Genomic DNA, 56,473 nt, shown 5'->3' on the forward strand with positions numbered 1-56,473 from the left:
ATTCTGTGTCAGGAAGGACCTTTCCTGGGTGTAGTGTCTCAAATAGAAGGGAAAGTACAAAGATTAGAAAAATACTAAGGTCACATTTAAATGACAAGAAGGGGAAGGAGGGAGAACTCTCAGGTCCTTTTTATCTAGAGTTCATATTTTATCAAGATCCTAGACATAGGAGATCATCTGAAGCGTTACATAGTCAAAATTTTGGCAGCAAGCTTCTGACAATCCTGGTCCAGATATCCTGGGAAAGCTGTCTCATCAGCTGTCATCTGCTTCAATTCTGGGAAATTTTACTTTCAGGTCACCAGATGATGGGCAGGTCCAGTCAGGGTTTGGCACTTTCTTTAGGTGTGTCACGTGAATCCAAGAGTCTATTCCTTGGAGTTTGGTGGCATGAGAGCTGGCTAGCAGTACTGTGAGATTGAAGGAGAGTTCTTCTGGAGAAGTCTTTTCAAAATAGATAAAATCTCTAGGTTGCAAGGTGTGATGCTTAAGGTCTTTTTCTCCCGAGGGCATACTGTGAAAAGATTGCTTTACCAAAACATGGTTATTTTTAATAGGAACAATTAGGATCTTTGCAATATCTCTCCTTTATCAGTTGTGGGTCAAAAGAAGCAGGAGCAAAGTGCACTGGGTGTTCTGTGACTCTCTCAAAGGGTTAGAGTTTATGAGTTCCAAAATGGGCAGATCTGAGATTTACAGGGACCAATAGCAATGCTTTTGGTCAAGGTAGCTAGAGGGCCTCTACAGATATTTCCAATTGAGTCTTAATGATGTTGTCAAACCAGAGGATTGAGGGTGGTGAGCACAATGAAAGTGTAAAAGAGACCAAACAGCACATATTTGTCAAAACACCTGGCAAGTAAAATGGGTTCCTTGATCACTATGAAGTTTGAGAGGAGTTCCCCAGGTAGGGAGAATCTTTTCCAGGGGGACTTTAGCCACAGAAGAGGCAGTAGCCTGTCTGCAAGGGAAGGTTTCAGTTTGGTGTGAAAACATATAGACCATGACTAACACATGTTTATACCCAGTAGATGGAGAAGTTACATGAAGTCCATTTGCCAGGCCTTGAATGGTCTCTTTGGCAGTTTAAAATGGGAACAACACAAACAGGCTTCCCTGGGTTGCACTCTGGACAAGTGGGACAAGTGAGGCAGGCACTCTTTGCAGCCTTGTTAGTGGTTTCCCACCAATGTTGGTTCATGAAGGCTCTCATTTTGTCAGGAGACCAATGGTTTAATGCACGTGCAGGGGTGAGGAGTGGGAATTTTAGAATCTCTGGTAGGACTGGGTTGTTATTTGGTCCAAACCAGAGCTTTCTCTTCTTATCAAATCAACAAGTGCTGAAAATTGTGTTTTTCTTTTTCTGAGGCCAGTTTTGGGGCCCCTCTAGCCAGTTTTCCTAAATTATCATTTGGGAAATATCCCTTTGGACCGTGACAGAGGTTTGGCTGCTGTTGGTCCCTTTAAGGGCAGCACTGCTTGCAGAAATCTGAACAAGATACATTTCCCTTACTTTTCAGAGAGTCAAGTTTAGAATGCCCTGAGATCTTAATAATAGCTAAAGCAGCAGGTTAAAGTATTTCATTTGATAATTCCTAAACACAGGGGTCATTTAAAAATTTTATTTCCATGGAAGTAAGGAAGCCTCGTCTTCCCCACAACACTCTAAAATCATGAGTTACTCTGAAAGCATATCTACCATCAGTATAAAAATTGGCAGTTTTGTCCTTGGCTAAAGGACAAGCCTGTGTAAGAGCATATAATTCAGCCTGTTGGGCCAAAGTAGCTACAGGTAAAGATGCTGCCCCAGCACCATCAGAAGGAGTTGTCACGGTACACCCAGCACACTATTTGCCATTGTCGCCTTTAACTAAAACCCATCAGTGAACCAGGAGAAATCAGTGTTACCCAGTGGAATTTCCTACAGACGGTTAGAGGGGTCAGGTGGTTTGCCAGCATTAAGCAGTCGTGAGGGACTTTGTCAGTGACAGAGGGGAGAAGAGTAGCCAGGTTGAGGTTATTACAACACAAAAGAGTTTCATGAACAGCAGTTAACCGAAGGACTGCATAACAGACGAGGTGACTGGCTGAGAAATGTTGACTGTGATGAGAGTTCAGGAGGCTTCTACTGCATAAGGTACAAAAATAAAGGGGAACCCACGATGATTTTCTCAATGGTCTTAACCAAAACGGCAGTAGCTGTAATCGCTTTAAGGCAAGGGGGTATCCCTGTGCCACAGGACCCGGTGGCTGGCTATAATACCTGCGGGTTTTTGATGGTCAGTGTGTTTTCGGTGAGTACCTCAAGGCATTGCCTTCCTCTTCGTATACAAAACAGGAAAAGGGAATCTGATCATCGGGATGCCCAAAGTCAGGTGAGAGTTCATCAAACTCTCCTTTAAGGCCTCGAAGCCTGTGTCATCCGGTTCCTCCCGTAAAATTGAACTGGGGCCATTATTGTTGAGTAGAACATAGAGATTTGGCCATAAGACAGAAATTTGGAATCCAATTTCAGTAATAACCAACTAGCCTGAGAAAACCTCGCAGCTGGCACTTAGTTTTAGGTTTAGGGGTACTTAGCATACTATGAAGTTTTAATCTGGATCTAGATGTAGCCCTTGTTCTCATATCAGATGCTCTAAATATCAAACGTGGGTTTGGACAAGCTGCAGTTTTTCTTTGGCAACCTTATGTCCCTTTAAGGCTAAAAGCTTTAGCAAGTGGGTGCTGTTTTCTTGTGAGGAGGCTTGAGAAAGAGAGCAAAGAAGCAACTCATGCACCTGTTGCAGTAAAGTAGAATGCCTAGGGAACTTTATATCGTGCAGATCAGCCTTGAGGATTTGTGAGAAATAAGAAGCGCTCTCAGAGTAACCCTGAGGCATTACTGTCCAGGTGCATTGATTTTCTTCCCACATAAAGAGAGAAAGGTATTGGCTGGCTTGGTCAACTGGAATACTAAAGAATGCACTGCAAAAATCAATTACAGTCAAAAATGTACTTCCGGTGGGAACGGATGTTAGTGAGGTATGAGGGATGACAGTGTTGTGTATTGCTCGGAGATCCTGGGCAAATTGCCATGCTTGGTCCTTAGCTTTTTCTCACCAGCAAAACGGGAGAATTACAGGAGCTAGTACAAGGGAAAATGAGGCCATGGGGCTTGTAATCTATTCTGGGCTTTATGCCTTGAAGGGCTTCTTTACACATAGGGTATTGATTAATTCTGGGAAGACGTTTTGAGGGATCTATTTGAGTCTTGTGCTCGTAAGGAAAGTGGTAGCTGATTCAATAGGGACAAATGATCAGTGTTTCCAGAATCTGCTCTACTCCTGTCACAGAATCATTTAATTCACCTGGTGGGTTACTTTGATGACACCTGTCAATTTTCCAGACTTATTTTCCCCTTTTTGGAGAAGGACATTCTGGTGTGATGCTCCTCTGGGAACTCTCTGCCTAATAAATGAATAAGAGTAGAGGAACTAAGGAGAAAGTTGTGGATATCTCTCAAATGGCCTAAACAAAAGGGAATGAGTTCTGAGACAGGAACCTCTTGAGGTTCATTGGAGATCCCCACTATTTGAACTGTTTTAGTGCGCCAAGGCAGGGCCTGTCTGTAGTATTGGGCTCAAACACAGAGAGTATGGCCCTAGTGTCATTTAGGACTGGAAAAATTCATCCCCAATCTGGAGAAATGTTTCTCCAAGGCAATTAAGAGGGAGGATTGGGAAGAGCTCCTGTAGTTCCTCAGAGCTCCATCATCGACAATTGGGAGGATGTTGGAAAGGCCGGTTAGAGGACTGATGGCATCTAAAGCACTTAATTTTTTTTTTAATTTATTTTTTGTCTGCGTTGCATCTTCGCGGCTGCAGGCTTTCTCTAGTTGTGGCAAGCGTGGGCTACGCTTCATTGCTGTGCACGGGCTTCTCATTGCAGTGGCTTCTCTTGTTGTAGAGCACAGGCTCTAGGCACAAAGGCTTCAGCAGTTGCGGCATGTGGGCTCAGTAGTTGTGGCTCACAGGCTTAGTTGCTCCATGGCATGTGGGATCTTCCCGGCCCAGGGATTGAACCTGTGTCCCCTTTATTGGCAGGTGGATTCTTAACCACTGTGCAACCAGGGAAGTCCTGAGCACTTAAATTTGTAAAAATCTCTTTTCCCATGTCCTGGCCCTTTGCAATGATAGCAGAAACAAGGCGGGTTTTAGGTTTCATTTAGGTACCTTCATTTGCTGGAGTTGAAGATTAAGATTTTGGCTGTCTTCCTTGGAGGTGACTCGCCTAGAGTACGAGAGAGCTGGTTCGCCAGATGATTCACTAAATCTGAACAGACATAGTTTGCCTTCTATCCTGGTCCTTTTTACTAGAAGGGGAAAATCCTGGTTCAGTCCATTAATAAAATAAAGTTAAAAGCTACCCAGTGGAATCAACATCTGAAGGAAGACCAAAATCTGAAGTCTCCTGTAATAGTCATGAATCAGTTCATCAGAGTTTTGTGTGCAGGTCTGAATTTTGTTCCCATCAACAGGCTTTGGAAAAGCCCTAGGAATTGCTTCATGAAGTCGCCTAGGGATTGCCCGAGCCTGATCATATAGTAAGTTAGTGGGCTGGACTCCCAGCTGTGTTCTCAGACAACTTTCGGGACTTTCCCAATTAGTGGTTTTCATTCAATGCTGGGCCTGACCTTCAATGAGCATATGAACTAGCTAATAAAAGAGAAACCAAGTTGGGATTTCCCTAGCAGCGCAGTGGTTAAGAATCCACCTGCCAATGCAGGGGACACAGGTTCGATCCCTAGTCTGGGAAGATCCCACATGCCAAGGAGCAACTAAGCCCGTGAGCCACAACTACTGAGCACACACACAGCAACTACTGATGCCTGCGAGCCTAGAGCCCGTGCTCCGCAACAAGAGAAGCCACCACAATGAGAAGCCCACGCACCACAACGAAGAGTAGCCCCCTCTCTCCGCAACTAGAGAAAGCCCTCATGCAGCAACGAAGACCCAATGCAGCCAATAAATAAAATATAAATAAAATTTATTTTTTTAAAAAAAGAGAGAGAAACCAGGTTGATAAGTTTGAATGACTATATTAAATTCCTCAGCAAATCTCTGAGGATCTTCAATTTCTTCAGGAAGGTCTTTGACCATGGCTCACAGCTCGGCTTTAGCCCAGGGAGTATAAGAAATGAAGGGCTTAGCCTCTGGATCCTCAGAAGGCTTAATTTTAAAAAGACAGGTTCTGACAAGTGCAGAGGAAAAGGGAGTGGGGAGAGTTTCAGAGACAAAGGAAAGTTCGGTGGGAGAATGAGTGTGAGGGATGTGAAGGTGTAGTGGAGGCGTAGGCAACGTAGAAAAGAAAGAAGATGGTGCCAGAGGCAGAGCCTGAGGTGAAGAAGCCGAGGAAGAAGAGCCTCAGACTTCAGGAGCCATTTTATCTTCCTTCAGTCATTTGTTCCCCTCAGTTAATGTTGCGCAGAGGCTATTTCAGACTCCTGAGAACCATTGGAAAGCCTCCAAACACCAATTGAAATAAGCATTCCACTCGGTTCTGGGCATTTTTGACCTATTGTATCCCAGTCTGGTTTTAAGGAAATTAAATTTGTGAATTTCAAAAATTCCCCACAATGGCCATTGGTATTCTAAATTGTCTTTGGTCAAGTCCATTTATTTAGTTAGAAATGAACACGAGGAAGGACCCTGGTGTTTAGACATAAAATTGACTGGAGTCCCTGTGGCGGGGGCACCCTCAAAACACTTAGATAACTGGGATCCCATTTCTCAAAGTTCTTCCTCTAGAGCAAAGAACCATTTTCAAACAGCTCAAATAGCCTACAGCACAAACAGCTCAATTCAAACAGCTTGCAAGTCAATCCCAGCCAGTCTTAAGGAGATAGCTTGGTCTAGAAGGATCCAGACTGAAGGCTTTTTAAAGCCAGTTTCCAGAAGACATTCCTTCCAAAGGAATAGGCGAAAGGCTGAAAAACTCAGCACTGATTCAGAAAAAAAAATCCCCTGTTCCAGAAGGAAAGAATTAAAGGGTATCCAGCTTCAGGAAAAGCAGCTTTTATTCCAAAGGGAATAGGTTGAAGGCTAGCCAGTTTCAGTGAAACAGTCTGATCTCAAATCAGACTGAAGTGCTGACTTCACATACAGGACAAGGCCTTAACCAGAAAGAGGAAACTTTTAAATAGACACTGAGTAAAGCCTGGCGCTTCAAACGCAAAGAGAGTGTGAGCTCGGATCCAGAAGAAAGCTTTACCTTCAAGCTCCGGTGTTGGAAAACAGTAAGCAACAAGGGGCTCAGCTGTGAACGCTGCACCTCTTGGCTCACCAAGGCCGGAGCCGTTGGGCATCTTCTCTGGTCTCTGTACAGACCACCAAAATGTTGACCTGAAACGAACAGACTGCCAGATACTTCTCCAGCAAAGATGGGTTTATTTGGGATCAGCAGAGAATTGCAGTTTGGGACCTGCAACCATGGCGAGCCACAGGAAGGTCCCCAGACAGCAAGGGAAGGAACACTCTGATAAAGGGAAGGAAGCTGGGAGGGAGGGCTGTAGTGAACAGAGCCCGTGGCTTTCCATTGACTGAGCTGTTGGCAGGAAAGAAGTCTCTCTTCTTCCCGTTGGGCTCAGCTATTGTCACAGGGCATGAGAGCTCCCCTTTCTGGTCTCCCAAATCTATGTAATTGAGATTTCTGTTAATTATTTACACTGGGCAAAAGCATACTGTGATTCTTTTGATCAAATAAGATGAAAATTGAAGGATATCAAGAGACTGGAGTTCGTCAGTTTCACTCTCCTTTTATTCCATAATTATTTCAATACCAAGTGTTGGTCAGATATTGTCTGCACAACCTTCAACTTGAAGGTGGAATTTTTTGTTCCTTACCTGTCTGAATTGTCTCCAAGTCCCAAGTAGCTGATAAACTCACTTCGCAATGGGGTAGGTGGAAGTAACATTTGCCCGTGGCCTGTGGTTAAACCTGAAGAGAACCAAACATGGGTCCAAATTGGGGAACTTTCTGATTCCTTTAGAAGTTGTTTCCCAGAGGAGAAATTAAGGGCCCAGATTATATGTATTCCCAATTTTTTCACTTAAAAGATTATATAATATAAAAAAACATAATGTTATATGTGTGTCTATGTATATTATATATACACACACATATATGTATGTAGACATATGCATACACATATCTTTTGAAATTGGACAGGTGTTGTGGGCTGCATTGTGTCCCTTCAAAATCCATATACTCTAGTCCTAACCCCAGTATCTCAGAATGCGACTGTATTTGGAGATAGCGTCTTTAAAGAGGTAATTAGGTTAAAATGAAGTCATTAGGGTGGGCCCTGATTGAGTACGACAGGTGTCCTTATAAGAAGGAGAGATTAGGATACAGCTGAGTACAGAGAGAAGACCACGTGGGGACAGAGAGACGGGATGGCCATCTATAAGCCAAGGAGAGAGGCTTTAAAAGTAACCAATCCTCTGACACCTTGATCTTGGACTTCTAGCATCTACAAGTGTGAGAGGTTAACTTCTGTTGCTTAAGCCACCCAGTTTGTGGTATTGGATTGGCCAAAAAGTGCCTTCAATTTTTAAGTAAAAAAAAAAAGACACGTTTTTCATTTTCACCAAAAACTTTATCGAACTACATATTCACCCTTTTGTTCCACTCCCTGCTGCCACTTTTCAGACAACTTCATAATTCCATCTTCCCAAAACTTTTTACCTTTTTGAGCAAAGAACTGTCCCAGGTGCCTTTTACAGTCTTCCAGGGAATTGAATTTTTTCCATTAATTTTGTAAAGGTCGAAATAAATGGAAATCTGAAGGTGCAAAGTCGGGTGAATACGGTGGATGAATCAGAACTTCCTAGCCAAGCTGTAACAGTTTTTGCCTGCTCATCAAAGAAACATGTGGTCTTGCGTTATCCTGGTGGAAGATTGTGTGTTTTCTGTGGACTAATTCTGGAAGATTTTTGTCAAGTGCTGCTTTCATTTGGTCTAATTGGGAACAGTACTTGTCGGAATTGATCTTTTGGTTTTCCAGAAGGAGTTCATGATATAGGACTCCCTTCCAATCCCACCATATACACAACATCAACTCCTTTAGATGAAGACCAGCCTCTGGTGTGGTTGGTGGTGGTTCATTTCACTTGCGTCAAGATCTCTTCTGTTCCACAATATTGTACAGTATCCACTTTTCATTGCTTGTCACAATTTGTTTTAAAAATGGAAAATTTTCATTATGTGTAAGTAGAGTATCGCAGGTGGAAATATAGTCAAGAAGGTTTTTGGGGGGACCTCCCTGGTGGTGCAGTGGTTAAGAATCAACCTGCCAGTAATGTAGGGATCTGGGAAGATCCCACATGCCGCACAGTAACTAAGCCCGTGCACCACAGCTACTGAGCCTGCGCTCTAGAGCCTGCGAGCCTCAACCGTTAAGCCCACATGCCACAACTACTGAGCCTGCGTGCCAAGAGCCCAGCGCTCTGTAGCAAGAGAAGCCACCACAATGAGAAGCCCGAGTACTGCAATGAAGAGTAACCCCTGCTAGCTGCAACTAGAGAAAGCCCTCTCACCACAACAAAGACCCGATGCAGCCAATAAATAGATAAATAAATAAATTTTTTTAAAAAGGTTTTTTTCACTTAACTATGTGAAACCCAAACATCAAAACAATGAACATAACCAAGCTGGTGCAAATGATTTTCACACTTGATTTGGTTATTTTGGGTATGTTGGTTATCTTCCGATTGGTAGAACGTTGATTGTTCTCAATTAATGTCTCGGTTTGACCGCTATCAACTTCAACTGGTCTCCCCAAGAGTTGAACATTGTCCAGAGAGAAATCTCCAGCACCAGACTTCACAAACCACTTCTGATGCGTTCGATCAGTCACAGCACAAATCTTTTTTTGTGTTTCAGTTGCGTTTTTACCCTTCTTGAAATAATAAAGCATAATATGCCAAAAATGTTGCTTTTTCCCTTCCATCTTCAATATGTAAATGGCTGCACAAAAATTCACCAATTTTGATGAATCTTTTTTTAAACACACGCTGATATGACAGCTATCACATACAATCTAATGAAATTGTTTCAAATGAAATTAAACTAAGTGCTACTAGAGCCATTTACAGAACCTTTTGGCCAGCCCCATACTTTGTTCTGGAAGCCCTAGCAAACATACAACAGGGAATTTGCAGATGTAACTATCGTCCTCTCTCCTCACAGCTGTTTCTCAGAAGAGACACATAGGTTTGGCATAATTTGTTTAAGAGCAATAGACAATATTCACATGCTATTACTCTTATCTGCCTCTTTTAAGAAGCAAAAATGACTAAGTAGGGGTATCATGTGGTGTCTTAGACCCTATTTCGATCAGGGTCTAGCAAGACACACAACATATCACTAGCACTGTGTCTGTCTTTAAGGTTTGATAAAGCGAGGGAAAAAGAATGCATGGTCTCGTGACTACCGCTAGGTCTCAGCACAACAGTATGTAGGGAAAGCTGATTCTCGGGACGTCCTAGGTGGCCGAGTGGTTAAGAATCCACCTGCCAATGCAGGGGACACGGGTTTGATCCCTGCTCCAGGATAATCCCACATGCCGCAGAGCAACTAAGCCCATCTGCCACAACTATTGAGCCTGTGCTTTAGAGCCCGTGAGCCACAGCTACTGAAGCCCACATGCCTAGAGCCTGTGCTCTGCAACAAGAGAAGCCACGGCAATGAGGAGCCCGCGCACCACAATGAAGCGTGGTCCCCGCTCACCCCAACTAGACAAAGCCCGTGTGCAGCAACAAAGACCCAACACAGTCAACAAATTAATAAATATGTAAATAAATAAATTTATTTTAAAAAAAACAAGCTGTTTCTCACCCTTGGTGACCTTTCCCATCGCCTCGGTGTTCCCATCTCTTTCTCCTCACCAGCATTTGCTTTACCCAGGTCACTCCACGTGGGGCGTGGCCAGTGTAGCAATAATAGAAAGGCCTCATTAAGGAGCTCAACTCATTGAAACATAAAACAGTTTTGCTCTAATTAACAGCTTTCTCCCCCTCCAACCCTGGGTTGGAGCTGCTTAGTAACACCTTGGCCAGATTCCATATTATTCCTGTCATTACAAATTACACTGAAACTGTCCTGTTTAGATATTTAAAAACTAGTGTTTCTAATCTTAAAAGTTCAGTCTCAAATATAATTCAAAATGGGTTTCTTCCACTTTAAAAAAATTTTTATTTGAGTATACTTTAGCTTTACAATGTTGTGTTAGTTTCTGCTGTACAATAAAGTTAATCAGATATATGTATACATATATCCCCTCTTTTTCAGATTTCCTTCCCATTTAGGTCACTACAGAGCATTGAATAGAGTTCCCTGTGCTATACAGTAGGTTTTCATTAGTTATCTATTTTATATATAGTAGTGTATATGTCAATCCCAATCTCCCAATCCATCCCACTTCCCTTTCCCCCTTTGGTGTCCATACATTTGTTCTCTATGTCTGTATCTCTATTTCTGCTTTGCAGATAGGTTCATCTGTACCATTTTTCTAGATTCCACATATATGATTTAATATTTGATATTTGTTTTTCTCTTTCTAACTTACTTCACTCTGTATGACAGTCTCTAGGTCCATCCACGTCCCTGCAAATGGCATGGTTTTATTCTTTTTTATGGCTGAGTAATATTCCATTGTGTATATGTACCACATCTTCTTTATCCATTCCTCTTTTCCACTTTTAACACTTGTTAAACCAATGTGTGACTCTGGGAAGTGAGATCTGTTTTCCATACACCCCTCCCCTTTGCTTCTCTCTTCAAACTCTTTCCCTCCCTTCAGGTTCTGTCTAGAGCCCTACCAGTTGGCTGCACATTGGAAAAACTCCCAACACCTGAGTCCACCTCTAGCGATTCTGATATAATTGCTCTGGGGGAGACCTAGAAGTAAGGATTTTGAAAAGCTCTTTGGGTGACTCCAGTATGAGTCTGAGAGGCTGAAAACCATTGCCATAGACTCTCAAAGGCACTCACTGCAGAGAAGAGTGTGGGGAGGAAGGCAGATGCTGCTTAAGTCACTAGTACTGGGGAGGCAACCTGGGCTGATTCCCTCTGGTCCTTTCTGATGCCACTGGGCTCTGCTGGTATAAGGAATCCATGCAGGTATATTGGTTTTTTAGGAGGAGTTGGGGTGAGGGATCAGTTTAATCCCAGACCTGTCCCCCAGTGCTGAGCCCCTCCCCCAGTGGTATACTCCCTCTAACCCCTTCTCTGGGGTAGGCATTGAATGGCTCGACTGCTACCCTCACCACCATCCTCTTCCATATGAACTAATTCTTTTTAGCATACTTTAAGGGTCACCAAGAATTGGGATGACATGCGTGTGCTCCCAACTTCTTCCCAGGCACACTAATTATAACAATGAAATAGCATTTATTTAGCACCTGGATCTGTGCCAAGAACTGTGTTGGTGACTTTATACATGTTTTCTTATTTAATCATCACACAATCCTGCCAAGAGATTTTTAATCCCTATTTTATAAATGAGGACACTAAGGATCAGAGAAGTTTTATAGCTTACCAAGCATCACACAATAAGAGAGTAATAGACTCAGGGTTGAAATTCAGATCTGGCTTCGAAGTGACAGCCTCTTAATCATTCTCTTCTACCCGAACTCAGTTCCTGTTATGGTGTTAACCATTTAACATGTTACCTCCCTTCAATAATGCAGCTACGTTCTACTGAGGACTTTCAGTGCCACAATCCAAAGAGGAGACTGACGGCAGAGATTTCTAGTTGGCAGATGGAGGAAAATTATTTCTGACTGCACCTCCCACATCAACGCAGGCAAGTGCTTACGGTCAGAAACACACTTCGGATCTGCTACCTACTAGAAATATCCAGATTTGTGCAGATCACAGTTTCACCCACTTGCTGGTGTGACATGTTTCAACTTTCTGTCCCCAGGGCTCGCTAATCATTTACAGCGTGTTGACAGATGTTTGAACCAGGGGTCAAGGTGAACGTCCCCAGTTACATAACAAAAATATATAAAGACTTTGTTTAATCAATTGTGTGTTTTAGAAAATGTGTATAAACTTCTCTGCTGTGGTATCCCAGAGCAAGGGATGGTTTTCACATTTTAACAAAATGAAGTTACTCGCTGCAACACTGCTTTTCATCCTTTCGCTCCCACTGCAGTGTTCCTGCGCTGTGAGTTCCATAGGCTGCGATGCTACAGAGCCCGTGGCTAGGAAAGCGCTAGACCTGATCAATAAAGGACGGTGGGATGGCTACCTTTTCCAGTTGCTGCGGGTCGCTGATGCCCACTTGGACCAAGCGGTGAGGAGCCACACATGGCAGAGCTTTGTGGGAAGGTGACGTACCAGGGGCAAGTGAGACTCTAGCTCCTAAGCCGGCCACTTTGCACCGTGGACTGGCTTTGGTCAGGGTTGTCTGTTTCATTTGTGGGCTGCTCTGTTCTTTTTTCCTTCAAATTAATGTTTGTTACTGGTATGTCCTTAAGTATGAATTAGCCTGTAAGTACTTATAAGCACTTACACAGAGCCCAATCAAAGGCTACATGCTGTAAGAGAAAGATCAGAATAAACTGTGGGCCTTACTCTCAAGGAAATAATAATCAGCTCACATGCACACAGAGGTGAAATGCATAAGATGGGATATATTCAAGTGACCAAGTAAGTGGTATAGATGCCGGAGCGATCTAATAGAAGAACTATTACGATGGGATGGGAGAAGGCTTCATTTGATCCTGAAGAGTGAGCAGGATTTGAATAGGACGGTGGCCTGGGTAATGGCCTTCCAGGAGAATTCCAGGCATACCACCTCTATGTGGGGAGGGAATCAGGAAGGAAGGTGTTAGGGAGAAGTGAAACAAAAGCAGAGGGGTTCCAGAGGTTCCCTGTGGGCTTTGGAGCAGCTGTCATCTTGGAAGAGAGACTGTAGGCTTGAAGAAACTAGCCTACTGTTTTCATTTAGGTTATACACTTATTTGGAGTGGATTTGAGGGCTTGATAGAGATTACAGAGGGAGTCCTCCCTCTCCACCACTGAAAGCAGGGAGGCCAGACCACAGGGCAGCAAAAGAGGACCAGCAGAGAGATTTATACTTGTTACAGTGTTAGAAACGGAGGCACTAAAGGTTACAGAGAACAAGAGTGCAGGGATTTAGGATTCAACTAGCAATTTGGTGACTATTAGTCCCCTTCCAGGCTCTCTGCCACACAGAGTAGGACACAGGATGAGTCAGCACCCTGTGACCTCTGAGTGGTAGTGTGGAGGGTGTGTGGGTGGGTGGGAGGGGTCACCCTGTGCCTGGGGAGATGGAGGCAGGAGCAGGGACACAATATAGGAGTTATTTCACGTGTTCAGAAATGAGGACACAAGGAGCAACCCCAGGCAATGGCAATTAGGGCAATGAGAGTGAAGGAAAGACAGGAGACATTTCAAAGAAAGACCACTCAAGGCCTGGGGTTGGGACATTCTTCAAGACAAAGACTGAGGCAATAAATAATTAATAGTGCCACTGACCGGACAAAGGAAGTTGAGAGAGGGAGCTGGTTTGTCAGAGAAGAGAGTGAATTTAGCTTTGGGCAAGTTGAAATCAAGACAGGAAACCCGGGACTTCCCTGGCAGTCCAGTGGTTAAGACTCTGTGCTTCCACTGCAAGGGGCAAGGGTTCAATCGCTGGTCAGGCAACTAGGATCCTGCAAGCCACACGGTACGGCCAAAGGAGGAAAAAAGTCAATCTATATTAAAAAAAAAAAAAAGACAAGAAATCCAAGTTCAGGAATAGAGCTGGATGAGAGGACACAACTGCACATACAGATTGGAGGCTGTGATGTGACCATCATCGCTTATAGTCTAGGCTTGTACCTTCAACACCTCCACCCAAACCAACACTGCTTTTTAGTGATTGCTTCTTAAAGTTCATGGGCAGAAGCAACATCGTGACCAGTTATAAACAGCATTTGGAAGGAACCCTCTGAAGCTTTTTATTAAATAAATAGAGCAAGTGACACAAAGCTAGGACATCTGCAATGACTTGAAGAGGAGCAGGAATTCTATTTAGGAAATAAAGATTGTTTTTATCGAGAAAGCTCTGAGCTGTCACATACTACCCACCCATTGCTTTCTTGGTATTCCCCAGGAATTCGGAGCTGTCTATTATTTAGTCTTGGATGTGAAAGAATCTGACTGTTCAGTCCTATCCAGGAAGCACTGGGATGACTGTGAGCCAGCTCTTTCTAGACGTCCCTCTGATACAGTAAGTAAACAGGGTACCACTCCTCTCCTCTTAGCGTTCTTGACTTCTGTCTATTGTGCTTGCCCAGAGTGGCTGCACACCTGGGCTAACACAGTAAAAGAGTAAGAGCAGCTTCTGCCTCTTGGCTCATGAAGACGATGTTGACCTTGAGTAATATTTTCTTGAGAGCCATAACTGGGAACCCAGTTCAAGAAAAGTCAGTGGGGCTTGTGGTCCCATGTGATAGCATGACCAGCTGTGAGACCTTGGGCCAATCACCTAATGTCTAAGAACCTATGAACTTGTAACTGTGTCCTGTGAATACTGATCCCGCTAACAGAAATGGCCAAAGGGGTTAGTTGCCGTCACTATGAGGAATAGGGTCTTGTTCTGCACATTGCCCATGGGTACTCAGAGCCCAGGCTCTCTGCCACAGGAGGAGGACACAAAGATGAATGAGCACAGATACAAGATTTCAATTCCAGGAAGTAAGATGTTCACACACCCGGGAGTTTTAGCATTTTTTTCCCTTGCAAATGTTTGGGATATGGCCATGATCTGTTTCAACAGTTTCTCCATGGTTCTCATGAGGGTTTTGGATGCTAATAGCATCCAGCTCACAGAAATATGCAAAGAAAATACAAGAGTTTGAGAGAGGGTTTGGTGAGAGAAAGCACAGACAAATTTCAGATGGTGAGTGGGAGTATGTTGCCTCACTTTTGTGTTCCCGTGTGTCAACCTAAGGAAAGCAGCAGGTAATAACATAAACCCCTCTTTCTTACAGGTGATTGGACAATGTAAGGTAATAGCTACAACACGTCTGCTTGGGTCTCCGAATCTTAGAGTGAAGGACTTTAACTGCACCACAAGTTCTGGTATGATCATCTGTTAAAATGCTAAATAATTCTAATTAATTCAAAATTCAGTCATACAGTGGTAGTCATCATATAAGTCTATGAAGTACATATCAGAAATGGTTCCTGCTCTTACGGACATAATTATTACTTGCTCTTTTGAAAAGAGAAGAGAGAGGGTTTTCCCCTATTATTGGCATACGTTCTTTTAAAGAAATTCAACATATAAAGATAGAAATTTACAAGAGGCTGTGTGGCATCATCATTGAGAACATAAGCTATGAGGTCAGATTTGTTTGAGTTTGAATCCCAACCTCATCACTTACTGGTTGTGTAGTCTTGAGGGCAAGTTACTTAAGCTCTTCAAGCTTTCCTCCTTTGTAAAATGAGGATAACAATAATAGTATCCCTTTGGATCCTTCTCAGAATTAAATAAGATGGTCTGTGTAGTACACTTTGCAAAGCATGTAGCGCTCAAGTATCGACTTCAGCATCTGAAAGTTATGTATGTTGACAAAGCAGTTATACATATGTTATCTCATTTAATCTCACAACAAGACTATGAAGTAAAGATTATGACACTTTCTATATTAGAGATGAAATAACTAAGCCTCAAGGAGATTCAGTGACCTGGCCTTGGTAACACAGCCAAAGTGTGGCAAAGACGTGACCCTATCCCACCGGCATTGACTCTAAATTCCATTCTCTTTTAATTCACTTTTTCAAGAAGATTTATCACAGAACTTTTCAAATAATTAATCTTAACATGGTTTGATATACAAAAATTCAGCAGTCAAGCAACTCCCTTAGGAGGTTGTCTTAAAGAAAGATTGAGCTCTATCTTCTCCCTCTGGGAAAAACTTTATGTCAGCAATGCCTCTCTCCTTGGCAGACATAGGAAGAGTTCATGAAAATATTAGCGCTTTGTGAGTGATGGGGGTGAGGCGCATTGTGAATAGGGATCATTAACAGAGACTTGAGCATCAGAAGGATCTGGGTTTAAGCAACTTTGCTGCTGATTGGCTGGTTTGATCTTGGACAAGTTACTTAGCCTCTCCAACCTTCAGTGTGTCCATTGTAAAATGGAAGCTGTTCTTCTTGCCACCATGTTTATATGTATTAAGTCCCAGCAATGACATTGCTATTTCCAACCCAGTAACCACAGAGCTGCCAACTTCTTTCTCCAGTCTCTTCGGCACTGACCAATACTAAAGACAGCCCAGTACTCTTGGATTTCTTTGAGGATACAGAGCTCTACAGAAAACAAGCTGATAAAGCCCTGGAGAAGTACAAAAGGGAGAATGGTGACTTTGCTTCTTTCAAAGTGGACAAAGTGAAGAGGGTTATAAGAGCGGTGAGTCTCCACTAATGTTTAGCTGGAGGCTGAGGGCCCAGGCTCCAACCCAGCGAGCACACACTCAGCGGTACTGACCCTCTCCGCAGGCCTCACTCAGCCAGCTGCCTTTTAAGTTGAGACTCCTGTTGCAGCTTCAGCAGAGAGGCAGCAGATACCATAGAACTGCCCTCCTTCAGTTCTTTAGTTTTTGGAGTTGTGGGGTGTGTGTGTGTGTGAGAGAATACCTACCAGAGAAAAGAGAAAACCCAAACAAGGAACAGGGAAAGACAGAAGAGCATAATAGGGTGATGTGAGTCATTAAAATCATTGGGTCCTAACCTCCTTGTATCATGATGGAAAACTGAGGCTCAGAGCACCTATCTCACCACACCCAGTGGTGTGGCTGGAGCGAGACAGTTCTGCCTCCCAGTCCAAGGACCAAAATGCTTCCCACCCAGAGTGGAATTGTAGAGCAGCACGTTGAGGTCTGTCGTGCATTTTGAAAATGCAAAGTTAAATAGACTATAGTGCATCCAAGCAACGGAATGAATACAACTCGATTACTAAAAACAACATTTGGAATGCATATGCGCTGGAAAGAGTTTCAAGATATATTGCTAATGGAAAAAGCAGGTTACAGAACAATACTTAGACTATAATCCCATTTATGTTAAATAATTAGATATATGTGTATATGTGCCACATATTTAGGAAAAGGCTTGAAGGAAAAATCCATCAAGTGGATGATAGCGGCACCTCTGTGAAGGGGAGGCTGGGGTGCAGGAAGAGAGATTTTTCACATGATGCTTGATCATGTCTGTATTATCTGAACCTTTCAATGAAATAGTATTCACCTTATCGCTTATATGATACATTTTTTAAAGACAGAGACGGTCAGAAAAATGCCACATGGTGGGGATTTTGAATACTCATAGTGCTTTACAGCAGGAGTCCCCGACCCCTGGGCCACGGACTGAGACCAGTCCACGGCCTGTTAGGAGCTGGGCCAGACAGCAGGAGGTGGGTGTCACCTGCCGCTCCCCATCACTCGGATTACTGCCTGAACCATCCCGTCTCCCCCCGGCCCCATCCGTGGAAAAATTGTCTTCCATGAAACTGGTCCCTGGTGCCAAAAAGTCTGGGGACTGCTGCTTTATAGTATGTTGGATAGTAGGTATCCATGGCCTTTTTTTTTTTTTCTTCTTTTACTTTTTATGTTCCTGAAACTGGTTGGATTCAATTTGTTCTAGAGAGGAGGGGAAAGGATGGGTTACTACCTGGACTTCTCTGTGAGGAACTGCTCCAGTCACACCTTTCCCAGGCACTCTCGCGTGAGTATAATCAGCAGCTGTGAAATACTAGGTAGCATTTGGAGACCACTTACTATGTGCCAGGCATCCTTCTAAGTGCTTTAACTTATTAAACCAGCACCACCCTATCATGTAGATACTATTTTTATTCCTGATTTACAGATGGGGAAACTGAGGCACAGAGCAGTTAAGTGAATCATGAGAGTATCATGTATATTATAAACTTATACATGATATATATCTAAACTTAATGCTGGGTGTTTTATTTTTTAACCCATTAGGATTAAAGACTTAACTAAAACTAATAACTAGCTTGTATTAAGAACTGACACCCAAGGGTGCTTTCACTCACTTCACCTCGTTTACTCTTCACAGTGACCCCATTTAACAAACAAGGAGGTGACTGAGGCTCAGCAAAGGGTCTGCCTGACGTTCACAACTGGGCTGAGGTTAGAATCCTGTTCCCCAGACGCTCAGTCAGTGGGATTGTCCCTCTAGTCACTTACAAGTTCACACTCAGGTAGCTGTAGGAAGATCTGCTTAATAACGCAGCGTTTGTAAGGTGACTTACAGTTTACAAGACACATTTATTATCGCCTCTTTAGAGCCCTGTGACAACCGCACTGAGGACAAGCAAGTGTCTGCCTTCATTTCTCTGGGACAAGAGGACCTAGAAGTTTAAACACTCACCTAAGGGTGCTTAGCTAGAAAGTGTTAGGACACAGGATTTTAATAGTGGCCTTCTGGTTTCAAGTCCAGGATTTTTCTGAGGTTTCATAACATGTTCTCCAGGACTGGAAGAAAGGAAGCATTCATTCGTTCCTTCTCTGACTTTTCAACCTCAGACAGTTCTAGAATCCTGCTTAGTGACTACCAGGAAAGACACCCCACCTCCTCCACTCCCATCCCCAGCAAACCCCTATCTTGGTGTAGGTAATGCAAACCCAGTGCAGAAACATGGCAACTGAGAAGAAGCGTTTCGAGCATTCTCTCATGTAATGAAGCCCTCCCACAACATGTGTTTACTTAGTGTTGTCCTCATTTCACAGAAGAGACAAAATCCAGAAATGCTGTGAAACTTGCCTAGATCGCAACTAGTAAATGGCAAAGCCAGGGTTACCATAGGTCTCTCTGACTCCAAACTGTATTCAGAACCTCAATGCTTAACGGTCTCTTCTAAAAAAAGAGTTTTCTTCCTGTCCTAGTCTAACTTTGACAGCTAGGCGTGGGGCCCTCTGGGGCATAGTGGTGCCAGCCAGCTGCAGCCTCGGTACCTCAGGTAGGGCTAGCAGACAGTCACATTGACAGGGTCCGTGCAAACTCACCCTTATACTGGCTCCCTCCTTTCAAACACTTTCCTCCAAGGCGCTGGTTAAAGTTGTGCAAATCCCTCTTCTACACCACGCTTCACTTTGCGTAGAAACAGGCAACTCAGGTCTTCATGCAGAAGGTTGGGCTAAAGTGAAGGTATCAGTGATGTGGAATTCTTCCTACAGCCCATGGGGAAGCCCAGTACTGGGGACCACTCACAGAAGGGAACCACAGCAACTTGGAATGAAACCCTTCAGAACCTGCACTTTCCCCAAAGTGTTGATTAGGAAAGATGCTGGAGATATTTGATAATATTACCCTGACTTTTTTAAAGCCCCCTTTCCTTTCCCAAATGTCTGGGAGTTCACAACAAGAGCTGGGCACCTTCATACAACCTGTACCCACACACTCAAATACACACACACACACACACACACACACACGCACAAACACTAACAAGTTTATTTCTTCTTTACAGGTCTTTGGATTCTGCAGAGCAGATTTGTTCTATGATGTAGAAGACTCTAATTTGGAAACCCTGAAAGACATTGTCATAAACTGTGAAGTCTTCAACCTTGAGGTGGGTCTTTTAAGTAGCCTTTGTCATGAACTGTGCCAAACTAAGTGATATTTTCACACACACGGTGTATTTTGTTCTTATGGCTGTGTATTGTTTGTGTGTTATGCGTGTGTGTGTGTGTGTGTGTGTGTGTGAGAGAGAGAGAGAGAGAGAGAGAGAGAGAGAGACCAAAGAGGGAGAAGGAGAGAGAGAGAGATGAGGGATGAGGGGGGAGGGGGAGGAGAAATACAAAGATAATTGGCCCCTGGGAAAGTACAGTTGCTGATATGACACAAAAAGTATGAGTTTTTTCCATGAATTGGGAAGGGTAAGCTTTGCTAGAAAAGTCAAAAAAAGTCATGATCAATTCAATCAACCTCTAATGAATTTGAAAGTGGCCTTTGTAGTCAGGACTCCAGTGTTGACATTTCATAATTCCTAGCTTTTATTATTAGGCATAGAACCTAAGAAGAATGAATTAGCCTAAAATTTACTATATAAAATTATATGAAATAAGATTCAAAACAATATTTTTGCATGTGTCCTAGAAAGTTTTGTTCTATACATGATATTCTTCACAATATTTTTTATATAGGCAAAACCAAACCAAACCAAACCAAACCAAAACCAAAAAACAAAAACAACAAAAATCTAAGCATAATCCAAATGTCCATGTACCAACCCCCCCCCAAAAAAAGGAGGGGGCAGGCTTATCACCATGAACATGGCTCCACAGATTTCTTAAAAATTAAAATCTGAACGAGGAAAAATGCGAAGAGGTAAGTGCTCATCCTTTAAGAGTAGGTGTTTGTACCATAAAGCCTCAACTCTGTTGAGAATATAAATTATAAAGCACTGGTTTTCCAAAGGTGGATCTATAGATGAGTATCATTTTATAATGAAATTTCACCAGTTTGTGTTGAAATGAGAGGAATAATAAGGGAAGTTTCATAATACAACATTTATTCCATCTAAAGGATTATCCTTTACTCTGAGATGAACTTTCTAATTCTTGTGTTATCAAAGTATTATTCCTATTGTGAAATAATGATGGTGGTAGATGATAGTTTTGTTTGTATTTTACATGCCAAGCAGGCTAGATAAAAATTTGAGGAACTCTTTTTTTGGTACCCTACTTTTAAAATTAGTTGTGGAATCCAAAAGTCTGGAAGTCATTGGTATAAATCAAACTAAACATCTAACTTCTTTTCTGTTACATGATGATATTCACTCTCCTGTGTCCTTCACCAGGAACACAGAAATATCAGTGATGTGACGCATCGTTTGGGCCATCGCCTCCACTCTGGTGAACATGAGCATTCTCCTGCTGGCAGGCCTCCATTTAAGCCTGATGGATCTAGAGATCACCATCATCCCCAACACTCACATAACTTTAGATGCCCACCTCCTCTAGAAGACAAAAGTCACTTAAACAGTCCAACATTGCAAGCAGGAGCTCCTCCACCATTGCCCCCTCCAGGGTCAAAAGGCCTTCACCCTTGTTCTATCACCAAGGGGGCCCGTGGGCCCCCTAATAATCATATTGCTGGTGAGCACCATCCCCATACACATCATCTTCACAGACAACATCCCCATGGACACCATCCCCATGGACACCATCCCCAAGGACACCATCCACATGACCATGATTTCTATCACCATGGACCCTGTGACCCACCACCCCATAGCCAAGGTCCCCAAGACCACCATCGCCGAGGTCACGGCCCACCACCTAGGCACTCAGAAGAAGGAGGTCCAAGTAAAGGACACTTTCCCTTCCATTGGTGGCAAATTGGATATGTTCACCGACTTCCTCCACTAAAGAAAGATGAAGCTCTCCCTCTTCCCGAAGCCAATTTTCCCAGAATCTCATTGCCACACCCCCATAATCCCCTACTGCTAGAGATTCAGGCCTTCCCCCAGTCAAAGTCTGAGTCATGTCCAGGGGCGTTCAACAGTAAATTTCCACATATCACAAAGTTTTTTGCAAATGCAGTTCCAAAGTAAAATCTAATTTCCTTGATGGGAAAACTGAATCATGTCCTGAATTAGAAACATAAATAAAATGTGACCAGTAATGAATGCAAAGTGACAAGTTATTTTAACCTTACTTTCATATTTAGGATAGGGCAAAATGTGGGTGGGGGAGGAAATGGCATGAGAAGAGAAAGACAAATGGAAAGGAGAGGAAAGAGCTCAGTGCTACAGATTAGAAATTAAGTCCATCACTGTCCACTATATCACTTGAGGCAAATCTCTGATCCTCAGAATTTCTTTCTTTCCTGGACTTAACTCTTTTAATTCTAGTGTCTCTCCTCTACTAGTACTTATGCTGAGGCTGGGCCTACCAAGAAGGAATATATTATCACTTAAAGGATTATTCTTAAAAAAGTGACCCAGGGACTTTCCTGGTGGTGCAGTGGTTAAGAATCTGCCTGCCAATGCAGGGGACACAGGTTCAATCCCTGGTCCTAGATGGCCCCATGTGCTGCAGAGCAACTAAGCCTGTGTGCCACAGCTACTGAGCCCTTGTGCTGCAACTACTGAAGCCTGGGAGCCTAGAGCCTGTGCTCCACAATAAAAGAAGCCACTGCAATGAGAAGCCCGAGCACTGCAACAAAGAGTAGCCCCTGCTCATCACAACTAGAGAAAGCCTGCGTGCAGCAACAAAGACCCAATGCAGCCAAGAATGAATGAATGAATGACTTATTTTTAAGAAGGGACCCAACTTCTCTTCCACTTGTTATTTCCAGTCCTCTAAATTTCTTTTTGGAAACACAAGGTCTCAGTTCAATTATGAAGGAAACAAAGCTCATGCTATCAGTTGAAAAAAAGATTGCAAGCATGAATCATGACCATAAATTCAGGTTCACAAAAAAAAAAATCACTTTATTTTTGGAAAATAATTAATTTCTATTTCAGGTTGCCATCCTAAGTGAGCTAATGGGAAACTTAACCTCAGTCCTTCTTGGAGTTCCCGCTACTCCCCACACAAAATGGTGCCAGAGTTTTATTCTCATAGTGCCAAGGTGTTTGGCTGGTAGGCATGAGAAGGAAGTCTGATTCTTCATCACTGGTCCACCAGGTCCCCCTGCGGAAGGATACTTACTACCCTGTTCACATCACTCTTTAGGTCTAGTTGATCTGCTTCTGTACCAAACTGGGATACAGGAGTCCCCATGAGATGATTAATGGACATGACAGCCAAGAGATACCACATGGCTGGTCTCTCCCTGACATCTTGCTGCCTCCAAGCTACAGCCCCAGAAAGCAAGACAGAGGTGTCCTCTGCTTTACAAGTCCTCTGTTCTTCTCATATCTTCTCCCTAGGCTAGAGACTCTCTAGTCTCAGATAACTTCTCTTTATTCATTTTTGCTGCCAAAAGACTCCTCTCTCACACTCCTATCCTCTTTCTTTTCCCTTCTTCCCAAATCAAGCCTCAAGCATTTAAACACTGGCTAATAAGGCTTTAGATTCTCTCTACCTGACTTAGTAAAGCAGTCTCAGGTGTGTGGTGTTGGCAGAAGGTAGATTCTAATGGCGGGGTTGGGGAGGGGGGCAGGGTAGGAAAAAAAGGTAAGGGTGAAAGCAACTAAGTTCTTAGGCTGGGATGAAGGAGAAATGCACAAAGATGGAGAAGCTGAAGCTGGGAGCGTGAGGGGGTGGCTGAAGGTGCTTGGTCCAGGAGTTGGAAAGGAATACACGACAGATCATGGTAGTGTTTCAGTGAACACTCAAAAACAGTGTCGTCGAACCTAAGTTTGTGTGCCTGACACACTGTGAGGCAAAAAAAAAAAAAAAAAGAGTTTGGGCCAGAGAAAGGTATATTAGTTGAGGAGACACCGACATGGAGGATGGGACTTGTCTCAAATTTATCTTGCTGGCTGGCCCTGGGCACAAGGTTCTGAAAAGCAGAAAAGGTAAAGCGGAGGGGATCTTTGTGGATTCAGCTTCCTGCTAAGACCTCAGCTGCAGACATCCTGGCACCATCTTGTAACTAGATGTGTTTTTGGTGATTGTGATGTATCTGTGCGTTCCAGCAAAGCCAGTTAGTCCATCATGGTCCTGTGATCCCTTAGCTTCTTTCCGGGAGAGAGCAGGAGCAATGGTTGATGCATTTTATTACTCCTTAGAGCCTTTGTGATGGTTCAGGAATTTCAGTGCTTAATTGACCCTCCCAGTGTCATCACTTTTAAGCCCGTGTGGAGCCAGCTGGTTAAAGCCACAGGACGGTTTGGGGTCATAAATCAAGGTATTAGTTTAAACTGACAGTCATGGATAAGATTATGCTGGGCTTGCTTTTCCTTCATTTCTGCATGCCCTCACTTCCCTAGTTAGTAATTGTTTGAATCTGCTCTTTGGAACTCAGGGAAGGCCTAGGAGACTAAAGCCTTTTTACAAACAAGAGGCAGGCACGGGACATGGGGCGGGGATCTGTCCCAGAAAGGCCCCAAAGGGTTCTTCTCAGGTACAACAGGACTTGGAAGTGTGTACAGGTGTATAACAGATAGGAAAGAGTGTGACTTTGAAGGACACTGATCTGGGTTCTAATCCCAGTCCCACAATTTACTAATCATAACAAACATTAAAGAAACATCCATGTACTTTTTAGCTATCACGTAACCAAAAAAATGTAGACTAGGAGCCATCAGAGGTATATTGTCTAAACCTCTAGCGCAATGTAAGATCCCTAAAGTAGGAATGGTGTTTTACCCCGTTATTTACCCGCAGCAACTGTTTGCATATTATGAATGCATTTAATCAAAGTGAATTGAGAGCATTCAATCCTATGTTTTCCAGGAAACAGCTGTAATAACTCAAGCAATGTTTGTGAAAGGACTTGATAAAAATTATTAAAAACACCGCTCAAGTGCTTCTGTGGGTTATTAAGCGATGGTTTTTTTTTTCGGTCTTTCTGGATTTCACCTTTCTCCACTCCCTAGCCAAGCGGCCAACCCCGTGTCCGTGCCTTCATGGAGGAATGTGAGTTTGCAGGGCTGGCGTTTAGCGGGTGCCACCCCAATCGTCTCTGGCTGGCGACGCTGCTGACTGGTTGCTGTATCTGGTCTGATCGGGCCATGCTTGCATCATATTAGTTATTAAATACTTAGAGTATCATCGCTGTGGCTCCAGGAAATGAACTCTAGCCGTATTCCAAGGAGGAAAGGAAAAGGAGCTGCCCCCATTACTATTTTTTAGAGAAGAAACCTGAGGCCCAAAGAGGTTTAATTACTTTCTTTGGATCTCATAGTTAGTAAATTGTGGGACTGGGATGACAACCCAGATTGGCCTCCTCCAAAGTTACATTCTTTGCTACTTATTATATTTCCTGCATACGCTGCCAAGTCCTGTGTTTGTAGATTTTTGTCAGTTTTATTGAGAAATAATTGACAGACATCCCTGTGTAAGGTTGCGTTCAGCATGATTTTTTCATTCACGTAATTGCGAAATGATCATCACAGTAGGTTTAGTGAACGTCCATCATCTCACATAGATACAATAAAAAGAAAAGAAAACTAATTCTTTTTGCGACAAGAACCCTTAGGATCTACTCTCTTAATGACTTTCCTACATATCACACAGGAGTCTTAGCTATAGTCACCATGTTGTGCGTTAGAGCCCTACTGTTTATTTATCTTACAACTGAACGTTTGTGTCTATTGACTGCCTTCCTCCGAGTCCTGTTTTTCAGTCTTCACTTGACGCACCACCGTGATCAGCCGTGTATTCCTGTTCAACCCCTCCTGGCCCGTGTATCTTCAGCCACCCGCTCACTCTCCCAGCTACAGCGTCTCCCTCTTCCTAGCCTAAGAACTTGCCCAAGTCCCTTTCACCCTTAGCTTTTTTTATCTACACCCCACCCCCACCCCTGGCCTCAATATCACCATGACCTGAAACCGCTTCAATAAGTCACGGTTTCTTAACCATCCCGCTCTGAATGTATTTATAACATACAAGAACTCATTACCAGGCCCTGTACACATATTAAGTCATTCACTCCTCAAAAAAAAAAAACCCGTGAAGATGGAGACTGGGGCTCAGAAAGGTGATATGACCCCAACTTGCTCAGGATCATAGAGTGATTAAGGAACAGAGCTACACTGGAATCAAGGTTGGATTACCGCCGAATGAAGTGTCCCTGCCACTGCACTACAAGGCCACCATTCAGCCCACCTTGACCCCTCTTTTCCAAGGGCTCTCAGGAAGACTCAATGGCCAAGCTAGAGACCCTATCCACAACAAAGAAATCAAACATCTTTTTTGTGGGGGACGGGGATAAGACGTGAGGGCAAACATCTATTAGGGGCTAGTGCTTGTCTTTAACCTACTCTTCTCCCCAGAGAGTCAGTCTTTCTCAAACAGGTGGCTGAGGCTTGGTGGTGAAAGACACCCATATCCACCAAACCAGAAGCAAGGACTAGGGATGCAGGGCTTCCCCCAGCTCATCTCTTCTGATGCTTCTCCCCTGTCTCCACTGTCCTGGGGAGCATTTTTCTTTCCAGAACTAATGCATGTGAGTGGAGAGAGGCCAGCTTGACCAGAGACCAGAAAGGATATCCACTATCTTATTTTCAGTTGCACCAATAGCCTGTTGTGGGACCGCCAGCACTCACTATGTCCCTGTGCATGGGCTCCCCAGGCATGCAATGTGATTGCTGGCAGCCTGCTCCTCTGCAGCTCGTTATCCTGCAAAGACATTTCACTGAAAGGTGTCTGCACATTGTACCAACTGCTGCATTGTTGTCGCATGCAGTGACCTTCATAAATGGCTTTCAGAAAGTCGTAAGGGAATAACAGAGGTGGTTGGTGCTTTTTTCTCCTCCTTTATTAGAATCTGCTCTGATTTGCTAGACAAAGTTGTGCAATCACCAAGAAATGTGCTCTGTGCTCCCACGTGCTCCCCAAATGCAAACAAGCAGGTCAACAACCCCAGTGTTATAATATTTCAGCCTGAAATCTGTTTGTATATCCCAGCAGGGCCATTTGTCCTTTTGGAGTAGAGCAAACAGTGCATGGCAGCAGGAATTAGCCAGGGCCCCAGAGGCAGAGACAGGAGAGCCCAGAGGAGATAGAGGCTGAAGACAGTTAAAATCAGATTCTTAACTGGCTCCCAATTCTTGGTGAAACTCCCAGAGGCAAATCATGAAATTAATCACTATCCTTTTCCTTTGCTCCAGGCTGCTACCAAGTTTAACCCAGGATTCCTTGCAAGAAATCGACTGCAACGACCAGGATGTATTTGAAGCTGTGGACACTGCTCTGAAGAAATATAACAGTGGAAACAAAAGCGGCAACCAGTTTGTATTGTACCGTGTAACTGAGGTCACCAGGATGGTGAGTGGGCTGTGTTTAACCTTGAGGTCATCTGGGATTTGTGCTGTCACTAGGAGCCCGGCACGCGTGTGCACACACACGACCTCAATCACCAAAGAACTGATAATCAAAGGGAAGATTACAGCTCTTAGAAAAGACCAACACCACCCTCTGGCCTGGGGGTGAAGGGAAGGGTATGATTAGTCCTGGGTGATGAGAGCAGCAGTATCCTAGGATGAAATGAAACAAAGGTAGATGCAGTAATTTGAAAGGGACTATGCAGAGTGAGAAAATCCAGGAACTTGGGCAGTAGCAAGAGGATTTACTGGGTGACCGGTCCTACACTACAATATGAAGACCTCCAGACCTCAGGTGGGGATCAGGTTCTTAAAGGGGTACGTCTAACAAATATTATAGAGTCTCACTTAGTGTGGAATCTAAACATTCGAACTCACAGACACAGAAAGTAGAATGGTGATTGCCAGGGACTGGGAGGTAAATAAAACAGAGAGACGCTGGTCAAAGGGTACAAACTGTCAGTTATAAGATGAATAGGTCGCTGAGCCGAAATAGCTCAGATGGGAGAGCGTTAGACTGAAGAGGAATAGGTCATGGGGATCTAATGTACATTGTGGTGATTATATTAACTCATATTAACTATATTGTTGTAGCTAATAATAGTTTATTGTATACTTGAAATTTGTTTAAAAACTAGACCTTAAGTATTCTCACCACAAAAATAAAGGTAACTATGTGAGGTGATGGGTATGTTCGTTAGCTTGTGTGGTAATCACTGCACAACATACATGTGTGTCAATTCATCACGTTGTACACCTAAAATATATACAATTTTTATTTGTCAATTATACCTCAGTGAAGCTAGCGGAAAGGGGAGGAGTCATAAATAAGATTAAGTTAGTTCTACTGCACTGGACAAAATATCTACCATGAAGTCCGTATGGCTGAATGCATCAAGGTGACATCCATGTTCTATTTGGTTTTTAGTATTTTTTTAATCACTGGTTGATGCACTCAGGATGGAGACAAACCCTGACAGCGTGTGTGACTTCAAGAAATGCAAATCTGTCAATAGTTTGTTTAGATGAATTTCACTATAAAACACTGTGTTTCTGTGATAGTTAAGCAATTGATTACTTTGGTGGGAAAAAACCCCCAGCCATTTGGCATTATGGAGAAGAAGGAAAAACCCAGTGGATGTGTTTTCTGGTTTGTTTGTTTGTTTTTCTGAAAGTCCAGTCTTACAGTTTCACAAACTTGTGCAGTCATGTGAGTGCTAGTGTTCTCTAGTATGGTGTTGTCTTTATTGGCTGACATCCATGGCAAATGTGGCGTTTATTCTAAAATGTCCATAGAATCACTCTTTATTTAGTTTGCCGTGTGGGCACCGCCTATACCATGACGACTTAGTTTAATTAAAATCTGAGACCTGGAAGGAAGCTTGGAGTCTACCTTGTCTGATTCCATCATCTCCCAGATGCAAATACAGTGGAGAGAACACTGCCCAGTGAGTCAGGAGACCTGCCATCAGGGGCAGGCTCTGCCTTTCCAAGGTGGGGAGGATGCCTAAGCCTTATGCCATCTACCTGGGGCCTCCTTTCTCTCACCTGCAAACTGAGAAGCTTGACAACATCCCTTCTCAGGTCCCTTGCTGCTCTGACATGGCAGGACTTTGCCTCTGAAGGCTCATCTAACTCATCACCTTTACACTTTAAAAGTTTTATTTATTATTTCATGACATGCTAGATTAAATAGAAAACAAAACAATGCAAATAAAAATACTAAAATTACCCGTAATTAATCCCACCATCCAGATAACTTCATTTTAAAAATGAAGTTTCTGGTTTGTTTTCTAACTGTAAAAATAGTATACGTTTGTTCAAAAAAAAAAATAGACAATTCAGGAATATTTGTTGAAAGAAAAAAGTGAAAGAGAATTGTACTCCCACCACTGAAAGTCACACATTTTAACAGCTTTGCTGCACAATTTTCCAGACTTTATAAAGAAATTGTATAAATATTTACATATAAATTAGTTTCTGCATAAAATGGGCTAAAACTATAGATCTACTTTGTAACATAAATATATATATATATATTTGTAAATAGTATATTATGAACATTCTTCTAAGTAAATATAAACTTTCGATATTTTTAATAAATGTTTTTGCCTTAATTGAATCAAATTAAGATCAAATATAACTGCACCAGATCTCACTCAAATGATTTGCTCTTGGGCCAGTTAGATGAACCCTACGTATCTTTGGTTGCTGTCTTTCAGGATAACCCTGACACATTTTATTCCTTCAAGTACCAAATCAAGGAGGGTGACTGTCCTGTTCAAAGTAACAAAACCTGGCAAGATTGTGACTACAAGGACTCTGCACAAGCTGTGAGTGTGTTGACAGTTCCCAAGCCTCCAGTTTTCTCCGCCAAGTGTGCCAGACTTGCCCACTAGTGCTGGGGGTGATTAATATTGTTGGGCTGTTGGGGACTTCCACTGCAGGGGGCACGGGTTCCATCCCTGGCTGGGGAACTAAGATCCCCGCACGCCGCAGCGCAGGGGCAGTCTACAAAAAATAAGTAAATAATAACTGGGGCTGAAATCCAGGGCTGATGAGGGGTAAGCGTGGCTGCTTCTACTGTGCAGGCAGGCCTGAGCACAAATCCTGCTCTACCTGCCAATAGCTGACCTCTCGGAACCAGTGCGCTCCCTTGTAAAGGGAGATAAAATTGACTTCATTAGGTTGTTGGAAGAAGACGTGAGATACATTATACAAAGGACCTTGCTGTAATAACAAGGGTTGTCTTAACGGAATGCCTACTCGGCCCCGGCGCAGCACAGCTGCTTGTCTGGCCGTAATTAAGGGAGACTGATGGCACCTGCCAGGAGGCCAGCCACTCTGCTCACAGTAGAGGGAGCCTCCTCTTCAGTGTCAAAACCCTGGCTTCCTGTACGCAGTTTGAACACTGAAATTGAAAGGTAAATCAAGAGGAGAGTTTAGCAGGCTGGGGCTCAGGCACCGTATGCACCCTGATGGAAAAGAAGTATCTCCGGGCTCAAAACAAAGACACACTTTTAAAACCTCGCCATTTAAACTGCCTCTGCTCCGACACCTCATGAAATCAGCGGCTTGTATAAAATAATGATTAGGGTGCAAAACATTCATTCTTGTATCTCAAAACTGTTAAAAAAAATCATGACGAGTTTTCAAAAAGGAAAGCCGTATTTAGCAATAGTACTAAGTGGATTTCATCTCAAAGATTATGATAAATGTCTCTCTCTCTCTTTTTTTTTTTTTTTTTTTCTTCTTAGGCCACAGGAGAATGCACAACGACCGTGGCAAAGAGAGGGAATATGAAGTTCTCTGTGGCTACCCAGACCTGCCAGATTACTCCAGGTAGCTGATGTGTCCGCTGATATTCCCCCGGGGGGGAAATGAACCTCTTCCGTGTGGCGCCAGAGCCCTCCCTCCAGGAGGGCGGCGGTGGAGATACCATTTGCAGCCTGGCGGGGGCGCTCTAGGGGCGGAGCGGCAGAGTCCTGCGGTGGGGCCAGGCGCATGCCAACCATCCCCTCGGCGCTCTCCTGATTCTCTGCCTCCGGAGCAGCGCTGTGTTAGGTGCGCGCGAAGGGATGAGAAGACACAGAACTGCTTTCGATTGTAGGCAGCGTCCTAGCTTGAGAAAAGCACCAGGCTGTGAGGTCAGATCTGGCCTGGAATCTTTCAAAGCTCTCACCTTCTCGGCCTCCCTTTTCCTCACCTGTGAAAAGAGATCACAGTGATTCCCACTTTGCACGATTGTTTAGAATGAAACTAGCTGATACACCTGAAGATGTAATCCTAATAATGTACGAATGATACTCAAGGTAAAGATAATAACAGCTACCATGTATTGAGCCCGTATTACCAGCCACAGTTCTAATCACTTCACATGTATTAACATATCTAATCCTCACAGCAACTCAATGAGGCAAATGTTAATGTCCCAAGTTCACAGATGAGGGAACCGAGACCCCCAGCAGTCAAGTATCTTGCCCAAGATCCTTCAGATAGTAGTAATTCGTAGAGTTGGTGGGATAGACTCTCCATAAATGAAATTCCTTTAGAACCTAAGTATGGACCAACTTATCAACAGATAGCCACTGTTTGCACCTTCCCTCTTGTGGCAGAGGTGCCACATACAGAAGGATGGGCACATCTAGGTGAAGTCAGTCACAAAAGCCATCCTGGACTTGGCTTTCTGCAAGATAGGGTTTCTGTAACTGAGCTCTAGAACAGCATCTTCAGTCACACTATTGATCCTCATTGTAGTGGCGATTCTTCTATTCTGGCCTTAATTATCTATATGGTACCCACAAAAACTGCATCCTTTGAGTTCCCTTTCTTGCAAGAAGTTGCATGCAAAGAAAAATAGTCCAAAACAGAAAAGAAATCACAAGTAATTAAAACCTTTCGATGGGGATAGTAGCTTTTTATTATTCAGTTTAAGAACTCTATCTCGTAAGCAAATTTTAACATTATCCAGGGCGCAGCACGTGTGTACCATGAGAGAAAACACTCTTTGCCACACCTTCAGAAATTAGTGCTAGGTCCACAATCTCTTATCTGAAACTGTTTTGGCCAGCTCTGTTTCAGAATTCAAAATTTTAAATCTTTATTTTAGTCTAAAAATCTCTCTGGAAATGTTGGGGCAGGGTGGAAAATCATTCTGTCACCCAGAAAAACTGAGTTTACATGTTTCCTTTGCTCTTCTCACCCTCAAAATGCTGCTCCATCTCTTCCCCTACCCCAGTGGGAGCTGCCCTTGACATCAGGCAAACCAGTCTCTGGGCTCTTCTCCATCTCCCCCTTTCACCTCCTGTGTTCCTCTTGTTTTGTTTTCCCATCAGTAATTCTCTCATCTTTCCCGTGTACTCCCCTCTAGTTTTTTTAACTTTGCCCTTTACCCTGATTTAACCTAACTTCTACAAGGAAAGGAGGGGGGAAGACTATGAATATTCACCCAGTAAGTCTTTTCCTGACGCATACTTATGGAGAGAAAGCTGAGAAACGGTTGCAAGAGGAGTTGCATTGAGATGCTGACTGGGGGATCTTACATCCTCTGGCATTGAGAGCCTTGGGCCAAGGGGCCCAGGACTCCTTCATTTCTTCCCCTTTTTGCCACATGTGCTGCTACTGACCAGGGGTCAGGGCTGTCTGTTATGAACATTGGTAATTTAATACAAACTCTCTCCTTTTTAAAAATAATGTACACCATTTTATTAAAACCCATTCAGTGGCTCCCCATTCTTATAGGAGACCATTATTAATTTACTTCAGAGGGTCTAGGAATGCCGCAATTAGGTGAAGAAGTTTGTGAGTAAGTGCACCTTCCAGGAGAGGGCGCCGTAGCTCATTAGGGTCCTCAAAGGAGCCCATGACCCAGAAAGATGGTTAGAAATCCCTGCCTACAGAGCCCAGTCCAGGCTCCAAGGCAAAGGCCTCTCCTGCGACTGCTCAGACCTCAACCCACCCCTCCCTGCCTCCCGCTATAAGCTCTGGTAAGATGTGTGTGCACCAAGTCCCGCACCACGGTCCCTGCCTCATCCTGCTTCCTCAGGAGCCATCCATCCCCTCCCCTCAGGCCTCACACCTCTGGTTGAGAGTTGACCTTGACGGCTCTTCACCCTTTCTAGCTCAGCCTCTTCTCCTCAGGAAAGTCTTCTGTAGGCTCACTCTGGGCTCCTGCCTTTCCAAGCTCTTCTCGAATTATATTGAAATGATCCATCTCCGGTTCTATCTCTCCCCCATGACTTTGCCTGACTCCTTCATGGCAGTGACCGTTACTAACGAATTAATGTATCCAGGCAGCCTAGCTCAGCACAGGGCATGTTACAGCAGGTGCAAAACACACGTTCATTGGATTAAATTGATACAAAATGTATTGCACCCTGAGCCCGGCTTCAAGGAGCTTTCATTAACACTGAAAAATAAAAATACATCTGTAATGCTTTCATTTTTATGAGGATAAATTTGTGTATCACTTCTGTAACTTAAAATGACTTTAAAATAAATTTAAAATAATTATGTACAGTAGATGGCATATACGATGTCCCTAAGTGAAGGATAGGTCTTCCCTATCATCCAAAAGCAGTCTTGTGTTTTCTTTTTCTAGCGCGTACTAGGATTTACCAGAAGGTTTGTTTCTCAGGGCCTTCTAAATTATCTGACTTATATAGGGCAATGTATGTGAATGCAGTTTTCACTCATTAACGCTGCTCTTCTGCTTGCCCTTTGTCAAGCCGAGGGCCCCGTGGTGACAGAGCAGTACAACTGCCTTGGCTGCGTGCACCCCATATCGACCACACACCCTGACTTGGAACCTGTTCTGAGACACGCCATTCAGCACTTTAACAACAACACTGATCATTCCCACCTCTTTGAGCTTAGAGAAGTAAAAAGCGCCCAAAGACAGGTTTGTTCTTTCATTTTTCTCTTGTCATAGCATTGTTAAAATTCGTTAGATCTTTCTGGTTTAGGGTTTCATTACCTAAAATAAACCTTTGGCCAGAGGGAAACGTTTGATTCCCCAGGTGGTGGTGAGGAACTCTTCCATATTCTCATACGGCTAGTTCGGGAGGCACAGCTAGCCGTAGAGAAAAGGCTTCCTCTTCAGGCACAATGATGCGGATACTGCAGTATGTGAGGCGGAAAGGGAGGCTTATCAGACGCACTTCCTGGGAGATTTCTTTTTAATGAATGGGAGGTCAGCATCGCATGTTCTCCTAGAGACGGTGAAATAGAAAAGTCATCCTGACCTTAGGGTTTTAAGAAGACTCTCTCATCATCTAACTCTCATGAAGCAAACATGGACCCCTCAATATTAAATTGTACCTAACAACATTGGCAGGGCTTGCTGGCTACCCTCTAAATTATAGTTTCTGTTTCAACAGAGAAAAAAGCAAATACTTGTAAATCTGGTCTTTGCGTTGCCTCAGTTCATGAAGCCTTTACTTGACAATTGACTGGGCCCCTTGGATTGCAGCCTTTCATTATGAGGGACCCACTTTGGCCAGTAGCATTCCCTGCTTTTAATTGACTTTCCAACTTGCCTCATGCAAGATGCATGCTCTGCTCAATTCTGTCCATATCCAGCTATCGGGGTGGGACCCACCCCAGATAAAGCAGGGGAAATCTTACTGATTTCCTAAGGACCTACTGGTAAAGGCCCCTCCAGCCCCAAAGTTTTCTTTATCCATCTAGAAAAGCATTATTAATATTTTTAAAAATTCAACAGATCATTTTTTCCTGCTGCCTGGCAGAGGAAATATTGCTAGGTCTTACTTAAGGAAATACAGTGACTCCATATATAAATTGCTTTCCATTTTCAGATGTGTAGCTCTGTGTGTGTGTGTGTGTGTGTGTGTGTGTGTGTTGTGTTGCAGGGTGTGAAAGTCATAATGTGCTCAGTATTTATTCAGTAATGACTTTTGTCTAGTAATAATAATAGTTCGTATTTTTGAGCACTTATGAAAGGCCAGGAGGTATTCTAAACTCCTCCTAACACTGTGAATAATGTTTAAACTGCCCTTTTAATATTCAATCCAAAATCATTTCAGGTGGTGGCTGGATGGAACTATGAAATTACTTACTCAATTGTGCAAACTAATTGTTCCAAGGAGAATTTTCTGTTCTTAAATCCAGACTGCAAGCCCCTTCCAAGTGGTGTAAGTAGGCGAAAATCTAAAGTTCTTAGCCTTTTGTGTCCAGTATTTACAGGTGTGGGAACTCTCTGCTGTGGAGGAAGGTCACTAAAATTTTCATTTTAGTGGCATTCACCAGCTCACATTCACTGTCACTTGAGACTCTAAAGTTCATGTCACTGGTCAAGCTGCATACCCAGCTGGTCAGAATCGACACATCTGGCGATAAGCATTTACAGATATAACCAGGGACTAGGAATAACCTAGGACAAAATGATGCCATGGCCAAGTTTGTCTTTTCGTGTCTTCACGCTTTCCTGTCTCATTTTCCTCCCCATGTGCTCAAGGTCCTTATAAGGTTCCTGAGCTCTAACCAGCACAGTCCTTGCCTTCCACCTTGTCTCTGCTTGTTTTCTCACCTTGCCTCCCCTACTTCTATCTTTAATGCTGAGTCTCTCTCCCTTAGTGACTCTTTCTAGGATGATATCTTATTATCTGAACCAAAATTATGTTAAAGAGAGCATCTCAAGGTGGCAGGAGTTAGTACATGATGACCTTCCCAGAAGCATTTGCATTTTAGCACAAGGCTGTGCTTTAAGCAAGGTGTACCTGCAAGTCCCTTCATGTAGCCATTCTACTTCTCAAAGTCCATTATATGGGAAGAAAATGAGACATTCAGGCAGCAAGATGTTAATTTTGACATTGCATTACTAGAAAAATATTGGAAATAACATATTTTCAACATATGGAATGGTAAGGTAAATTACAGTGTATCCGTACAGTAGACTCTGTGCAGCCGTTAAAATTATGTTTACAGAATTTTTAGTGACTTAGTAAAATTGTTACAGAATATTAAGTAAAAAACAAAAAAGCAGGATACAAAATTACACATATAGATTTACTCAAATACATAAATATAAGTATAAAAAGAAATGAAAAACCAATGCACCAAAATATAAAATATGGTTACCTTTCAGTTGGAACTATGGCTGCTTTTTCTGATTCTTTATACTTTTTGGAACTCTTTAATACTTCCCAATATTTCTAATCAAATGTGTTTGTTTCATAATTGGGGGGAAAAAGTAAAAAGGACACTATTAAGAGAGTGAAAAGACAACCCACAGAATGGGAAAAAATATTTGCAAATCATATGTTTGAAAAGGGCTTAATATGTAGAATATATAAAAAATTTCCACAATGCAACAACAAAATTTTTAAATGGGCCAACAACTTAAATAGACATTTCTCTAAAGAAGATATATTCATGGCCAAAAAGCACAAGCAAAGATACTCAACATCGTTAGCCATCGGGGAATGTAAATATGGACCACAAATGAGATGCTACTTCCCATCTAGAGGATGGCTGTAATTTTCAAAAGTTGTAAAATACCAAGTATTGGGGAGGATGTGGAGAAATTGCAGCTTTCATACATTGCTGATGGAAATGTAAAATCATGCAGCCGTTGTGGAAAACAGTATGGCAAAAAAAGTAAATGTAGAATTACCATGCGACCTAGCAATGATACTACATAGATACTCCAAAGAATTTAAAACAGGAATTCAAAAAAGATACTTATATGCCAATATTCATTGCAACATTATTCACAACAGCCAGAGGTGGAAAACAACCCAAATGTTCATCCATGAGGAACGCGTAAACATAGTGAGACATATACATAACAATTCTTTAACCATAGAAAGGAATGGAATTCTGATAATATGCAACAACATGGATGAACCTTGAAGATGTTAAGTGAAATAAGCCAGACACAAAAGGACAACCTGTATATGATTTCACTTATATGAACTGTCCAACACACACAAATTCATAGAGACAAAAAGTAGATTAGAGTTTACCGGGGGCTGGGAAGAGGGAGAATAGGGATTTATTACTTAATGGTTGCAGAATTTGTGTTTGTGGTGATGAAAACTATGGGAAATAGATAGTAGAGATGGTTGCACAACACTGCGAATGTAATAAATGGCCCTGAATTATACACTTAAAAATGGTTAAGATGGCAAATTTTATATTATATATATTTTACCAGAATTTTTTAAAATAGTAAATAAAAAAGAGAGAAAGAGAGAGGAACCCTCTAAAAACATAGTTTCTAGCCACTATTTAACTTTGTCAGTTTGAATGGAGTCTGGCCTTTTTAGCATCCATTAACATCTTCTGTTTTTTATGCTTAGCCATTTGAGGTTATATAGGCCTAAATGTTCTCTAGCTTTAACCTTGCTGCATCTGTTTATAAAGCCCCAGTTAAGTTTTCTCTTTGCAACACAGCGAGATGCAAAGGCTGGTCACAAAGCCAATCAGATTTTGATATAACTTTTCTGAGCCTTCACTCCCTCATTTGTAAATCGTGAAGAATAATAGCACCTTTCTCACCGAGTTGTTCTAGTAATTAAAGGACATGAAATATAAATGAAATATTTTGCCCACAATTGCGGAGATTGAAGGCCTTGCTATTCAAAGTGTGGTCCATAGACCAGCGGCACCAACATCACCAGGGAGCTTCTTAGAAAAGTAGAATCTTAACTCTACCCGTAGCTACTGAATCAGAATCTGCATGTTAACAAGATTCTCAGGTGATTCATCTGCACATTAAAGTCTGGAAAGCACTGATTTAAGAGGTTTGCTAAGTAGTTCTCAGGTCATGTTGCATCTAGATTTACCAGCCTAGCTTTAAAAAAAATACCTGCTGTCAGACCATTCCCCCAGACATTCTAATTTAATGGGGCTGGGGTGGGTCCTTGAAATCAGATGATCTAAAAGTTTCTCAGGCAAACCAAATGTGCTGATAATACTGAGAACTTCTGAGCTACCTCCAGCATCCTTCTCCTCATCCAAAATTAAAGTATTATAAGTGTGGTATTCCTTGTATCTTTACATAAGATGACGTTTATTCTATGTGTGTTCCTTTATTGGAAATACACATTAATAGAAAGCTTCAAGACCATGAAGAATCGAAGAAAAAGATAATGTTGCACCACATACCCAAATCCCAAAGTTATCTGAGTGTATTTCCCTCTTGTCTTTTTTGGTGGGGAATATGGGCAATTTTGAGCAATTTTTTTGGTCTTTTAGTAGTTGTAATTATTTTACATGCTACATGTTTTTCACCTAAGAATTTTTCTATGTCATTAGAACTCTTAATAAACCTCTTTTTAAATAACTTTTAATATCCTAGTGAAGATAGCATAGATTATTTTCGAAATTACTTTCCGATTTTTGGTCATTTGTTCAAAACCAACAAAATGCGTTGTTTGCCTTTTTATTATAATTAATAACTCACCAAGCATCTTCTAGAATAAAACTATTTCTGTGTTTGGGATTTTTTTTCTCAGAATAAAGTCTAGGCCTTACACATAGTATAAAATTGTGTGAAAGCTCTTAAAACTCTTGATATATATATAGGTTAACTGCTAAACACACCAGTTTACATTACAATGTTTACCCTCGATAGAATTCAATGTTTTTTTAACTTAGCTAACTTCATAGACAAAAACATTTTTAGTTTTTATTTTCTCAATAACAATATAGTTACTATGCATTTATTTAAGCATTATATTTTCATACATTCATGAGAAGTTTATGGGTTGAATTAATGAATTGTCTTCTATATCCTTTGCCCATTTCTTGTTGGGATAAATCTTAATGACTTGGAAATAGTATTTATATATTAAAAGTACCAGTGCTTTGTCATATATCCTCATTTGCTTAATTTTTAGTTTTCATTATGGTATTTCTGATTTACAAATAGTTTTTGTTTATAGGCGACCAAATCTACCAATAGTTTCCTTTTGCATCCTTCTACCATTTGCTCAGCAGTCATTATACATGGTTTTGGTTTGGTTTTTTTTTCCTAGTTTGTCTGTGGTCAGTATTTTTAAATATAGCTTTTGAAACTGTATGGAATTAGTTTTGATGTATCTTGTGAAGTATCTAATTTGATTTTTTCAAGAGAATAGCCAGATACCTTAACAGTCTTTCCTTCCACATAAATTTTGCAACAAACTTTATCCAGTAATAATTTCTTACAAAAAAATCTGTTTTGTTTTTGTACCAATACTACCATGTTTTAACAGCCATAGCTTCATAGTAAGTTTGAATATGTGATTTATTATTCTAGTGTTTATATCTTTAAAACCAATCTTAGAATAGGTTTGAAAGAAAAACACTGTCACATAGATTGGAATTGCATTAAATTTCTAAATTGATTTGAGGAGAATTGGCCTATGTACTATTTTTGGTCTTTTTAGTCAAAAGCTTGGTATGCATCTCTATGTAGTCAAGTTTTATTTTATATTTCTAAAGTTGTGTGATTTTCTTAAATATATTCAGAACAATGCTCACTGAAGCTATTACTAGGTTTTGTTTCGTTGTTTTTGGTCATTGCTATTAGGAATTATATTCTTTTGTTTTTCTTTTATTCTCTTTTAAATAGGTTATTGTTATATACAAATAAATCCATTTTGCTTCACTTACCTCATATCCAGAAACTTTACTGAACTCTCTGATTATCTCTAACATCTTTTCATTGATTCTTTTGATTGTTCATAATAATACCTTATGCAAATAATACTATCTCTTCTTTTCCGATGTTTATTTTTTTGTTTCACGTCTCAATGAGTAGATCAAAATTTTCAGAGATTTTTTGAAATAGCAGTGATCACACAAATTCATGTTTTATTCCTCATTTTATTGAGAAAGCCTCTAGAATTTTGTAGTTATGTATAATATTGCTGTGGCATCCAGGTAGATATTCTTTCTTATGTTAAGGAAGCATTCTTACATTCCTTCTCTTTAAAGAGTTTTGTTTTGTTTTTAAATAAGGAATTGGTATTGAATTTAGCACATGCTTTAGAGAATATATATTGAAATGTCATATTTTTCTCATTTAATCTAGGCTGTTTTGACAACTTTCCTAATAGAAATCTTTAGATTCCTAAACTACTCTATTTAGTGTTAATTATTCTTTAAATATGCATTTGGATTCCATTTTTAGTTTAGTTAAGAAATCTACGTATACATTTACTAGTGAAAGTGGTGTAACATTTTTCTGGGTGTGTGTTTGTGTGTGCATTCTATCTTTTCAGGTTTTGGTATCCAGAATATAGTTTTATAGAATGAGTTGAGTAGTTTGCCACTATTTTCTAAATTTGGAAATGGTTTACATAGCATGGAAATATAGTATATATTTCTTTAATTTTAAAAATTATTCATCTATAAAACATCTGTGCTGTTTGGAGGTGAAAAATGGACTGGAAATTGAAAGTAATAGCATTCTCTATTTCTTCTTTAGTCATTGGTCCTTTCAAATTTTCTTCTTATACTTAAGTCGGTGTTAGTATAATTTTCTAGAAAAGTGTCTATTTCTTTGGAATTTAAATTGGCATACACTTGTTCATAATATCCTCTTATATTTTTACATTGCTCTGTATCCTTTGCTATGTTTCCTTTTTCATGCGTTTGATTTTTTTTTTTTCCTTACCCCATGAATGATTATTTGGGTTTATTTATTAATGCTAGTGCTTTCTGTTTTCTAATTCAGTGGTTTTGCTTTTATTTTTATTGTTTCATCGCTTCTCGGCCTTTTGGCTAAGATCAAGTGTATTTTTATTGTTTCCTCCTTCTTGTTTTCCTTCAGGCTGTTTATTCTTCTTCTTGTTCTAACTTCTTGAGGTAAACACTGAGATTTGGAGTTGTTTTGTTTATTTCTTGCCTCTCTTTTTAAATTATGGAAGTATATAAAGCCAGGAGTTAACTCTGAGTGCTGCTCTGGCAACATTATGTGGAATTCTTTTGTTTTTTATTATTTTCCTTATCAAGGAAAACCTTAACTATTTAGGAGAGTGTGTTTGTATTTCCAAGTATTTTTTGTTTATTTGTTTAAACTTATGTTATTAATTTTTAGGGAGGTTTTTTGTTTCATTGTGGTGTTGAGGTCAAAGAACGTGGCCTGTATTGTTTTTAAATTGCAAAATTTATTGAGCCTTTCTTGTAATCTAGTATAAAAGCAAATAAAAATACCATTTGCATGTTATGAAACTAAATCATGTGTATCATGAGAATACCATTTACATAAAGCTTTATTATGTTATTCAAGTCTTCTATGATCTTATTTACTTAGTATTCATTTTGCCTGTTGTATGAGTTATATATTAGATTTTCCCAGCACAATTATTTTTATCCATTTCTATTTATATATGTTTTCTGCTTTCTGCATTTTGATTTCATGCTTCTAGATAAAAATAAAATTGTCTTTCTTCTACCTTTATGAGTTTTTTGTTACCTTGAATTTTTCTTTGTCCAATGTTGATAATACTCCAGCTCCTTTTTTGTTCTTATTTGCTTCATATGGCTTTGAGCATCCTCTATGTTTATTTTATTTTTATTTAAAAAAATTTTTTTATCTTTTGGGCACACCACATGGCCTGCACGATCTTAGTTCCCCAATCAGGTATCAAACCCACCCCCCCTGCAGTGGAAGCACAGGGTCTTAACCACTGGACCACCACGGAAATCCCTCATCTATTATGTTTAATCTTTCCTTATCTTATTTACTATAGGCTACTATTCTTGAAAATGTAGTACATTGATTTTGGTTTTAACTGAGTATGGAAGTCCTTGTCTTGCTAAAAGAAAATGTTACCCATTCACTTGTATAGCTATTATTCTACACTAGGTATTCTTGTCCTCTTATTTCATGTTTCTATGTATTTGTGTGTGTGTATTGTTGGTGCTACCTTTTCATTGTTTCTTATTCTGTCTTTTGCAAATAGGCTGTGTTTTGTTTTTATCTATGCGGTGATCTGCAAAGTCAACATCCTATTTTTAATTTTACTAGTCGTTTAAAGATTCTTTAAAATGTTTTTAATTTGTTCTCTTACATGCTTTTTAAAAACCAGGATGTCGGTGAATGTACAGATAAAGCATATGTGGATATCCAGCAAAGAATTGCTTCCTTCTCGCAGAAATGTAACGTTTATCCAGGTACGGGATAATACACATTGGTGCTCACGTTGGTCGCAGCTGACGGGCTAGGTCTTTCCATAGATATTGTGTTCTGATTCCCATGATAGGCCACAAAGTCTACACGAGCCACAGGCAGTACTAGGAACACTGTGCCCCATCTCTGCCCCGCTGTGCTGCCGCAGGTGCAGCTGAGACTGCTCAGCAAGTGGAGGGAGGGAATATGGTGACAGAAGGGAAAACTGATGTTTTCTGGGCAAAGCTGGGCTTTGGGTATGTCCGCTGGTCTTTCTTGTATACAAGTTGTCCCTGCATCAGATATCGGGGAAGTCATCTCATTTTTAACTACTCAGAATAAAGTATGTCATGTTGTGGGGAAAGGGCGATAGTGCAAGCTTAAGGTCAAGTCAGTATTTCTTATGCCAAGAGTTGGCTTTTCTCATACTTGGAAGATAGTTGTATACATTGCACAATATGAAGCATTACTGAAGTTACCTGCTCACCAGAATCACAGGATTTAAAATTTGCCTACTAGAAAATCATTCCTTTATGTTAAGCATTGCTTTTTACAGTTTCTATCAAAAATCCAAAAATTTAAGAAAAGTGTGACCTATTGATTGAGCCACTAACTAACACTTTCTGATTGAAAGTTTCCCTAAACACACTTGGCTCTTAGGAGAGCAGAAGAGAAGAGACAGTAAGTTGCAGGTCTGACAGACAACCTCCACCCACCCCTTGCTGGGCCTTGGGCTGCCATGTGGCCCTCTGTGAAGGGAAACTGGATCATGTGTGGGAAAGGTACAACACTAAGCTAGACTGCTCCTTCAGTGCACGCACTGATGTAAAACCTGCCTCTTTCAGAGGAGGACTTTGTACCACCACCCACCAGGATTTGCGCTGGCTGCCCCAGCCGTATACCTGTCGACAGCCCAGAGCTAGAGGAGCCTCTGAATCATTCCATCGCGAAGCTTAATGCAGAGAATAATGGAACCTTCTATTTCAAGATTGACATGGTGCAAAAAGCAACAGTACAGGTCTGTAAATTATGCTACAAAAATAGTGATTATAGTGTATTGCAAATCGCCTACTAATTTTGCCACTGATCTTGGCTCTGGTCTGGGAAACAGTATACCTGGTGCACAGGATTTAGCAGACTTGAATTTCAAGTCCCAACCTTGCTGCTTGCCTGGTATGTGATCTTGGACAAGTCATTTAAAACATTGTCTCTCTTATCTGTAAAGGACTATGGTGAGGGTTGAAAAAGATAATGTATGTCAATCACTTTTCAGAATCTTAAGTGCTATATAAGTATTAGCAATGATTATGTATATAATTAATAAAATCCAGAGCTAGGAAAAGCAAGGCTTATCCTCTGCCTTTCTAGACTCACCTCTCACTGTAACATCACTTACTGCCTTGCACTCAGCCACATCAGCCAATCATTGCCCAGACTCTCTTCACACACTCATCTTCATGTCATTTGTTCCCTGCCTGGGGTGCCATACCCTCCTACAAATGTACCCTCTGGAGCAAACTATAAAAAAGATCAGTAATATAGAAATGATCAGATAATGTCTGGTATGTTTGTACAATGGAATATTAAGCAGCAATTTTAAATCATCTTTGTGAGGAGTTCTTGATGTGGAAAATGCTTGTGTTATAATATGCAGCTAGAAAACAGGCCATACACAGGGAACTATATTCAATATCCTGTGATAAACCATAATGGAAAAGAATATGAAAAAGAATGTCTATGTATGTATAACTGAGTCACTTTGCCGTACAGCAGAAATTAACACAACATTGTAAATCAGCTATATCTCAGTTAAAAAAAAAGAGAGAGACCATAAAATTGAATAAACATTCTGTACTCAATTGTGTTATTTAAAAGTACAGGGACTTTGCTGGAGGTCCAGTGGTTAAGACTCTGCGCTTCCACTGCAGGGGTGCAGGTTCAATCCTTAAGATCCCACAAGCCGTGCTGTGCAGCCTAAAAAAATAAATAAAAAATAAAAATAATAAAGTACAGGAAACAATACTGAAAAGAAACAAATACCTCAGATTATTAACAGCGGTAGCTTTTAGGTAATGGTATAATGGGCAGTTTATTTTCATCTCTCCTATTCCTGTAGTAGTTTTATAACTGGCGGGGGTGGGGGAAGGAGGAAAGACCTAAACTAACTGTATTAAAATAAATCAAAACTGACACTTTGATCTCTCTCCTACTCAGGCACTTCTTCCTGTCCTGGATGCCAACTCCTCTCCCTGATTTCACTGGCATGTGACCCACACACGTTAGGCTTACTTGTAGGAGATATCAATCCGTACTACTCCTGTCTTTGTCAGCTTTTCTTCTCATTCTATATTTCTGCTTTTCTGTGAAATTCCTTTATTACTAAGGATGTAGGAACAGTCTAGTACTCCACCATAGATTGCATGTCAAAGGGTTGCTGTCAGGAGAGAACCACTCATTCTCAAGCATGAATATCTAGTCCTCTTGGTTGTCACAGTTCTTTCTGTAATTAGTCAACACACTAGAATGGGTGTGTGTTTGTTTACGCTAAGGATGCAAGGGGAATCACAGTAGATTATGCTATGAATTGAATGGAAATGACATCCCTTCACTTGCCAAATTAATCTGGAATATCGTGAGAATTTCAAATTTACTTTTAAGAGGTGACTCTTTACTGATTTTTGCATTTAAAGAGAGCAGTTTGGTTACTCAACACAGCCTTAGTGGAAGCAGCCAATTTGTTGGAAATCAACTTACCATAATAAATTTACAATAGCTAATCTCCAAATGACCAGTTTGCCAAATCGCTAGATTTGTTTTACAATTTTAGTTTCTCTCTTCTTGTAAGGACACTAATCCCATCATGAGGGCCCTACCATCATGACTTTATCTAAACCTAGTTGCCTACCAAAGGCCCACCTCCTAGTACCATCACCTTGGAGGTTAGGGCTTCAATATATGAATTTGTGAGGGATACATTCAGTCTATAACACACACACACACACACACACACTTAAATCCTATAATTAAATACGGAATAACTTAGCCTGGAAATTGGGCCAATTAACTAACTTTTAAATTTATATATATAATTTTAAAACATTTTATATGGTGTACTTTTCAAGTATAAAAAGGCTGTAAGGCTTTAAAAAGAAAACTATGTTTGGGATTTTGTTGAAGTCAGTATATTTAAAAAAACAAAACACAATGATTTTTACTTTTTAAATAAAGTGTGCCTCTCCTAGACCCCCCAAAAAAAGAAGGGGGCGGCACAAATGTTAACGGAAAGCATTGTATAATGATTAAAACTGTTGCTAGAGCTTAAAATAATTTCTTAATATTAAAAACTCAAAGAAGCAAGCTAGAAATCCAAATAATTTTCCTAATCACATAATTTAATCCACATAATTTCTATAGTGGTACTAACTCAGTGTTTCTCTGATTCAAGATTTGGCAGGACAATAAGATGTATTTAAAAGAAATGTGTAAGTTTTGCTTCCTACTCTTCTTAGATTCTATATATTATGACTTGAGCCTTTGAATTACCAGCGAATTCTGCAGCTGCTAAACAATAAAACTCAGAAAAATATAAAAATTATAGCCTGGTTTCTTTTCCCATTTAGAAAAGGAAACGAGCCCAACCAATTGCCAAATATTTTAACATGCATATAAACAAAGTTTTGTTCTCAAATAGTCGCACTTTTTGAGTGTAACTCTCATTTGGTCAACATATAATTAAAATTTCAATATTCTCCCCTAAAAGCCCTTATGGTAAAATATATGATTTATTACACAGTATTAAGCTCCGGTTTTGTACTAATTCATTTTCTAGGTGGTAGCTGGAAAAAAATATTCTATCGCGTTCACGGCCAGAGAAACCACATGTTCTAAGGAAAGTAATGAAGAATTGACCAATAGTTGTGAGATCCATAAACATGGTGTGAGTAGTAATGCAATTGTCTTACTTATTCCCTGGAAACCTGTATGATGTTTTATGCTTGTTTATGTATCTCATGAATAACACTGTTCTCTCTTTTGGCCTCTGTTTTCGTGGATAGCGACTTCTAAGCTGTAATGCTGATGTTTATGTGGTACCCTGGGAGGAAAAAATTTACCCTACTGTCAACTGTCAATCACTTGGACAGGTATGATTCTTTTTCTTTTTTAACAGATTTATTATAATTGACATATAACAAACTACAAATATTTAAAGTGTACTTTGAGCGTTAACGTATATAAAGCCATGAAACCATCACGGACAGGCATGATTCTAATTACAGTTGGCTTGGGTTAGTTATGTTCATTCTGAAAAATCATATTTTGGGGTTGAAAATGAACCACTATTTAAGTGAATTGGGGGACTCTCTTTTCAAATGGGGAGAACTCTCACATTTCTGTGCTGATCTCTCTTTTTTTTTTTTTTTTATGGCTAGAAAGGAGAGCAACAATCCTCTTAATCACTTCTCAGACATTTTCAGTGCCCCATGGGTCCACAGGCTGTCTTAGTGAAATACATCCAAGGAGCTTGGGAGAAATGCAGGTCTTACACCCTACTCCACATTTCCTGAATCAAAAGCCGCATTTTAACACAGCCCCCAGGGGAGTCATACCTATAGTCACGTCTAAGAAGTATTAGTTTATATCTTTTTATTCTTAATTCTTAGAAGAACCCTGGGAAGTAAGTAGTACTTTCCTTATTGTCAAGGTTGAGACACTAAAAATTACAAAGATGATAAAGTCCCAAAGTGAATAATAACTTTATCGAGTGCTTCCCCCATGCCAGGCACTGTACTGAGGACTTGACACATACTTTCCTCCTGACAACTCTATGAAGCAGGTGCTTTTATTATTTCTATTTTACACATGAGGAAAGTGAAGCTAGTAGGACTAAATTCAAATCTAGATCAAATCAGAGCTCACTCTGTTCACCATGATGCTGATAACTAGTAGGGTCTGCCATGTTTGACCTCAAAGACCACGCTCTTTGCATTATCAAACACTGCCTCCAGCTAACATGTTCTCGCAGGTAGTGAAAGTGTAGGTAGAAATAATCCACAAATCCATTTCTTCAGTGCAAGTTGCCTCTGCTCCCTTTGTTCTGATTTGTGTAGGTATGTATATAGTCTAATACAAACACTATACAAAGGCTGTGTTTCAAGCTTATGAACGTATATATCCTAATGTGTTTCAATTCAACAGAGTAATCGTGGTTACATGCTGCCTATACAGTCCGTTCTTAAAGCCATTTTGGGCCTTTTTGGATAAAGGCAGTAATTGCGCTAATAGAAATAGCATCCATTAGTAAATAATGTGCCGTGTCTTTACAGAATCATAGGTTTAGAAAGTACCCTAGAGATTATATAGTTAACCATCCAATTTTTCCAGATAAGAAACTCTCTAGTTTAGAGTATTATTAAGAACAAGAATCAATATCTACAAATTATAAAAATCAATCAGAAGAGGAAAAAATATTATCCATTTTCATCCATTTTGGAATGTTACTATAATATAGTACTTAAAATCTGGCAAAGACATGCCCCATTGTAAACTGAGATAGCATTGCCAGCTCCCTGTCCCTCCTTTCTTCTTTGATAGTGTGGTTTTCACAGTAATGCGTTCATCTTAATATTTCCTGTTTAGACCTCACTGATGAAAAGACCTCCAGGTTTTTCACCTTTCCGATCAGTACAAGTGGAGAAAACTAAAGAAGGAACAACTGTAAGTCCACCCCACCCTTCCATGGCACCTGAACAAGATGAAGAGCGAGATTCAGGAAAAGAACAAGGACCCAATCGTGGACATGGCTGGGGCCATGGAAATCAAATAAAACATGGCCTTGGCCATGGCCATAAACATGAGCATGACCAAGGCCATGGGCACCAAAAGCATCATGGTCTTGGCCATGGGCATCAAAAACAACATGGTCTTGGCCATGGGCACCAAAAGCAACATGGTCTTGGGCATGGACATCAAAAGCAACATGGCCTTGGCTATGGACATGAAAGGGGACATGGCCTAGCCCATGGACATAAGCATGGTCATGGTCATGGAAAACATAAAAATAAAGGAAAAAACAATGGAAAGCACAATGGTTGGAGAACAGACTACTTGCCAAGTTTTGATGAAGATAGTACTACATCTTCTGCACAGATTCAAGGGAAGACAGAAGGGCCAACACCTGTCCCTTCCCTAGCCCAGCCAGGTGTAGCCGTTACCTCTCCTGACTTTCAGGACTCAGATCTCATTGCAACTCCTCCGATGCCTGATATACTACCACCTCCCACAGAGAGTGATGATGATTTGATCCCTGACATCCAGATAGAGCCAAATAGCCTTCCATTTGAACTGATTTCAGATTTTCCAGAAACAACTTCCCCCAAATGTCCTGGACGCCCCTGGAAGCCAATTAATGGAGTGAATCCAACTGTGGAAATGAAAGAATATCATGATTTCAGTCTCTCTGATGCTCTTTCTTAATTCATGCAGCCAGGGGTATTTCTTTAACACCTCATCATCCCCTCTCCCCACTGTCCAAATATCCTGATCTAATACAACAAAAACCACGCACATTCAGAACAGCCTAGAGAGAAATGGTGAGACTCCCAATGGGGACACCATCAGTCTCTACAGACGACATAAAACTCTGTGCAGAGTCCTAACTCCTCTCTGAGTCATCCTCACAAGCTTTCTTAACAAGCACAGAAAATGGACAGACGAATGTGACTTGTGGCCTACTGCAGTTTGCTTTCCTGATAACGAGTGTGTACCTTAAAACATACACCATCAGTTTTCATACAAAGATTCTTGACATTTTGAATAAACTGTGACATCTGGGCCCTGAACACATGTGAAAATAAGGGAAGTCAAGAGACTGAATGCTGAACTTCCTAATCGGAAAAAAGTAATAGTAAAAACCTCCAGAGGTCAAAGAAGGACAAGAGAGAGAGACAGCTTGGCCAAAGGGAGGACAGGGAAAATAAATTAATTGACTTTCTTTCCAAAACGGGCTAGTTATATCAAACAGTTACTCCTACTTGACAAAGCTATTCTGATAATTCTCTTTCTGGGTGAGAGTGTTTCTTATAAGTAATTTCTGTTTACTCATTAACTACGCTTTTGCAACACAGCTTTCGAATAGGAGTTTTCTGTTTGTTTATATGTTGTGAGGGCTAGATTGAGTAATCCTAAGTGTTTAGTGGCTCTGAGTTTAATGATAAAGATGGAAAGCAGAAGAAGTAATACAAAGGCAGGCCCAAGGAAGGAAAATCTTTTTTTAATAATTGATAAGGGAATACCATGAGGTGTGATACAAATTTTGTTCAGAAATTTTATGAGAAATTCCTCACTAGCCTCACTTTATAGTTGCATAATTTTTTTGCTACAACATTGAAGTGTATGGACTTTTGCCAAAGAGAATAATATGATTATCTTTAATTGCCTGATAATGTGTGGGAGACATATATATATTTTATAACCCTTGCTGTGCTTTTGCCTAGGGAAACAGGGCTTTATACAGCTATGCTCACCTGGGGATGCATGTGTGACTGCTCCTTCAATTTATTGGATGCATTTGAGCCTCTGAGTTTTTATCTCATTTCAAATATTATCTGTACTTGCAAATAAAGAATCAACAATGTCAGGAAAAAGTCTCATCTTGTCAACTGGTGGCTTCACTTTACTCTTTTTGAATGATAACATCAGATTAATGGAGTTTTACTATACTTACAGAGGCACGTAAGGTCCTGCGAGTACAAGGGCCGACCTCGAGAGGCAGGGGCAGAGCCAGCACCTGAGAGTGAGGTCAATTGACCGGTGGGCAGAATCTCCACACCTGGCACTATTGCCCCAGCAACCTCTGTCAGCAGCCCTGCGTGGAAGGATGAGAAGATGGGATAGAATTTCAATAGAGAAGAATGCCATTTTATCCCTCTGGCTGGGTGAAATAAAGTTCTGTCTTGATGTTCTCCCTCCTGGTTAATTCACAGTGGTCTCCTTTCAGTCACAACCAACCTGCGGCAGAGTCGAGTGGATCTAGGGCTCTGCCCTGGGGCTCACGGCCCAGCCCTGGGGCATTCTTGCTCACCCAGGCAGGATCCTTTAGGTGGGGCTTCCCCACCACAGAGACCTCCCGTCATGGGTGCTCAATCAAGGGTTAGTGGGTCATGTTTCTACCACCAAGGGCTCTCTCTCTCTCCCTTCCCTTCTTCCTCCTCCTGATTCCCAGCCCAAAACTGAGAGTAATTTGTCTTGTTTTATGATCCAGATAATTACCAAAAAAGAAAAAAAAAAACAAACTTTTGTTAACATGATGTCCACCAACTTCTCATTATCAGAAAATACTGTCTCAAAAAAATTGAAAGTTTAAAATTATCTTTCTGATCCAGGTAAAGGAAAAGATAGAAAACCAGTAGAATAAAAAATGAGATTTAAAATTTTTCTGTAAGAAAACACATTTATTGAATGCTCCTTTTGGTGTGTAACAATCCTCACAACCACTCTGAGGTCCCCTGTGATCACCTTTCTTTTACAATGAGGAAACTCTAGCTCCCAGAGCCCTGCCCAGGGCCACAAAGTTAATATGTGGCAGAGCTGGCATTCAGACTCAGGCCTTTTAAACTCCATTACACCATGTTATCACGAGGCTTTATTATCAATGTTGTCATTGCAAACAACACAAATTTTCACTCCAAAATTCTTATGCAGTATCTCATCATGGCTGGTGCCGTTCTGAATCCTGCTCGTGGTAAACTAGAATGGAGTCAAGCACAGGCATTGGCGATTTACCATAGTCAGTCCTGAGAAAAAGAGAAATACATTTTATTATTTTTTTTAATATTGAATTTTTATTTTAAACATCGCACTCCATTGTACTGTCCAGATTGAAGAGAAAGTCAACAAAGAGAAACATGTGCAATCATTTTAAAGAATTACAGAGTAAGATGAAGATGCCATCAATAAAATAACAGAAATCAACCTACGCCTTCCTTTTTGTCAGCTTAAATAAACATCTGTTGGCTTATCACATTTTGGGGTTGCCCTGGGTGCTCAGAGCACGTGTGTGGTGATCGGGTGCTTCCACTCATCTTTAGTCCACTTGTGTTCACATATTCAGCCTATGAGAACCTCAAGGTAAAAGAGGAGAAATAAATTTTAAAAGACATAAAATGCTTTCCCTCGAAGAGCTTTCAATCACTTTGGGAAGCCAAGACAAAAGCGTATGAGAGGCTTTGCTGGTGGCACAGTGGTTAAGAATCTGCCTGCTAATGCAGGGGACAAAGTTTCAATCCCTGGCCCGGGAAGATCCCACATACCTCGGAGCAACTAACCCCATAAGCCACAACTACTGAGCCTGAGTGCCACAACTTCTGAGCCCACGTGCCACAACTGCTGAAGCCTGTGTGCCTACAGCCCATTCTCAGTAACAAGAGAAGCCACTGAAATGAGAAGCCTGTACACCGCAATGAGGAGTAGCCCCCGCTCGCCACAACTAGAGAGAGCCCTTGTGCATCAATGAAGACCCAATGCAGAAGGAAGGAAGGAAATGAAACAGACATTTAATGCAAGCAGTACCTTTGTGGAGCAGTGAACCTGACTAACGTGATGGGAAGATGTTGAAGAGGTAGAGGGACCAACTTGGAAAGATAAAATGAAGCCCAAGTGGAATGGTTTTTCAAAAAATTTTTATTGAATATAGGTGATTTACAATGTTGTATTAGTTTCAGGTGTACAGCAAATGATTGGTATATGTGTGTGTATGTATTTATATATACATATATACACAGATATATATATGCACATATATATATACACAGACATATATATGCACATATATGTACACATATATATACACAGATATATATTCTTTTTTAGATTCTTTTCCATTATAGATCATTATAAGATATTGAGTATAGTTCCCTGTGCTACCAAGTGGGAGTTTATATTGAAGTAGGCAGTAGAGTACCTTTTACATGTCCTGAGCTAAGACATGCTAAAAGAGTATTTAAGATCCAATATGCTGAAGATTCTGGAGAGCACTGACTAGATGAGACCAGACTGGACACAAGGCAGTGTTCTGGGTATCTCCAGACCATCAAGTCTTAACAGAAGAATGACCACTCAGGGCTGGTATACAAAGTCTACAGTTCTCACTTTACTCAACAACAGGAAGTATTTCCACCTCAGACTTTTGTTAGATAAAATAATCACAAGTTTCCTGGGACCCAGCTCCTGCCTTTCACTCTTCTGAAATATCTGCACCTGCCACCTACTCCCAAGCCAAAGGCACACCCATGTTCATGACCTTGGCTCTGGAACCACACAGCTTCATCCATTTGTGTTTCTTTTCAACTCAGGAATTTCCTCTTGTCCAGTCCAGCCCAGATTCTTCACCTTGTCTAGTCCTAGCATGTCAAGCAGGCTGCGCTTATCGGCTTTTTACCCCATCTTCCACTTCCTGCTTCTAAGTCTGGTACCAAAAGACAATGCTTGTTGGCCTCATCCAGCCTGTCCCGCACTCAAGCTCCACCCTCTCTGATGGTGCTCTGTGCCTTTACCTTGCGGAAGAAGCCAGGCCTCTCTAAGGCTCCCATCAGAAAACTCAAGATGATCCAGTAGATATGATAACATTCCACTCTTCCAGAAGTTCTGGGGTCTCTCCCTATAATGTTAGATGATCAGAAAATAAAATACTACCTCAACACATTGCAAAAATGCTTTTTAAAATTATGTGCCTTTAGCCTTTATTTTACTTCCATTGGAGGTATTGCCAGCATATTCATTTTAGAGGTAGTAGTGAAGTGGTTAAGAATCAGATTTCTGCAGTTATACAGCCTGAGTTCAAAGGCTTCAGTTTATTTCTGGTCTCAAGACCCCAGTGTCCTTATCTGAAATATTAGGTTAACCATACACGCACATCATAGGTGTGTTGTGAGACTTAGAAGAGATGATTTCTTTAATTGGAATAATGCTTGGCACGTGGCAAGCACACAGTAAAGAGGAGCTATTATTGCATTACTAAGACATACACAATATATTACTTTTAGAGCTTAACTCCAGGGGGGGAAAATGTTTTGTCACCCAGTGGTCTGTGTTTCACACAGCATATATTCCTTTGTGCCTTTGCAGCCATACTCAGGGTTCCAATGCTGTAGTTAGCTCAGATCAAGTGACTGGTAATAGCTACTCCCTCATTTCCAATTTACAGGTTCTCAACCTGCACCTCAGCATCCCCTAGGAGCTCTAGAGCATATGAATCCAAATCTCAGGGAATGGTCCTGAGTATCAGTATTTTTAAAAATTCTCCATTGACTTTAATACATCCAATTGATTTAGACTTTCTGTTCTCTTTTTAATCTTAATTATCTGGCATTATATTTTATTGACTCAAATATTTTTGAAAATAGGGTTATGAAACTCACAAGGGATTGCTGGATGGGTGGAAGGGTGGATAGACGGACGGACAGACAGATGGATGACTCTAAGTATTACATGCACTAGGATTGTCACAATAAGAATGGAGAGCACAAGATGGGTATATATGTCATTTCAAAGATTTATGAACACACTGAGTATGAAGAATGAGGGACAGCAATAAATCAAAGATGACAGCATGTTTTCCAGTCTTGGGACCGAAGGGAAGGGTGATGCCATTAACAGTAACCAGGAAATGGGGAGCGGGTGTGTGCTTTCTAGTAGCTCATAAAGAAGCAGAGTGACCCCGATGCACATAATTTATTTCAGTAGCTGAATATACATGTGAAATTGACATACAAATGTAATGTGAAACTGCTATGCTCCACCTGACATCATTTCATTTACTCTGGTGTCTGTGGATACCGCATAAACAGGGGAGTAGCATTAGATACTTACGGACTAAGCTTGTGGAGAACTGCAATTACAGGACTCCTTATACAAAAAGAACACAAAGGAAAGAAATCATTCTCGGAAAATAACCTTAACTTCTATTTCTACTACTGAACTAGCAACCCGGATCTAGCAACAGACCTTTGTTATAACAGCTCTTCTGCCTTTCATCTTCTTTATATGGTATTTGGAGATGGTACTCTATTGTATCCAGAAATAAAACCATTCTATCACGGCTGTTAAAAATGAGTGAAACAGTAGCTCCTGGAGAGAATATAAATACCAGCTTTTTAGGTAAGTAATATGTACCAGCTGGGTGATTTAATACTGTGTCAACTTGGCTAAATAGGAAATATAAAAGAAGCCCCTTGGCTACGTGGCTCTAGGCTAGAGTTGTTCAGAGGAGAAATTGATATGTGCTTGAGAAGATGAAAGGAAGTAGAACGGCTACTCCCGAAAGTCGTGGGGTAAGACACAGAGGCGCAGAGGCACTGAGCACTCCTGTCTGTCCTCACCCTCACCGTTTTGTATGTGACCCTCCTCCCACTACAAGCCACGTGGATCTCCAGCCACAGGAGACGCACCGGGACAACAGCCTTCTACAGATTTCTTCACTAACTCCTCTTCACTGTCCCTCTGGCAGCTGGATGTGCTTGTCCAGATTTCCCTAAAAGCTCTGGCTTTCCAAAAGCACCAGTGCCTCTGTATAGCACAGGAAACTCTGCTCAACATTCTGTAGTAACCTAAATGGGGAAAGAATTTGAAAAAGAATAGATGCGTGTATCTGTATAACTGAATCACTCTGCTATACTCCTGAAACTAACACATTGTTAATCAGCTATACTCTAATATGAAATAAAAATAAAAAAATTAAGAAAGCACCAATGCCTGAGGAAGGCTGATTTGTGACTTTTCTTTGATCCTCCAACTCCTCTTCCCTGGATCTTACTTCCCTAGCACCTCCCACAATGGTATGAAGTCTAATTTCTAAGGTAAGTCCCTTGTACCGTAAACCTCACAGTGGTTCTGCTTCCCTAATCAAACCTTGACTAACACACCTGCCTTTTCCCTCCTATCATTTTTCATTAGGGGGACACATTCCATTGGTTTTGAATGCAGAGCCAGGCCCAGCAATGCAACTGCCTTTGAGCATCTTCTAGGAAATGAATAAAGTCTATTCCTGCCCTAAGGAGATCAGTTTAGTGGGAGACACAGACATATAAAAATATATATAAATCAGCATAAAGATTACAACAGTAGGTAGAGGTTGGCTTAAAGGGCAGTGAGAGCAGGAAGGAAGCATTGAGTCCGAGAGGCTGGAAGCAACCTGAGGACGAGCACCTGTCTCATACAGCATCATATTCCCAGGACCAGGCACAGCGCCTTAAACAAAATTAGTGCTCAATCAACATTTTTTTTCTTTTGGCCACACTGCTCAGCTTTCAGGATCTTAGTTTCCTAACCAGGGATTGAACCCGGGCCCCTGCAGTGGAAGTGCAGAGTCTTAACCACTGGACCACCAGGGAAGTGCCAACATTTCTTGATTGAACTAAACTGAATGTGTGTACGGCACAGGGTCAAGCCCTAAGAATATGTACAGCATAAAACAAGACAAGCAATTCTTGCCTTGACTTAGCTTACAGTCTAATGCGGTGATTCACAAACATTAGCATACATCAGAATCTCCTGGAAGGCTTGTTAAAACCTGAAGTGCTGGGGCTCATTTCTAGAGCTTCTCATTCGGTAGGTCTGTGGTGGGGCCCTGAAATTTGAGTTTCTAACAGGTTCCCAAGAGATACTGGTGCTGCTGGTCCAGATACCATACTTTCAGGACTGCTGGTGTAACAGTTCCCCGCCTGGCAGGCTACCCATTAGAATCACTTGGACAACTTTCAAAAAATACAAGCTTTCCTAGGAGCATCAGCCCAGGCCAATTAAATCATGTTTTAGAAGCTCTGCAGGTGATTTTAATCTGCAGATCAGGGTTGAAACTACTGATGTTAATGGTAGCAGTTACCATTCATTACTTGCTTGCTGTGTACTGGACACCATCTGAAGAGCCCATACACGTGATCACACCTGTGAACCCCATTTCACAGGTAAGAAAACTGAGGCTCAGAGAGGTGAGATAAACTGGCTAAGATTACATAGCAAGTGTTAGGAGAAGAGGCAGGATTGAACCCGGATCTTTCTGACCCCAGAGTCCACACTCAGAAACACCAATGACTCTGCCACTTGGGCCTCACAGAAACCGCACTCCTGATCTGAATATTGAATGGTGAGTAGAAGTGCTCCAGGCAGACAAAGGGGGAAAGCATTTCAGGCAAAGATACTGAGCTCCACATTTCTAGAGGTGCTGAAGAAGAGGCCGGAAGTTAGATGTATCCTGGGAAGGGTCTCTGAGCTGGATAGGAGGGCAGAACAGGATGACAGGGGTGGCCCACCCTCATCCAGGAGTCTAGAATTCTATAATGAGGCAATCTAGAACCTATGGACCAAGAGGAGAAAGAGATGGGCAGTGACGTTTGCTCAGTTGCCCTGAAAGAGTAATAACGAGTGGATGCCTCTCCTGCATTTCGTCTCTCTGTTTTAATCATCTACTACCACTTAGTTCTGAGATCTTATCTACCCTGAAACAACTTTATGCTAGTTCTATGTGCTAAGTAAATATTAATAAATAAAAGCCAGAACATATCACAAGGAAATGTAAGACTAAGATGGAGGTTATTCACATTTAAATATTCATTTAAATGTTGAAATTTACGATTAATTTTTCTCTAAGGTTCCTGATATCTGTCTTCTTTTTTTAGCATACTATTTTATAGTACATGCTATAATCTTTCATGTGGAAAATTTAGAAAGTACAGAATAAGGTAAAGCAGAAAATAAAAAGTCCTCTAATCTCACTAGCCAAAGGAAACCACTGTTGAAATTTTGGTTATGACTTTCCAGAAATATTTTCT

The 56,473-nt window shown here is 41.2% G+C and overlaps 2 protein-coding genes across 3 annotated transcripts; both read left to right on the forward strand.

Annotated features, from left to right (window-relative positions):
* The first annotated feature begins 12,100 nt into the window (after positions 1-12,100).
* HRG (histidine rich glycoprotein) lies at positions 12,101-21,738 on the forward strand. Its single transcript, XM_057739449.1, has 7 exons — positions 12,101-12,343; positions 14,171-14,287; positions 15,051-15,141; positions 16,308-16,474; positions 17,707-17,787; positions 19,556-19,657; positions 20,888-21,738. Exons 1-7 carry the CDS (start codon positions 12,152-12,154, stop codon positions 21,641-21,643), a joined length of 1,506 nt encoding a protein of 501 aa, XP_057595432.1. The 5' UTR covers positions 12,101-12,151; the 3' UTR covers positions 21,644-21,738.
* Positions 21,739-26,613: 4,875 nt separating this feature from the next.
* On the forward strand, positions 26,614-49,607 carry KNG1 (kininogen 1). Of its 2 annotated transcripts, XM_057740228.1 has the most exons (11): positions 26,614-26,972; positions 29,251-29,361; positions 30,286-30,370; positions 33,256-33,428; positions 34,573-34,680; positions 41,572-41,656; positions 42,497-42,669; positions 45,481-45,588; positions 45,707-45,793; positions 47,289-47,366; positions 49,377-49,607. In XM_057740228.1, the coding sequence occupies exons 1-11, from the start codon at positions 26,781-26,783 to the stop codon at positions 49,455-49,457; spliced, it is 1,281 nt and encodes a 426-aa protein (XP_057596211.1). In that variant the 5' UTR covers positions 26,614-26,780; the 3' UTR covers positions 49,458-49,607. The 2 variants fall into 2 exon arrangements, with proteins under 2 accessions (XP_057596211.1, XP_057596210.1); XM_057740227.1 differs by lacking the exon at positions 49,377-49,607 and having other exon boundaries at positions 47,289-49,368.
* Positions 49,608-56,473: the final 6,866 nt, after the last annotated feature.

The sequence above is a fragment of the Hippopotamus amphibius genome, chromosome 6 (genome assembly GCF_030028045.1).
Source record: "Hippopotamus amphibius kiboko isolate mHipAmp2 chromosome 6, mHipAmp2.hap2, whole genome shotgun sequence".
Classification (NCBI taxonomy): Eukaryota; Metazoa; Chordata; class Mammalia; order Artiodactyla; family Hippopotamidae; genus Hippopotamus; species Hippopotamus amphibius.

Coding starts and splice junctions, on each gene's coding strand:
- KNG1 (XM_057740227.1), top strand. CDS start 26,781: ATGAAATTAATCACTATCCTTTTCCTTTGCTCCAGGCTGCTACCAAGT. Junction 30,371..33,255: donor GACCTGCCAGATTACTCCAG/GTAGCTGATGTG, acceptor CCCTTTGTCAAG/CCGAGGGCCCCGTGGTGACA. Junction 45,794..47,288: donor ACTGTCAATCACTTGGACAG/GTATGATTCTTT, acceptor TTTCCTGTTTAG/ACCTCACTGATGAAAAGACC.
- HRG (XM_057739449.1), top strand. CDS start 12,152: ATGAAGTTACTCGCTGCAACACTGCTTTTCATCCTTTCGCTCCCACTG. Junction 15,142..16,307: donor TAACTGCACCACAAGTTCTG/GTATGATCATCT, acceptor TTCTTTCTCCAG/TCTCTTCGGCACTGACCAAT. Junction 16,475..17,706: donor TGAAGAGGGTTATAAGAGCG/GTGAGTCTCCAC, acceptor AATTTGTTCTAG/AGAGGAGGGGAAAGGATGGG.